General features: G+C 44.7%; 1 protein-coding gene, 1 long non-coding RNA gene and 1 pseudogene across 2 annotated transcripts in view; 2 read left to right on the forward strand and 1 right to left on the reverse strand.

Moving 5' to 3' along the window:
* Positions 1-3015, forward strand: part of LOC120839866 — a 3357-nt gene extending 342 nt beyond the window's left edge. Inside the window, exons 2-5 of the mRNA XM_040210246.1 lie at positions 1-201; positions 298-393; positions 463-528; positions 2891-3015. The exon at positions 1-201 is cut by the window's left edge and continues 132 nt beyond it. Coding sequence (XP_040066180.1) covers positions 15-201; positions 298-393; positions 463-528; positions 2891-3015 — 474 coding nt within the window. The 5' untranslated portion in view covers positions 1-14. The remainder of the gene's footprint in view (positions 202-297; positions 394-462; positions 529-2890) is intronic.
* Positions 3016-12922: 9907 nt separating this feature from the next.
* Positions 12923-14462, forward strand: LOC121834642. The gene is made up of 2 exons (XR_006077296.1): positions 12923-13303; positions 14296-14462. It is a non-coding gene; the product is annotated as an uncharacterized LOC121834642 (long non-coding RNA).
* A 306-nt stretch (positions 14463-14768) lies between these two features.
* Positions 14769-41967, reverse strand: LOC120839867 (annotated as a pseudogene).
* Between the last annotated feature and the right edge of the window lie 30122 nt (positions 41968-72089).

Consider the following 72089-nt stretch of genomic DNA (forward strand, 5'->3'; position numbering starts at 1 on the left):
TGCATTCTGAAGTTATGATATTCCAACAGTGGCAATGTATTTTTACCCAGACCCAGGAGACGAGGGCAGCACCTCAAGAGGATAGGATACTTCGACATCTCCTCCAGGAGAAAGAGGGGAAAATAAAAAGACTTCAGAAAGAGCTTGCCGAGGAACAGGCTCACAGCCGGAGGCTGGGTTTGGCCCTTGCAATGAAAATTGGTGTGCATGCTTCTCTTTCTTATTACGAACTGAGTCTTTTAAAAAAAGGAGCTATTATAACCTGCATTGCCGTTCAATTTCTACTTGGTTTTTCAGAAGCTGCCTCAGAACCGCAATGGAGGAGGCCTGGTACTTCAAGCGAGGAGCATCTGTTGGCTGAACCACCGTCTTTTGAAGGCATTGAACTGCTCGGTAAGATTCTAGTGTACAAATTTATTTCATCTTTTGATCATGCTTATCCGTGCATCTAATTTTGTTTAGAAGACTCGCCAAGTCGTCTAGTAGAGGAGGTCCCCAAAAGTCCAGTGCCATCAACCTCGTACACAGGCAAGTTTTAAGCGTTTTAAGTTTGTGTTGAGCTTTTACCTGTTAAATGACTGTTAAATGCAATAACAGACAGTAAGATTATCCTGCCCAAAAACTGAGAAAAGTAAATCCGATTTTAATTCTGATACTCTCGAAAATACCTGTAAATTTCTGCAAGCCCAAATGCTGCGCTGGGCAGATGAATACACGGTGCCATTTGACAGAAGGCAACCCTCATGTAGTCACTGTAGTAAATAGAAACTTGTCATCTAGAGGAAGAGCTTATATGTTTGCTGCCTGACGTGGACCATAACTGTCCATCACTTACTGGCAAAGGAAGAAGACTGATTTATTCACAAAGAAAAACGAGAGCGAGCACAAAATGCTGCCATGACCGAGTTGAGGTGCCATATACTCGATTCACCCTTAAGCTGACAGTGCAGTGGAAGGTATGCACTGGATGTACCAATCGGAGCCAGCAACATGCAACATCAACGTGCATTGTCATCGCGCCAGAGAGTGCGGTGACATCCCGCACAGCTGGCTCTGAATTTGGTCCATCCAGCACGTATCTTCTGCTGCAATGTCAGCTTAGGGTGAACAGAGTATAGTCTGCAATACAACCGTAATTTTCCACCACGCCGTCCACATCGACAGTCACCACCGATGCCATGTTCGCAGATAGAAGGAGACCGGCATGCAACGCGCGCGACCAAGCTCTCCTTGACCTCTGATTGGTCCGTCGTTGCAGTCGTTCCCGAACGTAACGAGAAAGTTCAGCCCGGCTCAACTCCTTACGTTGCAAACGAACACGAACAAAACGACCGTTTGGCACTTCGTTGCTATGGTAACTTGTTCCAACCGGTTGCATTCGTTCGTAAGCGTAGTGGTCGCTCCGAACGCAACTGTCTGAACGGGCCTTCAATTGCATGTGCAAGTGACCCAAAGATTAAATTTTCTAAATCAACAGTAACCTTAAAGTTTGTTGATGGCAGTTGAATTAGTATCTAAGCAGTTTTCCTTTAAAGGGCTCCTCCAACGATATTTCTGCTTCTGCTTCTTTTTTTTTTTGCGCTCCCTGCCTTTGGTGGTTCGGGAAATTCGGGCAACAAAGACAAGACCGCAAAAAGGAATGGTGCATCATATTTTAATTTGACAAGGCGCAGAACAGTTGATAGATGGTGGCGCAGCAGGATGCTAAATGCGCGTGGCGGGTACGTTAAAAGAACTGGCTTCCTGATTGGCCAGGTCCACCAAAAGTTTCTTTCTGAGTGCGGAATAATAAGTGACTGTTCTTACCTCATAATTATTTATAAAAGTTATTTTTATTGAGCTCTGAGAGTTAACATTTTAAGAACTAGATGTAGTTTAATATAGCACGAAAAGAAGAAACAACAAAAGCAAGTGTTTTGTGATGTGCGCCGTCCCGCGGCATCCGTGTCGCGGAAACTGAAACCAAACTTTTAGACGACACATTGTACTTACAATAAAATAAAATACAATAAAATGCTTACATGCTCTCTCTTTTCGTGCGCTTTCACGAAACTCGGCTAGATGAGTGGGGACCCCAGTCACCACCGCGGCGTGCAGGGGGCGACCTGGGTAACGGAGGGACGATGCACGAATGCAAGCACGGAGAGGCGAGCTGAGCGCCGGCGATGCGTGCGCGGCTTTGGAGAGGCGGCCATTCTATTTGACACGCCAGCGGCTTAACGGCGAAGGAATGTTGTGCACCTGCGTAACCCCAGTCCAAGGCAACACTGTACCAAGGATAGCCGACGCTAGAGTCACTATACAGCTACGATGTGGATCTGGCTGTGGAGGGGTGACAGCATGTATCGCGCGTACCATTGGCAGCTCCATTTACGTCAGAGTGGTCTGCTTTTGTAAATTTTATTTTCTTATAACTTCCCAGCTAAATTTTATTTTGGAAAGCTTTTTTTTTTGTTATTGCGTTGTTTGTTGTCACTTAGCACAAGTTTCAGACCAATAAGAAAATGATTGGAGGGGCCCTTTAAAGTAAGAGTTTGCTTATGGCACTTCTTCCTTTTCGCCAATCCTATGTCAAAACCTACTCGAAACCTATCTTGAAATGTGCTCAAAACGTGTTCACAATTTACTTGACATCTATTGCGAAACTCGCCTTGAAACTGTGTGTTCACCAACCATGGGCTCTTTTGGAAAAACAAGCTGACCCCTGGTGAAATTCGAACCTGTGCCAGTGCCGGTCAGTGCAGTTAAAAATCAATGCCTTCGTCTACTCGGCCACTGTCACAAGTCTGGATGGGTGCATGTAGATGGGCGTTATAAACCACACACCGGCACGTCTGTGGTAGCAGATTGACACGCTGGTGAGATACTTCACGGTATTATTTGTTTTCAGGAAACCTTTCCGGAGCGGAAAAGTCTACCGACCAACCTTCACTGGGCCGAGCTCCTTTTCCGTCAGCTGACCAGCAACCGGGCAAGTACAGAAATGCTCAAAAGGGGCAGAAAGCAGATTTCTGATACAGTTTGTTTACGGTGGTAATTAACTTTACGGGCTGTAAGGATCCTAAAAATGCCAGAGTTGTGATCATGCGCACCATATTTTTGTGTTAAAACAGCAATTCAAAATGGCAGCCAGAATGACAAAGGGTGCCCATCAACAAACAGCAAGTGAAGGTTTCCCGCGCCCCTGACTGGCCGACCCGTAGGAAATTTCTTGAATGTGTCTGTGCATCGTAGCCCAAACCTTGTTTCTCAATGGCGAGTCTTTTGTCGCACCATTGTGCCATGGAACTATCAAATCTTTTGCCCCGCAAGCTCGATAGACCGTAATGGACAGCAGGCATGGGGGCCATATTGTACGATGCCATCCCGATGAGCGACTTTGATGACGGTCATTGGAAGCGTTCGCTCTAGGAAGCATGCTAAGCGGATACAAGAAGGTGCAAAGAAAATGTATTTTACTGTTTTCAATACGATGATTACAGTACTGTTGCCCACACTGCGGAAAATGTGTTTCTCTCGAAGTATTATTTGAAACGAGCCTAAAAAGGTAAAATGATGTTTGCAATCTTTGCAAAATGTAGCATTTTCATTAGTCAACTTTTACCGGTGGACCAGGGTGTTTCCTTCGTAGAGAATAGTTTGAATTTATTTCTATTGCAACGTGCTCGATATTTGGTTTTATAGTCTGAAACTTTTAATATGTAATATTAAAGTTTTAATATTAATTAATGTTTTATACGCAACTTTTCAGAATCTGCGGATCCCTCTCTACCCTTCGTTCATTCGTACGATTACGCAGTAATGTTTCCCATATTGATTGAGCCAGCTGGGGTAGAACACCTACTTAGATCATTAAAGCCTTCTTCTGCCCCTGGTTGCGATCTAGTTAATCCAAAATTCTTAAAAAGCACAAGTGTTTATTCCTCTATCATACTAACAAAGATCTTTCAGCAGTCACTCGACAATGGTTTTCTACCCGCGGAATGGAAAGTCGGGAAGGTGATTCCACTCCACAAATCAGGTAACAAGACCTCTGCACTCAACTACCGACCCATATCACTCACCAGTATCCCCTGTAAAATTCTTGAACATATTCTGTTTTCCAATCTTGCTAACTTTCTCGAATCGAATTCATTTTTTACATTCGCGCAACATGGTTTTCGAAAAACTTACTCCTGTGAAACACAACTGGTGTCCTTCATGCATAAAATGAATATCATCCTCGACCACTCATCATCAGCAGATTGCATATTTTTAGATTTTTCCAAAGCATTCGATAAGGTCTGTCATAAGCTGCTGCTCTATAAACTGCGTCAACTAAACCTTGATCACAAACTTCTCACGTGGCTTGAATTCTTTCTTATTAACCGTTCACAATTTGTTTCAGCTAACGATCTAACATCCGAGCCGCGCAGTGTCCACTCTGGTCTACCGCAAGGCTCGGTGCTTGGTCCTCTTCTTTTTCTTATTTACATTAATGATCTCGCGTCAACTGTTTCCTCCCACATTCACTTGTTTGCTGATGACTGCGTACTTTTTCGTGAAATAACTTGCGATAATGACATAATCTGCCTTCAATCTGACCTTAACGCTATCTCTGTATGGTGCGAAGCATGGCGCATGGAATTAAATATTAACAAGTGTAAACTAATGCATGTGTCCAGAAAACCTTGCCAATTGCCAAAATACTGCCTTAATAACATACCCCTTGACCCTGTATCCTCATACAAGTATCTTGGCATTCATATTTCACATGATCTGACTTGGACCCCCATACCACATACGTGATTAATAATGCTAACCGGATGTTGGGATACCTTCGACGTAACTTTGCCCGAGCATCTTCGTCATTAAAACTACTGCTTTACACCACACTAATTCGCTCTAAATTGGAATACGCCGCGTCAGTTTGGGATCCCAGCCAAGAAAACCTAATAAACTCACTCGAAATGGTCTAAAATAATTCTGTTCGTTTTATACTTTCTAACTATAACCGAACCGCGAGCATAAGTTCAATGAAGTCTAGCCTCAGCCTGCCATCTCTCGCATCTCGCCGTAAAGCTTTTCGTCTCAGTCTCTTTCATAAATTGTTTTACCATTCACATCTGCACGACGAACTTATTTTACCTCCTGAGTACATCTCATCTCGGTTTGATCATGCTAATAAGGTTGGAATTCCATCAGCCAGAACTAACGCTTTCTTTCAGTCATTTCTGCCACGCACATCTGACGAGTGGAATCGCCTTCCTGCTTCAATAGCCACTATCGAAGACTCCCATCACTTCAAGAACGCCTTAGCTAACATTGTATGATTATATGCCATTTTTTGTTTATTTGTATTACCATTTTTGCTGTACTCTGTTTGTTTAATTTCTTCTTGATTGTAACCACTCCCCTCTCTAATGCCTTTGGCCCTGAGGGTATACTAAATAAATAAATAAATAAATATGCACTAGCTGATACCTACTACACAATACAAAACCAAAACCAAGGTTCTTCAAAAACCTGGTTGCACCCTCCTTACCATTCTCTGATGTGGAAAGGGAGGGAGGCGCAGGTTGTGTCACAAGCTGCACCGGTGGATGTTGTATAAGGGCAGGGAGGTTTACCATTTTTACTTAGTGTGAGCAATTTTCTTGGGGTTGAAGATTAGGAAAGGGACAGCGTGTATCACGTTTGGATAAATTTTTGCCTGTAGTATACTTCTTTTCAGCGCAGGTTAGCAAAAGGCAAAAGTATTTTGCGATTCATTTGGAGCAACGCAGCAGATGTGTCAACTATCCGCAAGGAAAAGTGCACTTTGACTGTGCATTGTCATGTTCTACGCTCATACATTCTAATTGGGGCCCATCTTTTTCACTTGCCTAGTTCGCTGAAACCAAGGAGGTTATAAATACTAGGAGGGGGCACGTTGCAATATTGGTGAAGCCTAGTCATAAACAGTTTAAACGATTTTGTGCCCAGCGTGACCGCAGATCTCTCTGGCGATTGGTGCGCGTGACATGTCACGTGGGAGATGGATGGTTGATTGAAGGACTCCTTGCAGGCTTGCGCGCGCTCCGTCCGGTAGGTTTTATCAGATCGAAGGCTAGACTGTGATGTATTCTAGTACCCCATAGCATGACGAAGGCTAGCTATGGTCACGTGATGTGGTCACGTTGGCATGGTAAGTGAGGAGAGTAAGGAGGAAAATGAGAAAGAGGCGAGGCGTCAAGGGAGCATGGCTTGTGGAGGCTACGCAGCCGACGTCATGCCCTCTCCTACCCTTCTATCCTCCTTGGCTGAAACAGAGTTTAGTCTGTTAATCATTTTCGTGGATTTCAAGAGCCATTCTTGGGAGCAAACCATCTCCTTGTCCCAAATATTTCTGATGAAATAAGCTCTACACCTGAGTGCAAGTCAAGATAATACTGCTGACATACTGTGTCTATTTTGGTGCAACATAAGAAAAGTACAATCTTCGCCTTCAGCTCCTGATCGTTTCCTTCCGTCGTATGCGGCTGAGTGTTTGCTGAAGTGTTACTAAAGATAGAAAGGTTATGCTGGAGGCAAAGCTGTTACTATTTTTCTTCTGTGGCAACAGGGTATGGTATCGAATATTTAAGACAACCCTGAGACAGGGGGCACAGAAAGGGGACAGAACACGATCAAGTTTCTTGTGAGACTTCGTCGTGTTCTGTCCCCTTTTTGTGTCCCCTGTCTAAGGGTTGTCTTAAATCATGATTGTAAACCAGCTCGTTCTGCGTTTTGTCCCTTGTCCGTATCCCCAGTCTTGGGTTTACAACTATGCTAAACCAGCTCGGCTGCGCCTTATCACTCATTATAGTATCCAAATTGGTAAGGATTTCGAATCTAAGCAAAGATACTACCTTGCTTGCAGGATTCCTGCAGCCAGAGCCCGCTCTACCATGTGCAGGCCCTGCACCAGCAGTGCTGATCGAAGGAGATGGAATGGTAAGTGACCAAAATTGCTTTGAAGGAACAATGAAGACGATTTAGGAACTTTGTTTGACGACTGAAATAGGCTTCATGTATAATCCAGGGAATGTTGACCAATTTTTGGCCCTAATCGTCGCCTGCGTGTCGCACAACTTAATAGACTGAGCTCACTAATCGTTGGCGCATGCATCACGCCACCATAACTGTAGTTCACTGGATGCTGATGGCAGTACACCAGACAGCTCGTGCTTTGCTCGCGTAGGCTAGGCTTGCAGCTGGCTTGTGGCACGTGCAAAAAGACTGCAGCTCCCACGACACATTGCGGCAGCGGCGGCCATATTTATGGTCATATTTACGGCCATATTTACTAGAGTCCTTCGTTACTTTCCTAGTCATGGAACTTCCCCGTAACACTATGTGAGCGCTTCGTGTGCTGCAAAGCGTGACTGTGCAGTGGCGCTAGCGTAGACAGTTCAGCATAACTGGACAGCAGATGGGCATTCAGTAAACGCAGTGGTTGGCCCCCCGGAGCCCACAATCAAGCCCCACGGCCGGTTCGCTCATCTTGCGGTTGCGGTTAAGAGGAATTTTTATGTCGCAATACCAGCTCCACGGGGACATGGAAGTACCTAGCGCCCCTGCCTGATGGCGCGAAAATCCGTGTCACTTCAAGCACTAAAGTTGGATTTCGCATGCAGACACTGACCGCAGAGGCTTGCAATTCGAGTCTAATTAAAAGCACCCTTGCACTTTAGGAGTGGCAGGTAAAGTTGCGGCCGGGGAACACCAAGATGAGCCAAAATGATAGATAAATCACGCTACACAAAAGCAGAGACGGGACTTGGCGTGGAAGGCTTCGAATTGTGGCATGATAGGACTTCTATGTTATAAATTATATTTTACGCGTGTCTTACTTTTTAACTGTGATCCTTTTTTAAAAATTGTGCTTGCTGCGTCTAAGTTTTTCTTTCTTGCTCAACTTATCTTTTATAAGTTAGTATTACAAAATGTTATTGTTATTATTATTTTAGTACTTAATTTTATTATATTGCTATTTTTATTATGACAATAAAATAATATTACAAAATATATATATGTACATAATATTACAAAACTGTTGTCACAGCAAAATGTAGAAACTTTTATCGCATTTCACGCAAGTAAAGGTTTAATCTTTTATCTTGGTTTTACAACTTTCTCATTGCAACTACAGCTGCTAGATTTTTTTTTGTGGATGTTTCAATTTTTGAGTTTACACAACTGCAGTGTCTGCTAGGACCAAATATGCGCCTTTTGTTATTGAATGAGTCGTAGCAAGCACCTTGAATATTGAAAAAACAGATAGAATTGTAGTTGCTGGGGAAACAACGTTTGTTTCGACCCAGTTTGTACGAAAGTCATGCTAATGCCATTATGAAAGTCATGCTGATACCATTATCTTGGCTTCCTTTTAACAAACATGAAACCATGTTATCAGCGCAGTAACTTAGCTTGATCTTTTTTTTTCTTCAGGCTTGTCGATTTAACAGGTGATTCAAACAATAAAAAGTCTGTGGCACAGTCGTGCAAGTGGTAAAAAAAGCAAGACATGCGTAAAATATAAATCTAAAAAAAAAGGTGTTTAGTGTTGGCGCGATTTGAACCCAAAACTTTCACGCAGCGATGACAAGACTCACCACCGTTACCAGTACGCCACGCAAGACGGCAGAACTTGCGCAGATGGCGCAGACGTATATGTATAACACCACTGCTTTTGTCTTGCGTGATTTATCTTTTATTTTGGTGCATATTGACCTTTTCCGGCTGTAACTTTACCTGCCGCTTTTAAAGTTTAAGGGTGTGGTTAATTATACTGGAATTGCAAGCCTCTGCGGTCAGTTTCTGCGAGCAAAGTCAAACTTTTGTGCTCGAAGCGACACGCATTTCTGTACCATTAGGCAGGGGCATAGGGTGCTACATAGTTCCATGTCCCCAAGGAGCTGGTCACGTGACATAAAAATCCCTCTTGGCCACAACTGCAAGATGAGCAAACCGGCCAAGGGGACTGATTTTTGTCACGGGTGGGAGAAAAGTCAGAGTCTGCTCTCGCTGAGGGATGCTAAAATACTGTTAGCAGACACGTCGTCCGGTAACGCAAGGGAAAAGTGTGGTTTGTCTGCTATGAGGCATCGACACCATTGTGGGCCGTATGGTACTAATTATGTCCCACGGGCGGGTGGAGAGGTCGGGAAAAAAAAAAGTTAAACTGAGAACATCTACTATTTCCTGAAGGGCGCAGTTGATGACCTGTGCTTCATTTGGAAATGCGAATTCCATTCGTTCTCCTGTCGTACATAACCTGACATCCGCTGGTGAATAAATAAGAATTAGAAACAAGCACCTACCTCGCATGCGAGAGCTTTCCTCTTCCGTAAATAGGTGAGGACTTCTGACCTACTTAGGATTATGAAAGCTCTCGTATGCCAGGTAGGTGTTCATTTCAAATTCTTAATTATTCTCGGGTGGATGTTGGGTTACGTACGACAGGAGAACGTATCCAAATTTCTAAACGATGCACAGGTTGTCGATTGCGTCCTTCAGGAAATAGCGGAGGTTTCCAATTTAACTTTGTTTTCGATCTCCTCTATAATCTCACCACCTGCTAGCTAGTATCTGCTAGCAAGTGGCGTCTCTGTTCCGTCAGCAAATGACACCTCGTGGCAGACGAACCGCGCCTCTTTTGTAGCAGACGAACCCCGATCCGGCTGAGATCGTGCTCTCACCACTGACCAAAATCGGGCTCCATGATTAGAAAGTTTTAACATATTAGGTGACAGCGTCTCTAAATCGACTGGAACAGAAACTGCCAGTAAGCTTCACAGCCATTCTTTTTTTTTCGGCATGTCAACAGATTTGCAGCTTTCAAATGCGAGGTTAGAATGCCAGAGTTTAAACGGTACTGGATTATCTGAGACCTTAATTTTAAGCACAGTCACGAAGAATGAGCATCATGCTGCCGATTCAAGTACTTTGCGCAAAGGCAAGTGTGAAATTGTGGGTTGCGTGTGCGTAGTCGCGCACTGGAGACTTTGCGCGAAGATAAGCGTGAGTTTGCGGGTCGTGTGTGCGTAGTCGCGCACTGCATGACCAGGCATGAGTGGCATTTTCATTCGTAACTGCTGCATTTGTTAAAGCATATGGGTAAACCTGCAGTCCAGAGGAAGAGCAAGAAGACACGCGAGCAGAATACGCGCAGCACGGCCGACCTGAACACAGTCTTTCAGCACGAGAGCTGCCGCTCGAGTCCCGTAATGAAGTTTGAAATTGTGCAGTAGATTTTCAGTGAGCTTGCTGTTCTTAGATCCAAATAGGCAAGTAGCACCCTAAAAAACAGTCCGCTTGCTTTTTTTTTCTTGGTCACAGGTTTTTTTGTGAGTATAGGTAAACGTCCACAATTACACCTTCAAAGAGGCATCTCCGCGTCAACACGGCTGGTTCCTCTCTTAAAGCTTGGCATTTTAGTGAAGGTATGTTTAAAGTATTCTCGTATGCAAGAAATTGTCAAGCAAACGGAGGATAGCAAGAGTATAGGTGGTTTGTCCTTACTTTTGACAGGAGGTTCTGTTCCTGTATCAAACTTCGGTGGAGGTTTCATGACCAAAAGCATTATTAAGGACTCTGGTTTCCCATTCAAAAGTAGTGTAAGGCTTCTTCCTCATTGATTTTCTCATTCTCGGCGTCCACGGTGGGTTCTTTGCTACCTACCAACACCACGAAGTCTTCGTTTGTTGGAGCACCGCACACCACCACAGTGCTGTCAACATCCACGTAGAGTTTGCACAGCCCCTTGAAGACCTAATACCCTTGAAAAAAGAATTTCAGTGCCCTTAATACTCCTGGAATTTATTTGCATTCATTGTATTTCTTAAACATAAACATGCAGGCGGGTCAGTTATTGTCATTATTTGAATATCGGGAAAACTTTGTTTCGGCTCTTTTCTTTAAAACTTAGGGCCAAGCAAACTCGTGACAATAAAATGGCGTGTGCACTTAACCCGCAACGGCACATGATCTTGTTATATGGCAGTATCATTATGAAGTTCAACGTTGGGTTTGATAATGTGACTAAGACTCACTGTTTTGCCAAACTGTGGTAGTCTACTAGATGGAATGTTTTCCAGATTAGTAGATTATAGTGTTCACAAGGAAATTCTTATTGAATGCAGGTTCACCTTGGCAGTGGACTAAAAGTCCCCAAGCTTAAGCTTGATGATTTGGTATCGAAGCTACCGGAACAACGCTTCGTAAAGGACCTTTCCCGGACGATCTACTCTACTGCTGAGCTCTGTGCTCGCAGCGTGACCGGAGAGCCGAGCCGGCGCTTTCTGAAAGAGGGCGCGAAAGGAAAGCTGCCGGTGACACCTGCAAAGATGATGGCCCTTGCAAGTAAGTGCATAGAGTGTCAAAATATATTAGAATGAAAAGAGGTCAACTTTCAACAAATAATGTAATAATGTAGAAAGTTGATAGAGTTGGTAAATGTCTTAAAAACAATGAGTTGAGTGATGTCCTGTCCTTGTTCAAGTCTTTTTTAAATTTAAACTATTTGGAAAACCATAAATTTATTGAGGTTCACTTGGAAAACTAACAGGAATAATAAGGTTGAAGTATTAGACAACTAAATATTTAATAAATGAACTTGTGCTCACAAACAAAATAAAATTGGTGGCGACTAGCGTTGGCGGTGTCGATGTCAGCGTGACTGGTAAGACCTTACCATAACCCAAGACTATCTGCCTGCAGGCACCATGTGCTTCCTTTTACACACATTCGACAGCCAAGAACATTTCCTAGAATAGAAAAAACAAGCTTTCATGGTTATATTTAACTGGGACATTCCAGACAACCAGAGGATAAAAAGAACTACCGGTGCCCAATATTGGGCCTCTGCCCAAGAGCTAAATGTGCTGCCATCTTGGCCATGCATGCTGCATTATGTTTTGTGAAAGCTTTGCAAATGCAATCCCTCTGCTTTTTTTTTTTTTTTTTGCTTAAAGGGCCCCTCCAACAATATAATTATGTTTCTGCTTTTTTTTGCGCTCCCTGCCTTTTCTGTGGTTTGGGGAACAAAGACAAAACTGCAAAAGAATGGTGCATCATATTTTCATTTGACAAGGTGCGGAATGGTTGTATCGATGGTGGGCGCGGTGTGGTGCTAAACGTGCGTGGCAGATGACTTTAACGGAGCTGGCTTCCCGATTGGCCAGGTCCACCAATAGTTTGTTCCTGAGCACGGAATAATAAGTGTGAATGTTCTTACCTCATAATTATTTATAAAAGTTGTTTTTATTGAGCTCTAAGACTAAGGAAAAAACTAAATGTACTTTAATAAAGCGCAAAAACAACAAAAACAAGCTCTTTGCGACATGTGAGCCGCCCTGCGGCATTCATGTCGCGGAAACTGAAACCAAACTAGCAGACGACGCATTGTACACACGTGCTCTCTCTTCTCATGCACTTTTACGAAACTCGACTCAGTGAGTGGGGACCCCGGTTGTTGCGGCATGCGGGGGGCGACGATGAAGGGACGATGCACGGATGCAAGCACTGAGGGGCGAGCTGAGCGCCGGCGATGCGTACGCGGCTTTGAGAGGCGGCACGCCCACCGCCCAGCGGCTCTGCGGCAAAGAAACACAAGGCACCACTGTATCAAGGATAGCTGACGCTAGAGTCACTATAGAGCGACGATGTGGATCCGTCAGCGGAGGAGCCGCCGCGTGTTTTGCGCCTACCATTGGCATCTCCATTTACGTCACGCAGTGGCCCACTTCTGTAAATTTCGTTTGCTTATAGTGTCCCGAATAATTTTTATTTTGCAAAGCGGTTACCGTATTTACTCGAATATAACGCGCCCTCGATTGTAACGTGTACCCTTTTCTCGAGGTCCGAAAAAAGAAAAAACGCCATGGCTTCGATTGTTACGCGCGCCAGATTTTGTAGGTTAAATACAGAAATTAAACTTTTTCTCACTTGGAACAAAGGTTTATTCCGAATGCTTCAATCTTGCGATGAAATGAACGGCGCTGTCTCTCGCCGGCAAGGTCGTAATCATGGCGACGGTCTGGTGCAGCGCTCGTGGGACAGTACGCATCACTCGTCATTGTTGTCGGACAACTCCTTATCGCTGTCAACGGCCCAAAGCATTTCATCTTCGGTGCCGTCCATAGCGTTAGGAATTCCGCACTTCTTGAAGGCCTTGATAACCTTGGCAGTCGGGATCGTGCACCATGCATCTTTCACCCATCGCACGTGATGCGGCCCAATTTCCATCGCTCTCTGCGTACAATATCCCTTTTCTTTTGAATCCAGCATCATGGTGAACGCGGTGGGTCTGTGCAGTGGGAACTTCCACGCTGATATGAAAGAAACACAGGAGCTGGCTACGCAGCTTCTTAGCGCGTAAATGGGGGCGGCTATTTTGGAATATCGATGGCGATATGGTAGCGCAGTTTTGGTCACACTCGTTTGTAGCGCACATGCGATTTTTGGACCTTAGTTAGATTCAAGTAAATGCGGTAGTTTCTCAGTGTTATTGCGTTGCCTGCGGTCACTCTCGGCACAAGTTTCAGACCAGTCAAAAAATTATTGGAGAGGCCCTTTAAATCTCTGTATTCGGGAATGGATGGACACATTTCCAGGAATAGACGGAGACATATTCCCTGTAAATCAGCTCTTAAAATTATTAGTTACATGGTCATGGATGTTTTACAATCTGAATTTAGGTTGATTGGTGTCTTTGGCCAGGTGTTTTGGTACTGCCAACCTAGGTTTATAATTGCCACTGTAGCCACTTGTGGAATGTTTTTGTTAAAATGTTTACCATATGATTTGTAGACTTGCACTGACTTAATTTAAAAGTAAGTGAAGGATGTGCCCGTTCTGTCCTTCATCTTAATGTTCCTATTAATTCTTCCGTGGCATATTACCGTTAAGATTTCATCCATTAAAAAAGAAGCAATTTTTTTCAATGCTATGTATATATATAGTTAAGAGTTCAAAACCATATGCTTTGACCTTGATAGATCTACTTGTAAGTTTCAAATGATGTTACGCCCACACCAACCTGAATGTACCGATCACATTTTGACAATACTTGTCATGCATGGTCGCTCTCGAATTGCGCTTACCTATTGGTGGAAAGAAAAATTCTGTCTTTGTGTTGTGCATTTCTAGTGCTTCAAAACATTTACAGGGAATTAAGCCCTCCAGTTCCTTTAAATTATATATATTATGTTTGCGAAATTACAACAAAAAGAAAAAAAAAGTTTTTCTTCCTTGCACAGCTGTTTAACGCAGATATATTTACAATTTCTCCAGGTGGCCTGATGTACTATGAGAGGACAAAGAAGCCAGAGCCTGAACGTCGCCCGATCCTGGAGCTCCAGACGGTAGTCCGCGACATCTTAAAAGACTTCTTGCCTGATGTTGCGAGGCAGGGCAGAAGGAGGGTCGCTCCGAAAGAATAAAATGGCAGTGATTCCTTATACCATTTCACAGTGGAATTATTTACTCAACGGCAAGTACATACTAGTTGAACCAGCGTGACAAGTTAATGTGACCAGTTGAACCACCATGACACGTTCAACCACCATGACCAGTTCAACCGGTTCAACCAGTATGACCAGTGTGACCAGTTCAACCACCATGACCAGTGTGACCAGTTCAACCACCATGACCAGTGTGACCAGCTCAACCAGTATGAAACTGGTCAAACTGGAGCAATATCCAAGTTTGAAACTGGTACCAGTTTGAACTGGTTGCCAGTTTAAACTGGTCTTTCCAATAGGGCTCTAAGGCAGAGATTGCTTCAGGACGTCACCATTTTGTCGCTGGTCGCATTTTAATGTGTTTTGTCCTTTGCAGGGGAAGCGGTTGCGCTTGCAAGTGAGATTTGCCAGTTTATATTGAATCAGTAGATTTGACAATGATTGCTACCCTAAATTTGATATTACGAATAATCATGATTGTTCTCTTCCGGGTTATGCTCCGTTTGCCAAATACAAACGCAGACTGAAACGAATGCCCCCTAAAAGCTTGGGTTTGGGCTAGTTGGTTGTACATCAAAAGACGTGCTGCGCTGCGAAGTTCTACAGAACAAACGCGTGCCCAAAAATTGAAAGGAAAAGGAGAAGTTTACACTGAGATGAAGAGAAACACAGCGAACACGAATGGGCGCAGACTAACGACTGTTTATTCTTTTCTTTTTCCCTCCTTTTCAGTGCATGAGTTTCCCAATGCGCGAGTTTAGAAAGGAGCGAACGCTATGAAATAATGATAAATGTCTTCATGAAGATGTGTGGGCTTTCGACTTTTGTGGTGTTTTTCCCTTTTCTGATAAACGTTCGGTTTGTGTTCAATTGCTGCTAGGCAAGCAACACTGCTTGCCTAGCAGTTCAGCGCCGGGACCTTACACAGGAAGGTCCCGACGCTGGTGCGGGCTTGGCCACGCCGCGTGAACGGCGAGCCCCGCCCAGTCCCGGTGCTGTGCCGTTCCTGCTTCAGGTCCCCAGCCCGACCGGCTCAGTCCTCAGAGCCAATCCTTATCCCAAGGTTACGGATCCGTTTTGCCGACTTCCCTTACCTACATTGGTCCATCGACTGGAGGCTGTTCACCTTGGAGACCTGCTGCGGATGTGGGTACGGTCCGGCACGAAAATCACACTCCCTCACTCGGATTTTCAAGGGCCGACGCGAGCGCACCGGACAGCGCAAGAGCCGCACTGCTCTACGGAGCCACCATCTCTATCTCGGGGCGAACCCATTCCAGGGACTCGATCTCCTTACAGAGAAAAGAAAACTTTTCCCGGGGCTCGCCCAGACAGCGAACAAAAAAAACACGTTCGTCAGACTTTCCAGATGGCGTGTTTTCGAGTATCCTCCTCCACTGTCGATCTGAAGCCATTATGTTAACTTCGTGCAGTCAAATTTATTGAAGATATTAATAAAAATTTTGTTGTTACTGCCTGGAGACTTAACATAAATAAAGGGCCGATCAACCTAAGTATATAAATGATAAGTAAATGCACCCCCAAATTATCTCAAGCCTTCTTTTTCGTTATCTTCGAGAGGGACGTGTATCAGTGATAAAAAAAACGGAAACATTATTTTTTTAAGCTGATTAAAATAACATGTCTTCCTCATGCATACTCAACTTCTCAAACATAAAGGAGTCTGTTGTGCATTTTATTTGATGAACAACAATTTTAGGTGTATATGGGCTGGATGAGTTTCGGAAAACCGACGGCAAGAAAACGACCAATTAAGTAGCCGTCATGTCGAGTAGACTATGAACTACTGCTTAGCTCTATTTATGATGAACAAAAAAAATAGCACAGATGATGCTTACTTGCAAATTGAATCGACTGTTATCTTGTAAAGAAAAAACCTCAAATGGCAGGCTATGTCGGAATTGTCCACTCTGATGCGCGCTATTTTAGGCCAGATCCGATGCGAATACAAGGCGCAGTCTTCCTATAAAAAATAGAGGGTCTGTCCTTAAAAGTTTTATGACATTTCGAAAACATTATTGATCTGAGCTCCGTTGCATCGCCATCACCTATATATGTTGCGAGGACGTCTCGATTTCATGATTTCCTGCACTGCAATAACTTTCAGAGTCGAAGAATACAGCTGGAACATTCTGCGATGCAAAGTTGTACCAATCACGCGTATTTTAGGCGACCCAACAGACTGATAACTTTTAGATTCAGGTTAAAATATAACACTAAAAACACAAAAAAAAATCAAGAAAAGACAGATATTAATGTAGTTTGTCATTTACTGTTCCATCAAATTTAAATAACGCAATTTATTTCTCGGTACCTGAATATAAGTGAATTCTAAAGATGAATATCTCTTTAGCTGCTGAAACCATTCTTTTTTTTTTAGTTTTGTACGGAACGCTGTTTGTTCATCTTAGCAAAAATATAAAATAGCGAAAAAAATACAAGGATAAGAAGTATACAGGACAGGCGCTCACTTTCAACTAGTTTTATCCAGGAAAAGTAAACGTACGTATATATATATAGCTTCGATTCAGGAAACGTGCCCACGGCAGCCGAGAAGGCAACAGCCTCGGATGGTTTGATCGTGCTTGAGGACATCAGCATTCCAGCTGAAGTATCTTCTGCCCTTAAGAACATTTGCGTGGTGCTGCTTTGCCTGGTGTATATATATATATATATAAATCAGCGCCTGTTTTGTATACTTCTTGTCCTTGACTTTTTGTGATATTTTATATGTTCTACATTAGTTTTGTGCTCCCCAAAACCGAAGCAAACCAATAAAACATTCGGTTCCACACTCTAATGGAAACTAAAAGCTTAGAAATAAAGAGGAAAAAAAAAGAAAACAATTCTGTAATAGGCTCATTCCACGTGAAACGTCCCAGACGTTGCGGTCGACCACCTCCGATTTCTAAAAAAAAATTCTTGGCCTTCGGCCACAATGTCCGTGGCATACCCTAAAATAGTTTTGACGAAAAAAAATTTGTGTTGACGTGAGCGGGATTTTAATTTTTGAAAACAGCGTGAAACTAGGCATCACTCAATAATTTACGAGCTTTCGTATCTGTAGTAAACTTTTGCAATAGCGTTTTATATGTAGAGTTAATAATAGAAAAAAAGAAACGGCAAGGCAACAATGAATATGCCTTCTTACCAACAATGCCTTCGAACTTGATAAGGTCATTATTTCTTAGCTTCCATCCACTGCGGCAGCGAATTCAGGTCTAATTTACTATTGAGAGTGCTATTAAACATATATGAAGCCATATTAACAACTTTTCTAAAAAAAGCATTAGCATAAAAAACAAACCAATAAAACACGCCAGTATAATAATTTAGCAATACTCACTTATCCTTGCTAAATCTAGAATTGTAGGAAAGTATTATCAGATTAGTGCAGTTCAATACACACACACACACACACACACACACACACACACACACACACACACACGCACGCACACGCACACATACGCACACAAACACACGCACACACACACACACAGATATATATATATTGTAGCGGAGACGCTGAGTGCGGAGTGAACAAAAAACATAAAAGAGAAGCAACCGGCACGCGACGAAGGGAATGCTCGTCGTGCTCGTGCGTGTGCGCGAGGCAGTTGGAAGCCAGCCACCGAAGATGTCGGACTTCTCTGTGCGGTGATTAAACCAGTTAAAAAGTTGTAACAATATATATATATATATAAACGAAATTGTGCAGATGAATGAACCGTACTTAATCCAATGAATTAAAGAATCCAAGTTTCCAGGAACCCGCCGAAAGCCAAGAATTGGCGGAGCGAGGATATATATATATATATATATATATATATATATATATATATATATATATATATATATATATATATATATATATATATATATATATATATATACCGGGTGTTCATTTTTAATTCGAACAGATTTATTAAAAAAAATCCGTAAAAGATGCACTGATACGGTTTGTGCAGGTGAGTTACACGGCCAGGGGGACATATTATAGGGGGCTAATCGTAACGATCAGTTGGCTAATTAGTCAAAATTCGTTAATTAACTTTTCAATTAATGAAAATAGACATATGGTTCCAATTATAAACTTGCTCAGCGTCATCGAAAAGCACTAAATCAGTCATTTTCTGAAAGACTTTGAGCGCGAGAGAAGTGTAGTAGTGCACTGAAGTTACCACTCGTGGAGCAGGTACAAGGCTGGGGCTAGATAAGCGACGGAAAAATCGCGCGGGTGCCTTGCCGCAACCGCTAGCTTTGTACCTGCTCCACGAGTGGTAACTTCAGTGCACTACTACACTTCTCTCGCGCTCAAAGTCTTTCTGAAAATGACTGATTTAGTTCTTTTCGATGACGCTGAGCAAGTCTCTAATTGGACCCATATGTCTTTTTTCATTAATTAAAAAGTTAATTATAGAATTTTAGTTAATTAGCCAACTGATCGTTACGATTAGCCCCCTATATTATGTCCCCCTGGCCGTATAACTCACCTCCACAAGCAGCATAAGTGTAACTTTCACGGATTTTTTTAAATAAATCTGTTCGAATTAAAAATGAACACCCGGTAAATATATATATATATATATATATATATATATATATATATATATACATACATATATCAGGGTGTCGAACCGGAACCGAACCGAAAACCGGAACCGAACCGGTATTTTTTCCGGAACTGAACCCGAACCCGAACCGTTATATTGTTATCGCGATGAACCCGAACCGGAACTGAACCGGAAAAAAATAACGGTTACCGGCTCATGTCAAAACGGTTCGGCCACGCGCTGTTGACAATGAATGTGCCATCAATGCCATTTATTTTTTAAGTGCCGTCAACTGACACACACCTCGCTTACATATTTTTCTTCTCCACTCAGTCTTAGGAATATAAACGCTGCATCCACGAATCTTGACAAACGCTGCATCCATGAATCTTGACATAGGAACCAGTATTGCGCTGGTCCCGGCTTGCACGGAAGAAAGAGAATTGGAAGGCTGTGCAAAAAAAAAAAAAAAAATCGCGTCACGGGATTTTATTTTTCTACAATCTCGTAAATCCTAAATGCTGCTGTGTGCTTATTTCAGAACACGTTTTTAGAACGTGCGAGTTCTTGAAGCTTGCTTCCATCGGAATGAGAAAAGAAAAGGCTGTGGAGTTTGACAATAATGCATCCGCTTTCGTATAGGCACTTAAAGCTAACGTATTTGTGAGACAGCGAACTCTTCTATCTTAATATTTATCCTATTACGTCCTTCTGGCGTTGCGTTCGGTGAAGTGTTTTTCATATTCCGTATCTTGTTTAATAAAAACTTCTTTAAGGGTCTAATTTGAGTTACCGAAGGCTAGTTCAAATAAAGAAAGCTGTATTTTCTCCCCACTGTTCCTTCAATTGCTTACACGCCGAGGTGGCGGGATAGTTAGCGAGTTCTACTTGTAAGTGGGTTTGTAAGGAGGTCGCGGTTTTTACAGCTACTGCGTCGGACCCAATTAGATGAAGTCCGAATGCGTAAACGTCGGTGAGGTAACCTTGGAGTGCACATAAATAAACCATTCCTGGTAGAAATCCCTGAGCCTTACACTACGATGTATCCCGTTTCGTATGTGCTGATTTCAGATGTTTTATTTGTAATTTATTTTGATGTTGCAATTTGTCATTTATAATTTCCGAACCGGTTCGCGAACCGGTTCGCGGATCGAATTAATTGAACCGGAACTGAACCAGAACAAAATAAATTTACCTCAGGAACCTGAACCGTAACCTAACCCGTATTTTTTTCGGTTCGACACACTGATTTATATACACGCGACAGACAAAGGAACACCACGTAAATGTTCTTAAGGGCAGAAGCTACTTGAGCTGGAATGCTGGTGTCCCCCAGCACGATCAAACCATCCGGGGCTGTTGCCTTCTTCTCGGCTGCCCTGGGCACTTTTCCTAAATAAAAGCTATATATGTATGTTTACTTTTCCTTGATAAAACTAGTTGAAAGTGAGCGCCTGTCCTGTATAGACCTTTCCAAAAAAGGGCACTTGGCCGGTTCCATTTTCAGTGTTCGTGCTTATGGCGCGTGATTTGCTCGCTTTCCAAAGCGACAAACGTGCGCGTTCTGGACTGTGATTCAACACGTGTGGACTGTGATTTTTGTAAGCAGTGGAAACGTCTATACTTCATGTCCTTGTCCTTTTTTCGCTATTTTATATCTTTTACTAAGATGAACCAACAGCGTACGCTGTTGGTTCATGGTTGGTTCATCATCGTTTGTTCATTATTGGTTCATCAACAGCGGACATTTGAACGCCGTAACGAATGCCTGCCAGTCAGCGAAGTTCTTCTTAGAAGGGAACCACAGTTTCGCGCTGCTCTCAAGAGCCGCTGGCGCCCCACGACAAAGCCGGACGGGCCCCCACTTGTTAGGCTGGGACTGACAACACTCCTTTATCCGCCGAGACATAGCATCGCGTTCCGTTTCCAACGTCCACGATCTCTTCTTCCTCTACTTCTTGCCACGGCTATATCGTGCTCGGTCCATGGCGGGGCACTCTCCTCAAAAAGAAATGTATAGAGATGCATGTTCTAATCGTGAACACGTTTGACCGAACTCCGTCTAGTTGGGTCAAAACTTTGACAAGTACAGACCTTCACAAACCAAGTCCTGCCACCAATTGTTTACAATTGGTGGCCCGACGTTCGAATAGATAGACAGCCACTTAACCATCGCCGCGTGTCAAGGGACTAGGGCACTCGAAAGGGGTATTCACACGAGGGAGGAATCCCGGGGATTTCTCGTGACACGTGAAGAAAACGTCGGGCTTTGCGATGTGCAAAAGCCACGCGTTTTCGTCTCGTGATGCGCGCGTGCCTCGTGTGAATATCCCTGAAGGACAGAACGTACATATCAAAGAAGATGCTGCTCTCCACTTGCGATAAGTCGCCCCTGATGAGAAAACAAAATCGGTTTCTGGAACATCGGACCCTTTACTGTTCAGGACGTGGTCTGTTATGGTTCCTATTTCTCTAGGAGGGAGGCGGCCAAGGATGTTCGTAATTATACGTTGATATTCGAAAGAGCGGAACATATATTTCCAATTTAAATCACATTTGGACATGGGATCGCACGAGCTCGAAACTTCGCACATCATTGTCGCGGGAGGCTGAAGTTATATTTCGATTTACGTGCACTTTTTTGAGGACCTAATTTTTACAACTCTGTGGTTTATCAGTCACGAGCGTTCTAATAATTTATTAGGGTGCCGCAATCAAACACTCCACAACTTTACGATTTGGACAGCCACTTCTTCTATAGTTTATTTCCGCTTATGGGGTCATTGCAGAGGGACAAAAGAAACGAAACGCTGCTTCGTGTGGCATGCCTATCAGTGTCAAACATGAGCGTTCATTGACGACATTGCTCTAGAACGTCGGATTATGACGACATAGAATTCTAGAGATAGGACTGGACTTGATGTTAATTTCCAACACTTTTAAAGATCGCGCGTGGTTGTTGCACCCTCTTTGCTGTTTAGGTTCTCTATTGGTTGACAACAAGGACGTTGTCAACAAAAAGAAAATGCGCTCAAAATTCTAAACTCATTTCACATATTACGTTCATAGGCTTTTTCTTTGTTTTAGGTTTCATGTGTTTCTACAGTACCCGTCGCTAACTGGAGCGAAAGCAGTGCAAATGAAAAAAAAAAATAAAATATACATATATATATATGTATACTTACAAACGTTTTCATTGGCTTCTTCAAGTCCAGATGCAGCCCATGCTTCAAGCGCGAGCTACGGGCTTCCAGCGTCCCTGCCAAGCACGCGCGTTCGTACACTGCAAGCACTGTTCAGGGCCTTATACTCGCGCCGGTATCATCGGCTGTCTGGACTTGAGCTGCAACGAAGTATAGTGTTACATGATGGGTGGAACCAGCTGAACATTTAAGGAAGGAGACACAGAAAAGACAACCACTCGCTGGACTACCAACTATTTTAATAGATTGTCCTCCTCTTCCCTTAGCGAAAACTAGGTTACTTTAAGTATACTTTACGGTCTTTTAAGATACTCATTCTCAAGAAGTATACTAAAATTGTCCTTAAAGGATGCTAGCCAAAAGTAGGCTTGTACTATTAGTGTCCTTTCTTAGTATGCTTGAAGTAAGTACTGTAATAGTATACTTTTAGTAAACTAGCTAAGACCTAAGTAGCTTCTAAGTTCATGCGAAGCGTCTTACTAGTAGCCTGCCCTGGGTATCTTTTAGTGCACTAGAAGAACGTTATGGAAGTAAGCTGGAAGGATCTTATAAGTATTCGTGCAGTGACTTATCAGTTGCCTCTCTAAGGTTTCTTTTAGTGAACGAAAAGTTTACTATGGAAGTGCGCTGAAAGGATAATCGGAGCATGCACCGAGTATGCTTAGCTGCGCTCACCATGAAATGAGGACAACATTGTGCTTCGTCGCTGTGTCTGTGTCATGAAATGGCGTCAGCAGCTCGCGTTGTTTCGAGCGCTGTGGCGTTTCAGTGCTGTACGTGAGCCCCCTGATCAAGTTCTCAGCGTTCCGGTGGCAGGCGTGACCGACTACGTCTGCGATTGCACCGTCCCAGAATGAGTGTAGTGACCATTATAAGTTGCGCACACGCTGTGGACGCGTAGCTTCCCGGCGTGGCGATCAAGAAACGAGCCGCCTGGAAACGAGAACAATAGTTGCGTTGACGCAGTGGTTACCCCTCACAAGAGCGCAAGAAAAACTGTGAAAGGTACGTTTAGTTGATATCTTCAGGAATATGAAAGGTAGCCGCTGCAGTCTCAGCGTAGTTGTTGTCGTTTCCAGTTCGTTCTGGTTACACGGACGCGGTGAGCAGCCTGCAACAGCGAGTGAGATACGCTATCTACCGTTTGATCCACCAGCTTCGGGAGGCTGATATCAGATCGGGGTCACCAATGCGGACGCACGCGTCTTCACTACAAGTTGTTCCCCCCCCCCTTTTTTTTCAGAAAAAAAAATCTTGTTGACTAAAATAACCCGCAAAAGTCAGGAGCTTGGCGGATGAACCCGAACACCGCGTGCAAAGAAAGTGATTGCTTGGTGACAATCAACAAATATGCGAGCATGACCGACTACGTCTGTGATTCCATCGTTTAATCATCAGTGCTACGTGTTATTTGCCCCACCAACATCGACGAGCAATCTTCTGTCGTCGATAGTTCACAGTCGGATTATAAAGCAGTGCAGTTTGTGTAGTGGTGCACCGGGTCGCGAAATCGATGCTCCTGAGTTTCGTCGACGCAGAAAAAACAAGCTCCATCGTGTCTGCGTCTGAGAGCTCCGCGTGGTTTCATTGCAGTGTTAAAATTTGAGTGATTTGGGGTCTGTTGCTGTCGTGACGCGTTTGAGTTCTTGGTATTTCTATCAGTCGTGAGCGTGACCGACCACGTTTGCAAATACGTCGCTTTTTAGACTTAAGCTAGGTGGCGCAAGCTACCGCCCGTTACAAAGTGCGTTGCAAGGTGCCGCAGTAGTATCCATACCCATACAATCATCCAGATGGTGCCGGATTGATCAGCCGTCAGTTTTGTTGTCTTTAAATAAACCAGTTTTTTTATGAACGTTCGATGATGTTACTTCGAAAACTTTAGCATTCAGAAGTGGGATTACCGCTGAGCCTTCCCGGAACAGTGGTGGCTGCGACAGCCACGTTCACGCCGACGAACGTGAGTCTTCTTCACGGGCGGTGATGCGCGTCCATTGTTTCCGCCACCGAGGAGAGGCCGTTCAGCCCGTTGACTCGACGAGAAAGCAAAGCCATGGCCGCGGACCGTGAGCTCGTACGGACCCTAGCGTCGCAACCGGGCTTCGCATCGGTGACCGCGATGCCAGACTTGACGGCGTCCATTCCCGCCTTCTCTGACTCGTCGTCGGCAGCGAGCGCCATGAAGTGCGCGGGACTGGGAGGCCCATATCAACACGGTGGCGGCGCAACGCAGCCCGGGCGGAGCGATGAAATAACGCTCGCTGTTGCTTCATCGAAGGTGAGCGGGACGGCTTGAGTGGCATCCAACGACCGGGAAGCGACTGGAAACTTGGTCGAAATGGGCTGAAGAACTACAGATGGTGTTCCCCGATGATGACGATTCGCACGCTACGAGATGATGCTCCGGCGGACACAGACCGGGTGAGTCCGTCGCTGATTATTTTTTCGACAAGAGCTTCTTCTGCTCGAAGTGTGACGTCAAGGAAATGAGTTTACAATGGCGCAGCTTATAATTGCGGAACTTCGGAACATGAACCGCGCTGTGATCCTGCGGCTTCAACAGCGACGTTCGCAACGTCTTTCGAAATTTTGCAAAAACTTGCTGATTTTTTTTCTTGAAATCACTCGTTGCAGAAGAAGCAGCCCACAAGAAAAAAAAAAAAAAAGAAAGACACTGTGGAGGACAAGCTTCTCAAAAAGCTTCGCCAGGAGCTGAAACGTCACAGGGTATGTATAACATTTTTGTTAGAAAGTGTTAGCTTTATGGAGAGCACATCAGATTTATATAATGTTGCCATTTTGGTGCTTGGTTGGATATATTTTAATCAATGTCATTATTGCTTTTTCAAGTGTACTTATCAATTATTCATTCATGCAAACTGCAAGCTGTTCAGAACGCTGAAGTAATTGGAGACTGTAGATATACTGTTTCAGTAACCTTTGCACTGTGAGGGCAGATGACATATGATGTTATTTTCCTCAGCATTAGAAAAAGTTGGTGGTCAACGGGAATGCAACTTTGCGGGTCAGTCAGAGGTCACTTCTGGGAAGCAGTTGCTTAGGACTTCCAATGTTATACTTTGTTGTAAAACTCTGATAATCTATCATTACTGCTTATATTTTCTGTTTATAGCTCCGTGCATCTTCTGGGGATCCTGAGGACGTTGCATCACAAGCTCGAGGACCTGTCTTCGCTGTACCTACCCTGGCCTCTGCTGAAGAGGCCTCTGCTAGGTCCAAGGAGGCCTGGATAAAGGAGGGCGAGACCTGGGCCAACAATGTCGAGACCAGGGCCAGTGAGCCTCAGACCGGGGCCGAAGCCAGGGCTAATAAGGTCAAATCCTGGGCCAACGAGGCCGAAGCCAGGGCAGGGCCACCGAGGCTGAAGCCAGCATGGAGCAGGTTGAGACCAGGACCGACCTGACTGGGGGACGCTGTTCTATGTTTACACACAGTGTCAATTTTCATGCCTCAATTTGCTGTTCTCCCTACAGGAATAGCTTGTGCATTTCTCTTTAAAGTTGCAGCTGTACATAGGTGAAATGGGGCCACTCATAGTATGATATAGAGTGGCAGCAGCATTCTTACTCGATTTGGGAGCGGTTTGTGAAGCGGCGTGTTGACAGTGAGTGCCCGTGTCGAAAGCAGTGAATTATGCACAAAAATACTGAATGTCCACAAGGAGAGAAATTTTGAAAATAAAAGTGACAGCCACTGAACTGAGCTGACTAAGGTCAGGGAATGAGATTTGAGGGGTATTGGGGTGGCGAAGCAGTCTGAAGGGAGAGCAATATTTCTAGTGCAAGTTAAAGGGCTCGGATAATTCCACGAATGGTTTCTTTATAGTGAGTATACACGTGTCCAGCATGGGATTTCAGGCTTGGATTTCACAGCTTCATGCTTTCCCACCATTCATATTAAAAGTTTGAAGTCTAGGAGCAAGTTTGGTGCAGTGTTTGCTTTAATCGTGTGCATTTTTAATTTTCCTTAATGTTAAACCAGGTGTCACATGTGTGTAACTTCAAAGCACCTGTGATTTCAGTGTTGACTGTTGAACCAGTAATTTTCTCATAATTTGATGCTTCCTACCGGCAGGTGTGCCACCCCTTGTTGCGGCTATGGAGACTCGTGGAGTGGCAGGCCCTGTGGTTCAAGAGGGTATTGTGTAGAATATGGTATGTAACAATTTTTTTTCTTCACATCGCAGTTAAAGGAGTGAATCTTTTATCTTGTCTTTTTCCTAACCGTAATGGCTCATTCACACGAAATTTTGACGCTGGGCGTCAAAATTTGATCAGATTATTTTGATGCTCGAACCACAATCGCAGACTTTTGACGCTGGGTGTCACAACTCTGTGGAATATCCTGTGGCAAGCGGATCGATCAAAGACCTTTTTGATCTTTTTTTTTTTCGTTTTTGCTGGAGAAAACTTTTTAATTGGAACAAAAGGCAGGAATTGTATTGCCATATGTCACACCAGGGAATGTCAGCTTATGTGCAGCAAGAAAATGAATTTCGGCGACGCGAGGATGTCTCGTGCAAGGCTCTGTCACATGCCTCCTCAGCTTGCAATGGCCTTGCCGGTTGCCTTCCTTGTCTTGCTCGGCCTTTTCTGTCCTCAGCTACAGTTGGTTTGCGACAGCACACTGCCTTTTGGTGCCAGGGTAGGTAGGGGCAGCTTTTAAAAAAGGTCTATTGCATCCTTTGTGATATAGCAGACGTTCACAGATCATTTTAAATCTCGCTTAGCAGACGATACATCAATGTCTTTTTTGTTGTGTTTTCGTCGGTGATTGACACTTCATGGCAGGCGAAACCAACACAATTTAGACGAACTTGAGGTTTTAGCACCGATTTTCCATGTCACCTAAAAGGAGTTAGTGTGAAGCGCGGATAGAACACGAGTGTCATGTCAGCCTTGACTGCCCATTCGGTCAGAACACGAGTCGCACCTGATTGATGATGCTTCACTAATTATTAATCTTAAATCTGTGCTCTGCTCGGTCCCCCTTTTGGTCACAGAAAATCCAGTGCGTTGACTTCCCAAACTCTTGTTTTTCTCGCACTTACAGGCAACATATTTGCAAACAGTCTTTTAGCTCCTTCACTCTCGCCAAGACGAAAATCAGACCCCGTGCTGTGGACAGCTTTCGTTCGGTGCTCGCATATTTCTTGGTTGTCACTGAGCAATGAGCATAGGTAACCTACTCAAAATAATGCATGGTGTTTGTCAAAAGTTGACCTCCTAACTTCCTCCGCCGACACACACTGGCACGGCAGGGTTGTACTAAGGAAACTGATTTCCCAGATACATCATATGGGAACGGCAGGGAGTAGTAAGCCTCAACATTATAACTTACAGTGCGACTAGGACAAAGACAGACAGAGGAGAAAACACAGGACAAGCGCTGAACTAGCAACTGATTCTATTGAAAAAAAAAATACATATGATGCTGCTGCTGCTCAGGCAGGCATGCCCCTCCGTGGCCCTGGCGCTTCTTCTTTCACTCAACACGATACCAGCCGAGTTATCCGAGATCCGAAAAGCCGATCTCGCTCTTCATCAAAGTCACTGTGGGCTGGCTCACACACAGAGATCCGTTTTGTGTTATGTAGTATGTCTCCATCATTTCTCGGGGTAGTTTTTGGTTGTGTCGGAACATCACTGTCATGTTGTTAAAAAAGGGTTGGCATCCGCAATCCCGGCAATGCATCGCAAGATGTGTGTGAGCGGTTCCTTTCGTAGAACTGTGGTGTTCTCGTAGTCTTATCTTGAGGCAACGCCCAGTTTGTCCTATTTAGGCAGTCCCGCAGGAAAACGGGATCTTATAGACCACACCTTTTATGCAGGCGACAAACTGCATTCCGTGTTTGATGCTGCTGCGGCTGAGATGTAGGATCGTCATTTCTCGCACGTTTGTTGACTGTGGAGCACACAGAGCCGAGCTTGTGGCAGGCGGAAATATCGGCATTCACATTGTATCTCGAGGCGACTTTCTTGAGTCCTTGGGAAAGGCAGTGGATGTATGGTATGACTGAAGTTTTCCTTTTCTCTTTCTGCTCGAGGTCACATTGCTCGATCTCTGGATCTGTTTTAAGGTATTTCACGATTTTTTCGCAAGTTGAAGTATTGACCGAATTAGGATACCCCGAATCCTTGAGCCGTTGAATTTTGGAAATGAAGCGGGAACTTAATTTGTGGATGCATGTGCTTGTTAAAGCTGTCCTCAGACAGGGAAATGCGATGCCTTGTTTGACGAGTTTAGAGTGGGCTGACTGAAAGTTTAGAAGAGCCTTTGCTGTTCTGGGACTGTAACACCAGCAAACATGATCATCCCCCTCTTTGATGCGGAGATTCAGGAACTGAATAAGGTTCTTTTTTGGGGCTTCATAGGTGAATCGAAGTCCTTGCCCTTTTTTCGTGAAGATCTTCAGCACATCGTCAAGCTTCTGATGGAAATTAGCCCTCTCAACGAACACCAAATAATCGTCTACGTACCTAAACACTTTCTTGGTGTTTTTCTCCAAGCAAGGTTCCAGATCCCGATGGATCTTGCCTAGGAAGATGTTACTGAGCACAGAGGCTACCCTCGACCCTATGCATACTCCGGACTTCTGTATGTACACCTTGTCCTGCCACCCGATGAATGTGGACTTCAGCCCACTCCAAACTCGTCACACAAGGCATCGCATTTTTCTGTCTGAGGACAGCTTTAACAAGCACATGCATCCACAAATTGAGTTCCAGCTTCATGTCCCAAATTCAATGGTTCAAGGATTCGGGGTATCCTAATTCGGTCATTACTTCAGCTTGCGAAAAAATCGTGAAATACCTTAAAACAGATCCAGAGATCGAGCAATGTGACCTCGAGCAGAAAGAGAAAAGGAAAACTTCAGTCATACCGTACATCCACCGTCTTTCCCAGGGACTCAAGAAAGTTGCCACGAGATACAATGTGAATGTTGTTTTTTCCGCCCGCCACAAGCTTAGATCTGTGTGCTCCACAGTCAACAAACTTGCGAGAAATGATGATCCTACATCTCACAGCCGCTGCAGCATCAAACACGGAATGCAGTTTGTCGCCTGCATAAAAGGTGTGGTCTACAAGATCCCGTTTTCTTGCGGGCGTGCCTACATAGGACAAACTGGGAGTTGCCTCAACATAAGACTACGAAAACACCACAGTTCTATGAAAGGAACCGCTCACACACATCTCACAATGCATTGCCGGGATTGCGGATGCCAACCCCTTTTGAACAACACGACAGTGATGTTCCGACACAACCAGAAACTACCCCGAGAAATGATGCAGACTTACTACATAACACAAAACGGATCCTTGTGTGTGAGCCAGCCCACAGTGACTTTGATGAAGAGCGAGATCGGCTTTTTGGATCTCGGATGATTCAGCTGGTATCGTGTTGAGTGAAAGAAAAAGCGCCAGGACCACAGAGGGGCATGCCTGGACGAGCAGCAGCATCATCACATGTATTTCCTTTTCAATCGAATCAGTTGCTCGTTAAGCGCTTGGCCTGTGTTTTCTCCTCTGTCTCTCCTTGTCCTAGTCGCACTGTAAGTTATAATGATCTCTACCGTAAACTCGCCCAATTGTCCATTCTGCTAAGCCTGAACAGCTCGGTCTTTTTTTGGTGACCAAATTCGGTCGGCAGCAAGACTGCTTTTTAGAAGTGTGAACGAACCATATGTTCTAGCAAAAAATGTGCCTATTAGAGAGGTTCAACTATTAGAACCATAGCTATACTTACTGACCTTATAATGTGAGGCCTAAGTTTCCACATTCCACCAGGATGTGCGAAGAGGTAGGCATTGGAATCTATGGAAGAAGCTTAGCAATGTTAAGGCATAGAAAGGTAATGGTTCTTTAAACAGTGCTAACTGTATTGTTGGTTTCATTTCTGAATTGTTTCGTGTTGTCTCTGTTTCTGTCGTGTCCTTAAATCTCAGTGATTTGCTTTGTTCGTGGTTTGCAAGGTTTCAGCAGACCCGTCCTCTTTTTTAAAAGGTTAGTTTTTTTAATTAGATGCTGTATATGGGGTGTCTGTTCATGCAGGCTTAGGCCATCCCAACAATGTCAGGACTGCTTTCTGCTGATCATTTTCATAACCTAAATATAATTCTGTTAGAACCCAGGAAACAATTTTTGCAACAGATATATCCCTCATTGCCTCTACGCATGCCTTATAAATTCTGGGAACTGGATGGAAATAGTGTATTAGGTTCACCACTATTTTTCGATGATTTTCCGAGTGATGCTGCCACACTCCACGAATGCGGCCAGGGGAAGTTCTCATTCAGCCACTTTAGGGCACGCTGCATTCATTCGGTTGAGGCGTTTTCAAAGCTGGAGGATATAGTAGTGTTTCGATTATATGACTTTCAGGAGACTGCGCGACAACATTGGATAATCCAAAAAACAACAATTACGGGACAAAGATATGCAGAACTTCCAAACAGCCTTTAAGCTGATAATCTGCTGGAATCTGAAGAAGCTAGAACCCCCATGCAACTATGAATGTAACCTAGAAATTGTGTAATAGAGGTGCCAATCAATCTTTATTATCACATTGGAACTTCAAAAGAAATCAGTGAGTTTCTGCTGACTCGTCCAGTCGTGCATAAACCAGGGACGCATAATTGGGGTTTTACTGTATCCACTGTGGGACACATTTCATGCTCGATCGCATAATGTGTAGAAGTTTCTTAAAAATTTCTGGGTGTTGCCTTTAAGGACTAGCATTTTCAAAATAAAAACAAACAAACAGGAAACTGCTTTAATAAACGACGCAGATCAAGCCTGGAATGTGCTCGACAGCGGATGTTTTCTTCAGCTTCGATAATACTTCCCCAGTCGACTGCTGCATGCTGCAAGATTGCCAATTCAGAACTTCCGGAGGCTGCAGTCATAGAGTGGAGAAGCGTAATTATAGTTGGAGGCACCTACTACAGTCCATGTGCATGTTCTCTTAAAGGGACACTTGCATGGCAGTTAGGGATATAGCTAATAGTAATCAATAATATTGAGTACTATTAGCCTTGGCACACTCGCAACTGTTGTTCATTTGGAAAGACAATTTACTATATCGGCCCCTTCGGCCAGCCTAGTCATCATCACTTCGCGCGAAGCATTTTTGTTTAATAGTGCGATTGATGCCTCACTTACACACTCTTTTCCTTTTTCCTAAATATCATATTCCTCATGCAGTTCTCTGCTTGTTTTGTCATTGTATCTGGCAAGAATCTTAACATCGTGCAACACCAAGGAACAGGGGCATCTACTGCAGTGAATGGCGAGGTGGCCAGACAGGCTAGCTCGCGTGGCAGCCACGTGCTCATGGGCATGTTCATTCATGCATCCACAAATTTATTCTTGTGTTTTATGCTGCAAGGCTCAGACGGCTGCTCTATGCTGTTGATTCTGTGGCAGAGCTGGGCCATCTTATTGGATGCCAAGGACACCACAGGAATGCGGTGGCGCTGACCGACTTCCCTTAGTTGTGTGAAACTGAGGCTATGGTATCACAGCTGGTCTTACATTGGATTTCTCACGAGTGGGTTTGTTTATCCAGGAGCAAGCTACCTGCAGATGTGTATAATTCAGGTCGCCAAAAGATTGTTAAATAAAGTTGAGGCATAAACATACCTGCTCGTGAGAGGCCCAATGTGAGACCAGATGTGGTACCATACTTACACTCATACCTGCCAACTCTTCCGAATTTTTTATAAAATGTACAAATTGGGACTAATTTTACGATTTTACAAATCTTGCTCCAAATCTTACAAAAAACTTTTTTTTATTTTTTTTTGTTGTTTTTGTAACTCCGTTGTTGGTGGTATCTTGCATTGCCACAAGAGGGCGATAGGTACCGTCTACAGCAGCGTCGTGGTTTTCACTATCCGTCTATCCGGTGGCCACGGATCGAAAACCAATCCAAAGCTCAAAGCCTTTGTTCGTGTGTTCGGCGGTGCACTGGCGCACGTTGGTTCAGCGTGTTCAGACGTTGTTGGGCCTCGTTGTTTCGGCCAGTTTCGAGGCAAAAAGTATGGCGTCTGTGTTTGTTGCACGTGTAACTGTAGCATCCTCCTGGTCACTGTGGCTTCGCGGCGCAATGCCGAACTCGAAACCTCAAAAGAGGTACTTTCAGGTGTTCCTGAAGTCCTACACGTCGAAATTTCTGTGCTTCATGCCGCCCAAAAAGCAAGAGAAGTTTGGATTGTGTAGCACGTACACGTGTGATGTAAGCGTTTCGCACGCTGGCCAGGCTAACATTAAGCTGCACATCGCTTCGCGTAACCCCCCCCCCCCCCGGCCGCAGCCGCGCGACTTTTACGAATTTGAAAGTCCACAGGTTGGCAGGTATGTACACTGTGTCACACAATTCAAGGAAGCCGGTCAGCGGTACCGCACTACTGTGATGTCTTCGGCACACAATAGGATGGCTTGGCTCTGCCACAGAATCAACAGGCCCAAGGCCCGCCGTCTTAGCCTTGCAGCATAAAACACAAGGATAAAATTGCTGGGTGTGTTTTGGGCGTTGTGTATCAGATACCAATATTGTGAGGGGCAGTGTATATGGGCCAGATGTGTGAGTGACCCTGCCCGTGAGCATGTGGCTGCCACGCGAGCCAGCCTGTCTGGCCACCTCGCCATTCACTGCAGCATATGCCTCTGTTACCCGGTATTGCATTATGTTAAGATTTTCGCAAATACAATGACAGAACAAGCAGAGAACTGCATGAAGCAGATGAAATTTGGGAAAAAGGAAAAAAGCGTGTGAGTGAGGCATCAATCGCCCTACAAAAATGCTTTGCACCAATGTGATGGTGACTAGCCTGACCAGTGGACTTTATATAGTAAATGTTCAAACTAGCCTTATTACCCTCTTTACTATTAGCTAGCTCTCTTCATCAAACACTTCCTTACCACCAGCATGTCATGGCCATTCGTGCACATGCGCTCATCTAAAAGGCATTCATATGGATGTAATGACCGTATTTGGTTCTATTTTTATGTTTCAGATAACCTTTGGAGACATAGCACTTCCTGAAGCGCAGTTGAAGCATGTCGACACGAAGCAGCCATCCATTTATGTTCAGGAACTCGTGGTCATGGTATTTGGAACTGAGGCCCTGACAAACTGCTGCCTTACTGGGTCGGCAATGAAGGGAAAGCTTCCTAAAAAGGGAGTTAAGGACTTGATAGGTGAGTAAATTGCCGTAAAGAAGAAATGGCAAGGCACTATTGCAATCAAACTTAACAGGAACAAATACTAAGTCTACTCTTGACATATATTGGACTTAAATCTTGGACAAAAGCTCACCAGACAGAATCTCACCGGTCAAAAGCTCACCACGGGAAAATTTGATGTTGGTCTTAACACGAGTGCAGACAACTTAGGTGCATGCGTGCGACACTAAAACACAACAATGAATTAAATCTGATAGGCACATGGTTTGTTGATTAGACTGGAAACAAGTTTATCGGTTGGTTAGAAAGAAATGCAGTCCCGTACAGGCTGCCTCTAGCAGTCTTGGTAGATCTCGGTGTACCTGGAGCCCCTTGCAAATATTTTCCAGACGGTTGTAGCATACCTTGAGTCAACCCAGATTGATCTTATCGGCTTCAGCTCCACTCAGTTTGGTGACCTAAATTTTTGTCCCAAATCGTTGCTTCTGTGCCTGTTATGGCTTACCTGTCGACACCGTTGCATGAGATGGGGTACCACTTCTAAAAATAGTGCAATGTCCATTGCGTCCGCACTTTGGCCCAGCTCGTGATTCACCGGGTAGCCAAAAAAAGGAGGTGAGCTATTGTGTGGGTCTACGAAAAAAAACGGGTGAGCTTCTGTCCGGTGAGCTTTTGTCTGGTCACCATTGGACTTGTGTCTCGGTACTCATGGATGTTTTTTTTTTTTGGCTTATATTGGGGGAGGTATTTGTCTTTTTGTGCCATTACGTCTTGCGCTACACCTCTGGTTTCCAATAATGTGCCCCAGTTCTAGCATACTTTAATTTTTGCCTAGATTATAATTCACTCTGATGTTCCTTCTGCTTAATTTTGATCGTTGATTTATATCAGCGATTAAACTTAACGAAACTTCAGTATTGTTTACTTTTGTGTACAATTTTCAGAAGATAGCTGACTGTTTACCCCAGCTTTAGGCTGCTGAATCTTTCAAAAACTTTCAGCTTGTTCAGTTGTTTTTAAAGTAATTGTTTGGTACAGTATGGCCTCAGTTGGTTTTATATCAGTAAACCCTGAATTATAATATAAAATAGATGTCAGAATCAAAATTAAAAAAATGTGGTCATCTGTGTGTTTAAAATTATTGTCTAGCTACGCTAGCTCAGACTTTCTAGCCAAATATCCTGAGACACTGGTTCTCGAACAGGGTTCCTAGTACAGTATACTGAGGGTTCTTTCAGCACCTGAACTTCCTCAATCGTTCCTACACCATTGTCATACACTCAATTGCAACAATGCCAAGAGTGGAAGGGGCTCCTCGGCTAACAATAACAATAGTAAATTTTTGTTCGCTGATGTCAGAAAGTTTGAGAGTCCCTGTCACAAAGAATATTATGTTTGCAGGCTTTTAAAGGGGTTATGAAATAGTCTTCAGACTTCGGCTAAGTAAGTGTGGCAGTATCTCACCATCGCATGTGCAGTGAAGATCAGAAAACAATTTTTTCCAAGGTGCACTAGTTTTATTTAAAAAATTAAATAGACTTAAGCTTGGGGGGCCCCTCAACCTTTAGAGACCTTTCCAGGTCACATGCGTGTGACATGAATTGGGGCCAAATGAGTGAATGACAACTTTTATAAAAACCTTAGCTTCAAATTGGGCAGATACCTGCTCAACTCGCTAACTCGACCACTATTGGCGCCAAGCCAGTAGTTCCTGTGGCCACGATAAGCTGCATGATCAAAAATGGACCCTTTTTTCCTTTCTGATTACGCAGTGCAGTCGCGACATTTTGAGGGATCACGGTGTGTTTTCTCGTACTTGTGATAAGGTAAAAGAAATAAAAGTAACGAGCTCCAGACTGTTTCCACAGTAAACTTGTTTCATGATCCCTTTAATGCATTGCAAATTGACGAAATGCCTTGTTTTACATTATTTCACAGCAGCAATATTTCACAGTTGCCAATAAACATAGTCATTGGTCCCCGTGCTCAGTATATTTAGATGATTAACTTTTTGTTGTTGGTTTCTCTTTGTGAAATTTTCTAAAATTATGTGGACCTGAAGTATAATTTTAAGTAGTATTATGTAAATATGGAGTCTTAAGGCAAGTTTCTTAATTGTCTATTGTCTTCTCTTTTCAGCTTTTGTTACTGCCAATTCCCTGGAGAAACTCGGAAGTCCGTGAAAGAATACCTGTAAAGGAAGTGCAGCAATGCTTCCTACACTCAAAACAAAGCCTGCAACACGCAGAAAAAAAACTGCAGAATGAAAAAAAAAATTAGCTTTCATTTTCATTCATTTCGCGCATTGGCTTTTTTTTTTCTTAAATATGATTAGCGATTAATTTAGATTTTATTTAACAAGTGCATTAACTTTTTTCATTCATTTTACTTCAGTCATGTAGGTGATGTTACTTCAGTCATGGTAGATGATAAATATTGTAGGTTTTATATTAACAGGTGCAATACTATTTTTACTCGTTTTTCTTCAGCATGATAGTTTGTAATTATTTTTTTCTTCTAATAAGAACTTGTTTATAAAGCTTTAAGTGCATCTGTAATATTTGTAAGCCACTAAAAGTATTACGTTTTTGTTCCATCGTCAGTGTTTGTTGTAGGCAACATGTGTTCATTCTATTGAAAAAAATATTTGTTTAATAAAAAGTTCTTACTTTAATTTGTCATCACTTTGAACTCGTCTACATTAAAGCCTGTAACATAATGCATTTCAGTTTCGATAAGTGTAAACCACTGCAATTGCTAAATCAATATAATTTTCTACTTTTCTTATCTGGAATTGGTCGGGAATAAATTGGTGAAATGCTTTAAAAGTTCTATTAAGTGTACCCCCGATTATATTTGAAAGCCTGCTTCCAAGTTTAATCCGGGGTACAATTTATAGTACCAAAGGCCTGCATAAAAGCATACTAAAATTCTGCTCAGAACTGTACTAGAAGAAGTATCCTAAAATGTTACTTCTGAAGTGCGTAAGAAGTGTACTAAAATGCCTCTTACAGGCATGCTTAGAAGTATCCTAAAAGGATAGCGAAATGTTACTTTTGAAGTGCGTAAGAAGTATACTAAAATGCCTCTTACAGGTATGCTTAGAAGTATACTAAAAGTATGGCGAAATGCTACTTTTGAAGTGCGTCAGAAGTATACTAAAAACCGGCCAATTTAGAGCATCAAGCATACTTCTGGAAGTGCAAATAAAGTATACTCTAAGAGCCCCGGTTTTTCGCTAAGGGCGGCCACAACGGTTGCACACCCAGGCTGGTATTGCGGGCCATATACAGTCGCCGGCCATATGAGCTCCCTCGGCCGAACGCCGACCGGAGCAGCGAAAATCCCGCATGGGGCGCGTCAAGCGTTGCCCCATTTTGGGAGCCGGGCTATTGGGACCAAACCATTCCGTTATCAAAGGGGTGGACGTAGGAAGTTTAATAGCAATCCGCGTTTTGGAACGTGAATCTGAAGCACGGCCGATTACAATCCCTCTTCTGGTTGTAGGTAAACGCAGACGGCTTATCGAAATTCTTCACTACATAATATCTCTGACGTGTTATATGCTACTTTGTTATTTGCAAAACCGGTTTGTCATTTTAGATATTTCCTACCCGAAGAGTAGTCCTACGCACAAGCCCCCCTTTCTTACAATCTTTCTTATACCTAGAATAGACAATGATAAGCGATTTTGAAATAATTTAGTTATGTTATAAGGATATGCTATAGATAACAAAAAGAAAATATTTGTGTCGAAGCAGAATAAAGATTCAGGCACTTTTCATGAACGCGCTTTATCGAAGAGACTCCATTGTTCCGCGCTCAGTAGCGTGTTGCTTCGCCAAGGGTAATTCTCTACACGATGACTTTGCAGATGGCTTCCTGGTTGTTCACTTCTCGCTTTACGAGGGATCATTGTTGTCATGCCTAATATCATATCAAACATAGGGTTCTTACATTTGTAAGCATCGATCGAACACTGCTGCTTTATCTACGCCTAAGGCAAGCTCCAGTTTATCAGCAGTTATAACATCATCTCCAAACACTTGGGGCCAACACCCGAAAACGGCAATTCTAATCGCCCATGTTTTTGTGATTCACACTTCTAAAGGCTGGAATTAGGGATGTCGCGAACCACCCTAGGTTCGATTTGGAAAGGTTTCGATATTTGCGAAGCGAACTGAGGTTCGATTTCGAAAAATTTCGATATTTTCGTACCGACCGAGGTTCGATTTCGAAAAATTCGCAACTTTTGACCACAGCGGAGTTTCGAATTCAAAAATTTCGAAGCTTTCACGGTTTCTAAAATTTCGAATTCGAATATTTCGAATATTTTTTTACTTCAGGTTCGATAAATTCGAAGATTTTGAAATTCTTTGTAAAAAAAATTCGAAAACTTCGAACGCTTCGAATTTTTATAGACATGAAGTTCGAACAATTCGAAGATTTCGAATTTCTTTTTGCATAAAGTTCGAAAAGTTCGAAGGTTTCGATTCTCTTTTAACGCTAAATTAAAAAAAAAAAAAAACTTCGAAGATTTTGAATTTCTTTTTAATCCAAGTTTTCAAAGTTCGAAGTCCGATTTTCAAGTTTTTCCACAGTTTCAGTTTCAAATAACGTTTTCACGACGCCCTGGTTTTCACAAAATCAAGTTTAGAAAAGTTCTGGTGTGATATCTAGATTCTGCGAAGTTGGTCAGGCAATTAAATGAGACGACGAGTGTCCCGGACGTGCTAGAATATTTGCCAGTGCAGAATTGTGACCGCCAGCCCCGGGGGGGGGGGGGTCTTTAACCTGCATCACGCAGTAGTGATTGCACGAACACACTGTTTTACGAGACTCATCCAGTTCGAAACGGCCAGGGGCGAGCAGGAGGTTGAGGCTCAGAAAAACCTTGAAGCGACCTGGCAAACTAGCTCGCCACCCCTTGCACGCTGGTAGTAATCCGATCCGGTGAAGTTTATAATTGCCCTGGAGGTTTATTTTCTGGGACGGAGGAATCGCCTCGCAAAAAGCACAAAAGCCAACACAACTCGAGGTCGAGGAGCGTTCTACCATACAAGTGGCGTCGCAAGAGGAAAAACGGGGGGAAAGAGGGTAGCGGGGGAGGGGGGGGGGGGGGGGGGGGGGGGGGGCGGGCTTCAGCCTTTTTCTCCACCTTGCAGGTATTTCGGGCTGTTAAAGAAAACAATACGGGGAAAGAGGGCGTGGTCGAGCTTATTTTAATCTGAAATTATTTATGCATATGTATAGCTACTGTCGCTCTTCACTGCATAAAAGATCGAGTAGATGGTCATTCTCGAAAACTCGTTGTCAGAAGGCACTGCTCGTCACATGCTTAGTGGTTCGGAAGTTCAAAGCTGTCTTTTCGACCTTAACACCTGTGCCGATAGTAACAAAAAAAAAAAAAGAATAAATTCGGGAATAAAAAGCAGGAGAAAAAAAAACAAAAAAAAACTATCAAGAATTCGTCGGAAGTGTTCTATTCTTGCATATTCAGAGGTTCAGAACTTCGAAACAAGTTTCTTTTACCAAAATGTGTACAGGCTAAAAGAAACACGTCCCAGGAACGTGAAGCGAAAAAAAAAAAGTTTTCTTTTAATGACGTGCTGAACTTGAACACTATTAGAAATCTTCTCCCATGAGTTAATTTATTCCTTAACGTGAAAAAACAATGAATATATTATTTTGTATTCTGCAGATGGCAATGATATGTACTGTCTGTGGTGTTAATTTAAATGCAATACCTCAAACAACTTAGACGAAAATAAATATCAAGTTTAGGTCATAATTGCATGCAGATACATGTTTGGACATTTCTTCGAAACTCACGTTGAATAGCAATAATCATATCTTAAGACGGCACTTACCTAGGCTATACATAGATCATTCTTAAAAAAAGTATAACATATCTACCCTATATAGCTCCGGCTGCAGCGTGCTTCAAATCTGGCTCAAACGATAATCGTCAAAATCCCGTCGTCCTTCCTCGCCCCTTGGGGGTTTATTTCTTTAAACCTAAGCATGCCAGCACATTGAAATAAAAGACATTGTCTTTCGTGAGGAACGCAGCACCGCGTGTAAAGGTTCGAGAAAAAAGAATTACGAATGTACCCCACTACTTGAAATCAAATGAAACCGTCCGCCGGTCTTTCGAAGTTCGACGAACGTCGAACTTTTTCCCTAAAAGTTCGAAGTTCGTCGAACCTCTGAGTTTTCATAATTCGAAAGTTCGAAACTTTTCGAATTCTCTTCATAAATAAATTCGAAAGTTCGAAATTCATCGAATTTTTTGGTCAGTAAAGTTCGAAAGTTCGACAAGCATCGAACCTTGCAGCGCAATAAGTTCGAAAGTTCGAAAAATATCGAATTTTTTAGCGTAATAAGTTCGACGGTTCGAAAAGCGTCGAACTTCTTAGCTTAAAAAGTTCGAAAATTCGACCTCCGTCGAATTTTACGACATAGACAATTCGAAAAATCGAAATCTTTCGAACCTTTCGAACCGCTTGATTCGATCATCGAAACTTCGATTCGAAAAAAGTTCGCGGCATCCCTAGCTGGAATCCCGATAAAAGCTATGCGTCCACCCCTTCGATAAAGGAACGGTTTGGTTCCAATAGCCCGGCTCCCAAAACGCGGCAACGCTCGGCGCGCCGCGTGCGGGATTTTCGCTGATCCGGTCAGCGTTCGGCCGGGGGAGCTCATATGGCCGGCGACTGTACGGCTACCACCGTAAAAGGCGTCAAGGAAAAAAACTCGGACGGAACTCACCTTGCCAGTCTTTCCCTTTCGGACGATAACATTGTCGCAGCTGTGGAAGTCACCGTCTTCGCCGGAAAACGCTGCGGCAGCGTCCGGAACCGACGCTCCACTGGGGCCAGCCTGTTCGCACTCCACTGGGGAACCCTCGATCACGACCCCCGGAGGAGAGACGCTCCGGCGGACCGCCCGACGAGGGCTTTCACGCCGTCCTGTGCGCCGTCCCACATCGCGGGACCGGGCCCAGATATCCTTGGCGCTGCTGGAATCTTCTCCCGCAAAGACCTGAGCGTCCAGCAACTTTGCGGCCGGCTCCGGGGTCGGTCGACGGCCTTGGGTGCCGGAAGTCTGGAAATGACGCCAAGTGAGGGTCCCCTTGGCTTTCTGGCATGTCGTGGGATGCACGCTCCGAAAGTTTCCCCAGCAGGAGTTCGAGGTCGCCCGGGCTTGAGCAAAGCTCCGAAAGCAAGGGCCCACCACCTTCTCTATGCAAATGCAGTGCTTGACTCGAAGAGACCATCGGGGCCGTTGCCAAAGGTGCAAACATGCTGGAATGTTCGGAGAAGCCGTCGGTTGGCGTCTCGTTCAGGGTGGTTTCGAAAGACGTCTCCTCCGGGACTCCCAGGGAGTCGCTCTTCGATGCAGCTTGTCCTTCGAAACTAGTGACATCAAAAGGCTCCGAGTCACCGAAGAGATCAAAGCCAGAAGTGTCGGGTGACATGGTTGAAACGCTTTCTTCGAATCGGGAGACAAAGATCTCGATGCTGTGATCATGAGCAGCCTCTTGAGACTCTGGAGGCTTGCCGCGCGAGACATCATCGACGCTGCCAGAGAATGATGGCACGAACGGCTGTTTTTGGTCAAATTCGTCGGAGCTCTCTCGCAGGCGCGAAGACTCGTCGCAAAGGTATCTGGCAAAGGGGCGCGGAGACTCGGCGGAAAGGTAATCGGTTTCTGACACAACGTGCGAACTGCAAGTCGAAGTGGCGGGTGAGCTCTGTTCATCCGCGTCGGCAGCTGCGGGAGGCGTTGGCACCGCTGAGCCAGAAGTGCCCGGGACGTCCCACGGCTCTGGGGGCGGGCATGCCCGATTTTCGTCGTGGGGGCGAGCGACCGTACCACCAGCGGCTTTTGCGCGAAGGCTCTGCGGTCCAGTCATCACTGGACACTCGAACAGGTGCATCACCGAGTAGGTTTTCTTCTGGTAGCGCTCCTTGAGGGCCTGCCAGGTGTGCTTACCGGCAAGGCCGGACCTTTCCAAGCGCTTGTATACTTCGTTGCCTCGTATAGGCCCGGGTTCTGCGGCCATGAACTTGGCGATGCTGATGTCTTCGCCGAAGGAGAAGTTTTCCCTCACCCGTATTGACCTCAGGCCTCTGATCCGGTGCGCGGTCTCCCCTTCGTCGTCGATGTCCTCGACGCCGTCCTCCGGAGAGGAACTCCGCGCTTCGACTACGAAGTTCTTGAGCGGGACTAGCTGGCCGCGTTTGGAGCACTCCCTGACGAACTCGGTCGAGAAGACGAGGTCGGGGCCGCCCACGGATACCGTGGCGCCGGCGGGCACCAGACTGATGGCTCGCGGGTTGACGCCAGGCTGCACGAGCATCCCACCACCGTACTCGATCATCTCTCGAATCTCTTTCCGCTCCGCGCACGGAATGAGTGAGAAGCACATGGGACCTCCTTCGTAACGGGTGAAGAGATTTCGGCTATGCGTGACGACGTTGGCCATCGCTCGGGGAAGACTTCGAACCGCTTGTCAGCTGCCGCGGTTGCGAGGGGCGTTTCCGTCAGGGGAGACGATTTCCGGCCCGGTTTTCGACAGAAAGCTGTGCCGCGCAGTGTTGCCAACCTATTTTTTGAAAGTACCCCACGCCAGCCTCCAGAAGTCCCTACATTACCCTACACTCTAAAGCTCTGTGGCGAATATATAGCGAATAAAAGCGCTCGCAGCGAATATATTCGCTACAACTGCGATAAAAAGTCCGCTTCTACAGTCCTGTATTTGCTACAGACAAAAAAAAAGTAAAATAACAACAAAATGTCGAGCAACCTAACATACAAAAATAGGTACGTAGCGAATCAATCTATCGAAAAAGATACAATCCTTTCGTGGCGAATATTTTTCCCCACGCTGTTGCGGAAAGGATTTTTTCAGGTTAAGGGACCTTGTTTTCTTTCTATTTGCGTTTTGGTTAAAATTGATCGGTAGCGGATGAATCTCAGAGCGCACAGCAAAGCCCACGGCGAACCCTGACTCGTGCTCGAAAACGAAGAAACAAAGTAAAATCTGCGGCCAATCGTTCTTTCTTGTTGCTTTTTTGTTTCGTTTTTTTTTTTTTGAATCTATCACCGCACTGTCGGGGAGGGAGAAGAAGGGGGACGAAAAATTGGCTATAAAGAAAGAGCCTCAAGCCGACAGAAAAAACAAAACCATGCTACAACACGACGCCGGTCCCGGGAAAACTCCAGCCAATGGGAAGTCATGAATTTTCAAAAGCGCGGGAGATGTATCAAGAGAGATAAGCGATATTCAGACGAACTATAATGGAGGCAACAGGTCGTGACCTCCGCGGCGCTTTGCGTGGTAACTGTGCTGAGTGTCGGTGCGAGCGCTACGTTAGAACGATAGAGTTAGTTCAGCTTGCCCCGGACATTCCACTCTGTGCTTGCATCGACTGCTGGCACCGCCCGGTCTGGCACAGTGAATTGGGTAAGTTTTCACAGCTCATTTCTTTACCTCTCATGTTGCAAGTACGTTTGTAGAAATGAACTGTCTTCTCGCCTAGCGAAGGTCTGGCGGATATAACTAATTAGTGTCCTGGAATCCGTTCGCGCTTGTGGAAGTGAACTCATTCTTCTTACGGCAGCGACAGCAATCGGACGCAGAATCATGAGCTCCCCCGGAGCGGCGATAACGGCCCCCGCCGGCCGTGGTGACTCGGCTTTTTCCGGCTCCGAAGATTACAGGGTTGTTCTGCCCCAGCTGCCTTCAGGGGACGCGATGTAGCGTGCCGTCGTACTGCACGGCGACATGGCTTGTCGCCCATATCGCATCGAGAACTTCCGCCAACCCCTCGGTGAAGCAGACATGCTCGGTGAGGTTGCCAAGATTGGGGCGTTCCAGATGTCCCATGTCTGGCTTCTCGACCTCAAGACCGACGCGGCCAAGACGAAGCTCCTCGAGGCGCCTTGCCGTCAAGGGCCGCACATGCCTCGACCCTTTCCGGCAGGAGGTGCGGCTGAAGCTGAACTGGGTGGCATTCGGCGTTTCAAACGACGTCATCCACCGGGCCTTCTCCGAGTTCGGGGAAGGAGGTGGCGCACGAGCGTTGGAGGGTGCCGGGGTTTGAAGGCGCCTTGTTCTGCGAGAGGGCGTCAGCCTCGACCGCCTGCCTCACCAGCTTCGACTCGGCGGTGGTTCGGTGCTCGTGGGGGGGCCCCCATCTGCCTCCGGTGCCGCATGACGGGCCACATATGTCGTGACTGCCGGGACCCCAGGTGCACCCAGTGCCTTTGGCCACGAGCGGGCTGACTGCGTCCGTTCGTACGCGCAAGCCGCAGGACGAGGTGCGCACGACGGAACCGACGACCGCCTCATGAATGAGGAGGAGGCCGCGGAAACCTCTGCGATGTCCCCGACGGAGAAGCCCAAGAAGGACGAGGTGCCGGACACCGAGTGGGCGAACGCCCCGCCGCCGGAGAAGCTTTCGACCGAGGCTCCAGCCACTCCACTGGCGGGCGAGCACCCGACAGCTTCATCACCCTGCAACGTCGAGGAGGGTGCAGCTCCGGTTCCTGGCGGGGACTTGGCCGGACAAAAGATGGACGTCGAGGTGGGTGCTTCGAAGCGCTCGCTCGAAGACGTCACGGGTGCCACTCAAGAGCGTCGACTGCGCCAGGTGGAGAAGAAGTAGAGGGTGGTGGCGGGATGGACGGCAGCGGAAGGCCCGGCCTTCGGCGCCGAAGGGTCGTGACAAACTGTTACAGTGAACTGGTGCGTCAGCTGACCGTCTTAAGCGACAGTAGCATATGGAGGTGAGCGCCGCACGTTTGGTAGCTCGTGGTCTCCTTAGAAAGGTCCATTCGTTTTGCAGCCCTAAGCGTGCGAGGGCTCAAGGAACGCAGGAGGCAACTGTATCGTCTGGTCGTCGAACAGGACCTAGATATCGTTGCGGTGCAAGAGATCAAAGTAGAGAGCGAGGACCGGACCGAATTTATGGTTCGTCCTTTCACGACACTTTATAATCTATGTGTCAGCCAGGCGGTAGGGACTTCGGCGAGGTATTTGCTGTTCGTGCGACAGAGTTTGGGCGCGACAGTTCAGGTCGTAACGACGTGTAATTCGGGACGTTTTGTTGTCGGTGATTTATTTTTTTCCGCTCTCGAATGGCGAATAATTTTCGTTTATGCTCCAACGACGGTGGAAGAGCGGCGGGCTTTTTTCGATTTTATACGACGATATTGTAACTGCGAGCGCCTGCTTGTTTTGCTTGGGGACTTTAACTGCGTATGTTCCTCGCGTGACAAAACAAGTACGACGCCGCATAGTTATGCGAGTACTGTAAGTCTGAGTAAAGTAATTCGTGAGAACGGCCTAGACGACGTCAAGGAGTGTTTGAGAAAGAGAGGCATGTATTGTTCACGCCGGTTTGGATCGAGCGTATGTTTCCTTGGAGCTGCTGCCTTTTGGTTTCGAATACCGCGTGCGACCTGTTTCATTTAGTGACCATTGTTTGGTTTCTTGTTGTCTGCGGAGCGAAAAAGAAAATAGAAAATGTCTGAGCTGGGAGCTATGGAAGCTTAATTCCAAACTTTTAGGGGATGACGTTTTCAAAGCCAGTATTCAGGTTTCTTTACAGGAAGTGGAAAACTGGAAAACTTCCGAGTATGGGGCGCAGTGGGATCTGATTAAGCAGAGAATTAAAATTTTTATCCTCGGAAAGGGCGAGTGCGATTAAAAAATTAAGAAAGACGTAATGTAACATTACTGCGCAACACTATACAAATTCTAAGTAAAGAAGAGGGCAAAACGCCGGGGTATTTCAAAGACGACATTTGTTCGTTGAAGGCCAAACTTGAGCTTATCGATAAGGACCGATATCGCGGTGCGCTAGTCAGAGCGAGGGCAGGAAAGATGGTGGACGGGGAGACACCCACAAAACGAGCACTCGGCCTTGAGAAGCGTAACGCGCGTCGGAATGACATCGCCGAAATAGACTGTGGCGGGACGGTCTCCTGGGATCGGTCTGATATCGAGGGTGCCATTTACGAGTATTACAGCGCGCTTTTCGCGTACATCCCAGTTCCAGATGAGCAATTTAAAATTGAATTTCTGTCTTTTATGCCTCGTCTCGACGACGAAACGGAGGAGTGGTTCGAAGCCCCCATTTCGGTGGAGGATGTTAAAATATCAATCGAGACTTTAAACCCGGGGAAGTCCCCGGGTCCCGACGGGCGTAGTGCAGCCTTTTATAAGGCGTTCAAGAATGAGACTGCCCCTGTGTAAAATGTCTTTCATCACCTGCCCCAGCCTCGGGTTAATTTCAGCGTCGTTACCTTCGACACGAAGTTCCCTAACAAAACGTCGGCTGCACATCTGAAGCTTCCCAGGCACCGTTTCTAATGGTCCAGTTTTTGTGAGCAATTTATGATAATAACAGTTAACGAAAGAGATCGGAAGCTCGTCTCTTTTTGAAGAATCGAGATACTAGGGGGCCGAAATCACACGATAAGTGCATTCTAGACACATATTTATTTTCTTAAACTCTATTAAACGATCTTTTCAGAACATTACGGGATGTTATAGTGCATGTTTTAGGCTTTTCATGAAGTCTTTTTTTCTACTTGTTTCCCTAGCTCGCCCTTGAGCTGGAACTGCGATTCAAAAAGAGAATGGCTGAAATCGAGAGAAATGGTGAATGTGCTCGCGGTGTTTCGACGAGACCAAGGAAATGAATCCAGCTCGTTTGTCAGCACCGACAAGCATCTGAGGCCTCACAACACCCGTTTTGAGCTCATCAGTCTGGGAAACCACGTTGTTTGCTATTTAGCCTAAAAAATATTATCGTAAATTCTGAATCGACTCATCCTTGACAAGATCATTTTGCATACGGTGAGTGTGAATGTTCATTCAATATCGCAGCCAGAATGTCCGAAGGACAACGTCGTGGAACCTGGGCCGAAACTATTTTTTGGCACTGCACCGAAAAGTCGTCTGGTGTTCAAGCGACCAAAAGATCGTTCTCAAGACAACGTCGATGGAGCGAGCACTCTGCCTGGGAGTATATTATGTAAGAAACATAACTGCTGTCGTTACCGATGTGGCGTCGAAGACGCGATCCTTAAAATATGAAACCGAAACCAATAAAAGTTACAATACTGAAACCGAAACTGACCAAATCGCGACAAAGGGGCGCCGTACATATCTTGTTGGCGAATCTTGTGTCGCGAAACTAGGTTTCGGGAAACGGATTCCCCGTCTGAACGCGACCGAAAAAGTGGCGCGCCTCCGAAAAAAGTGGCGCGTGTTTCTCGCTTCTGGAGCAATTTTTCGCTGAAACCTCACCGACGCCCGTCAATCACCCGAAGGAGAAACGCGGACGCTGCCAATGGCCGCTCGACTTCGCTATGACGTCTGACCTTCGACGAGGAGTGAGCTTTTGGAGGAGTCTGATTTTTGGCCGATTCCGTATCCGAGCCGAAAGAAGACAAACAAACATGGCGAGCGACAAGCCCCTATGCGACAAGCGGAGAGGTGTACGGGCGACGAGTCTTGATCCTACTCGGTTGCAGGTGTGTGAACGGCGCCTACAGTACAGATTGGGGGCGCAGATTCGTCAACTGTCGCGGCGGGTGCAAGCACCGTATATAAACACGATGACTGGGGATAACGTTCTTTATTAGCGGTGCAAACATGTCCGAAATGCTTCGAGATCATCTCGCGCTCTTTCCCGGTTTTGGCAGGACTAGTTGAGCCGAATCTGACGAAATTCCTTGAGTGGCATTCATAAAACCGGCTGTCTCCTGACACTGTGAGTACTTCATATCATTTTGATGCGAAACGCTCGGTATTCCCGGTGCAGATGACAAGGTTTGGTGAAATTCTCGTGAGGTTTCGCGCGTCAAACTCCACGTGTGAACAGGCCGATTTCGCGAAATCTTGGTTTCGCTAAACTGCGGCGCGTTGAAGACATGCATCGTGTGAATAAGCCTTTAAAAGTAAAAGAGGGTGAATACAGTTATTATTTTAAGCGCAGGAAATAAATCTGTATATCGGAACTAGCACCGACGCGCTATTTGCTTCGGGTGCAATGCAGTAGGGAGTAGATTTATTGATTTCTTTTATAACACTCATTTCAATGTGTAATGAGTAAATTCAAAAGAATATATATGGAGTGGGTAATGATAAAACTCATTTGACGATGAGTTTCTTATGAGTTTCATTTGACCCTATAAAAACACATTAGAAGCTCAATTGAAACTCATTGTTCATTTTTGTAAGGGGCGTATTTGTGCGCGGGTGTGCTTGTGCGTGCGTACGTGAATTTGCCTCCGTGCCTGCGCGTGCATCCGTGTACCTGTGTTCGCGCATGCGCATGAGTGCCTAATTCGTGCGTGCTTGAGTTCGCGCGTGCATACTTCGGCGTACGTGCGCCCAAGCACGCACGTTGTCGGACTTTGCGGGAAAGGTTCGAGAAAGTCGAACCTTGTCGAACTCGAACGTCGGCTGGTTCGCGACACCTTTAGTACTCACGTTGCGGACGGTTGGTGATTGGTCGCTGATAACTTCACCGTAACTTTTTGCTTTATGTTTAGCGCCATTTTTTATATTTCTATTCGTGCGATTGTAATCTTTTGCGATTAAACTCTCTGTACCCTTTCTTTGCGACGTGTGAAACGATCTCGAGCGCCTCGAACAACAGCGGCGCTTGCGTTCGTTCTCGGGGCTAGTAGGCAAGGAGGTTAGAAGTATTTATATGGCGTCAGACTGCCTTTTGATGCTGAGTCACAACACAAAAGTATGGCCACCGAAGGCAAACGCAGTTATCCCATTGACGAGTTTGCGTTGTCTTTTATTTTTCACAACTCTCGCGAATCAAAGATTTGCTTTATCGTTTGACGGTCATGTTTGTGGGCGATGACTCAGCACGTGAATAGACTCTATAACCGTTCATGGTGTTTTTCTCTGCTTTTAATTTTTAGATACAACGATTCTGCTGCAGTGTGGTACGAACTACACGAAAGTGCTCAACCTTCTACGAAGTCTTCCGAGGAGCAGAACGTGTGGGGATCAGGACTATTGGAAGATATGCTCTCAAGTGATGACAAACTGCCTGGTCGCCAATCATTACAAATTGTCTATGAAATACGCTAAGAAACTATCAGTGTCGTGAGAAATTGTATAAAATTACTTTGTTGTGCAGTGTTTGTGACCATTTGTGAGGAAGTAACTAAGGTATATGCCGGTAGTTTGTCATATATGTATTCGATTATGTATTTATTTTTAAAGTACCTAATATACTGTGTTTTTACTTAACTGGAACGCGTTTTTCTTTCAAAAGAGGGGGAGGCATTTACCTTAGTGCCGTATTCACTGTGCCTTTAGGGGGCTCGGCGAACATTACGTGGGAGATCACTAGCCGGGTGGGTGAATTTCCCCTGTTCGTAAAAATAAAAAAAAGAAGACCTATATTTGAATTATTTTTTTTTATTCTCGGTGGGTCCAACAAACAGGGTTCGACCTATTTGCGAGTGAATACGGTAACTTTAATTTTTATTTTGGGTTACGTCGGACGTAACTCGAATGCTTGACGTTGGGCGTGACTTTAATTTTTATTTCGGGTTCCGTCGGGCGTAAGGTTACACATTGCGTTACACTTAAGCAAAATAGGGGCTGCTGGTTCATCATATAAACCGACCATTTGTGTTTGATTAAAGCGCATCACTGGCCTAAAAAAAAAGACTGCCTTCCTATAGGAATGTAGCGCTTCAGATAAATTCGTTAATTTTTACTTTTAGTCCCTGGCCCACCAGATACAACATCTGACCTAAAGCAGTGTTCCGGATCTCCTTCCAAGACCTCAGGCGGGTCGTCATTCAATCCAGGAGTCGGCGGCGTCTCATGGGCGTGTTGCTGGTGCTTCTTACTGGATGGTGCAACCGAGGGAAAAGTGGTCGTGCTTGGGAAAGGCAAGTATGGCCGCCGTAAGTATAGATATTGTTTTTACCTTTGCTCGAATCCACCTTTAAGAAATGCACAGTTCGCATGTGTGCATCTCTCAATGCTTCTGCAGTCAGTTGTTAATATTTAGAGTGCTCCAACTCTGTCAGCGCTAGTTTCTTTAGATCATGCAAATGGGATGCAGCACTAAACCACATATGCTCTCGCAACAAACAGCGCTCTGCTGAAGCACTGTGGAATCTACTTTGGCTTCATAATGCAGCACAAATTAGTTGACGCCAAGTATAGCTACTTTTGTGACTCCGTTTTACCAAAAGCTCTGCCGAAATAAACTTGCCACCTTATAGGTAGTGCAAAAGAACCTCGCGTGCCTAACCTGGAGAAGGGCATTTTTTTCATAGGTCAGTTTTTTTCTTATACCAATACCTTCAGCCTCCTTGAAATGTTAACATCATGTGACACTCAGAAGAACAGTAAACCCCTCAATGTTGGTGAACCTTTAATTTTCGCGGCCTTTAATTTTGCGGAATTCAGTGGCTGCGATTATGTCCTCTGTGACCGATTCGAGAAGAAATAGGGGCCACCAAGATAAAGGGGTTTTTCTGTACATCAGAGAAGAGAGGAAGTCACTTTTGTTTGCATGCAAGAGTAAAACCAACAACAACAATCATGGTGTCGACACTTTGTGAGCCTATCTGTGTCTATTGAATGATACCAATTTTGTTTTAGTTCGTTAAACATTGTTGCCTGTACATTGTGGGATGTCGTCTTCAACACGAGCAGTGGTTTTCCTCTGAAGCAGGCAGCGTGGACGCGTGCCGCAGCACAACATAGCTCATTTGCAGGTGGTACCGCAGGTTGAAGGATGGTTCGCACAACATGGCGCAATCGCAATTCAATGTTCTACCTCGGGCGTAGACAAGATTTGCTCATTCTAAATCATTTTGTCTACAAATCGGGAACTTGCAACGAATGTACCCGCATGGTTGGAAGGGCCAGACAAGCCTCGTGAGTGCTTCGTTTTCTAGCCTCTCAGTCCTGAACCCACTCACGCACCACATGTGTAGATGTTCCGATAGGTGGGAGCACTTATTTGGAAAATGGTGAATGGCAACTGTTGTTATCTTTAAGGTGGACTGCATATTCGCAGTACTTTTCCTCACTTAAAAATATGTCTTACTAAAAATATGTAGTATAGCCGATGACAAAAAGAGAATGGCTGGGCGTCCTCCAGCACGTGCTTGTGCTTTTCACCCAGCTTTGGACAGATGTGCTCGCTCCAGGCTCATCAGACGCTGAAACGTCATCGAAGGTAGCAGACGGGCTGGAGGTGGAACAACGGAGACTTCTCCCTGCCATTCTGATGGTGTCAGTGAGCGTGTACTTCTATACTCTAACTTAGCTTAACCTGCACAGAGCTGAGTAGAATAGGCTTGGCAAGTGCCCTTATTGCATATGCATTTGTACAGCTGAGGCACTTTCTAAATCAAGAACATTGTGTACCTTACCTTCAAAAACACATCATTTTGGGGACGCAAAAGGAATTCTAAGCAATATTTTTGTTTGTATTCTCCTATTACGCATCGACTCCTTCAACTTAATGCGGAGTCGACCCAGCCTCTTGAAAAATTTAATGCTTGCCAGGTAATTGTTTTGCATTTAGTTGATATATCAGTATTCAGTTAGGTATCCCAAGTCATTAGTCGTTGAGGTGGAGTCTCTCTGTAAGTCAGTCATGTTTAACATTCATAGAAATGCTTGTCAAATAATGGCACTGTCGAGGACATGTGTTCAGCTCGAACAATCGCTGGGCACAAGCTGGTCTTGTTGTTACAGGCAGCAAACATCCCGGTTGGAACGTCCTATTTCGCAATGTAGCTGCAGACTAGGTGGGGGCCCCACTCATAAACGTCTATACTTTGCGTCTCTTTAAGCTGGACCACTTTTGACCCTACAAGCCATTGCAGCTAAAACAGCATGACACATGATCATAAGCTGGACGTACCATGGCGTCCACCTAGAAGGTCACATGGCTTGCTTTGTGCACTGAATTTGCAAGGATGGCTCGAAGCTTCTCTCGTGGTTAACCTTAAGCTGAGATAGTTTAAAATAATGCTCTGTTTTTAGTGTTGCCCGGCATGGTTAACAAGTTGGTGATATAGCGCTACATTGAAAAGTCTGTGCATTCATGGCTGTATCACCTTATGAATGCATACGAGCTATTAAACTCTTCGTTTTTCAAAGAAATGAAATGCACTTTGCTTCCAATTGCACCCGCTTCTGTAACTTCATAGTATGAAGCACCTTATGGCTGCAAGCTCTGACCGATCTTGTTCTGTGGTCTGCGCAGGACCATATCAGGGGGTCGCTCCGAGAGCCGCACCAGAGTTTCCTGCCGGTGGTCGTTCTAAATTTTTTTGTTGTAGGTATGCATCCTTTCTGTCTTTCCCTTAATCGTGCTCAAACCTCTTCTTTTCATTGTCGCCGATTTGCCTCAAAATTGGTTAAGCACACAAATGGATGCTGTACAACTGTATTGTACACATTTTGTTCAAGGTAACTTTTCTTTGCCAAAGTTACAGATTTTTTATGAAGGTTAGTCTTTTTTGTTTTTATTTACAAATTTATGTGAGTTTCCATGGGCAACACTAAAACGTTATGCCAGAAGCAAGGACAAGTTCAATGCTCTAATTTGTTCTCAACTGATTGCAAGAAATTTCGTTAATGTCGTGAAACCTCCTTCCAGCGCTTGCTTTGCAGCATAAAAAAAATTATACATGAGACATACTGTTTTTATTCCGCTTGCTCATTCTGCAGGTCTGCCTGCCATAGATGTCGTGCTACTGGAGAGCAGGCGAATTCGATTGCTGGTTTTGCCATTGCCTTTTTTTTTAGCCGTTGTCTTAATAGTTCTTGTAAATTTAGAGATTTTCCTAAAAAGCAAGCCGGGAAGAATATTTAGTGTAGTTAAATAGCGTAAAGTAATGATTTAGTACCCCTTTGTCAGTAAAATAGATGCTGTGTGCCGCTGTTAGTGTCAAGCCGAGATCCACGCTTTTTTGGCATTTTGCTCAGAGTAGTACCCATTCTTATTCGTTAGCCTCTTGGTGTGCCAACTAAACTTTCTATCCAGACACCTGCCCTCTGCTGGTACACTCTACCCTCATGTTCAGCGAGTGTATGAACTGGAGTTGTGTCCCCAGTCGACACTCGCTGAGCACGAGGGTAGGAAACTCTTTCCATTGCACCAGAGCCATATATGGGGAGGGTCTGGCAGTCTATGATTTCGCTGCCTTAACGTCTCCCTTCCGAGTGAGCTGATCAGCCCGCGGCACAGAGCAAGAGGCATGAGCGCATGCGCGTGAACTCTAGGCCTCTCCCAGCTGAGCGGGGAGGGCCGCCATTTTCATTCATTCGCCCGGCATGGGATCGATATTCAAATTTCGGTTCTTTCCTTTTATTTGGCAGGCTCTGGCAATAAAATGATATATTGTTATTCCTCGGTGGCTTAAAAACCTAACGAAAGAAGTTCCTCCATGTTTGAACGCACTTTTATTCAAGCAAAAAAAAAATAAAATAAATAAGCCCGTAGCAGACGACGCATAGCGTCAACAGTGCTCCGTGCCGACAGCTCTGCGTCCAAATGGCGGTCATCTCCTCTTTGCCTCTTTGCTGCCTTCTCTATCCCTCCTTCGGCGTTCTCCTCCCTTTCCTCCTCTCCGGCGCCTTCGTTGCCACACCCACTGGCCAAACTCTCCCACTATACGGCTCTGCATTGCAGTAGTAGTTTTATTTGTAGTCTTTACAGTTGAATGTGAATATTTGACAGAAGTCTCTCAGGTCGGGGCGAAAGAGGGTTAAATGAATGCATTTGATCATTCGCCTTAATTCGGTACCCATCATTTTAACGCCTACGTGGCCTTGTCCTGGGGGGTGACTATGACTAAAATAAGAGGATCTATGTGCTGATCACGAAAGAATATGCTAGCCATTTTATTGTAGCTCTTCCAAGTACTTGATTGTGATTTGTTATTATTTTCAGCTACTTGGGTGCCTCAAGATCTGGAGATCCTAGTGGCCACAAGCTTGGACTCAATCTTTTTCTGTGGTCTGGCCAGGACCATGGGGGAGGTAATCCCAGCAACAAGAGCATCGCAGTATCTCCCTGCCTGTGACTTTCGATCAGCGTCACGTGAGGGGAGTCATCGTGCCACCAGGTGTTAGGTATGCCACTTGAAATAAGCATTCTTCTTACCTATTAATAAAACAGCAAAAGCACTACTAAGCCTAAAATGCAAAAAAAACATATTCAAATCTTGGGTTGGATGGAGTTCCAATTACAAAAAGGAGTCTGCAGACATGATTAACATGTGAACTTAAAGCCCGCGGATGTAGGTTCGACGGTGTCACAGAAATAACTTCCCGCAGATCGCCTTGCTCGTGCTATACCCAAACAAATTCTTAAAATAATCATTGTGTTTCGTTGGTGTCGTCAATCTTATGCACCTACCACACCCAGCAGTCGGGACATGTGAAATATAAAAAAACAGGAACTTGCACATTGTCAGCTCTGCAAAGATTTATATAGTAAACAGAGCATAGCACGTTCAGCTTAAGAAAACAAATTCAGTGCAGGCCTATATTCATGGTTCACATATGTGTAATTGCTCTTCATAATGAAGTGAAAACTGCTTAAGTTGTGGCCCACTACAGGCTTTCTATTAGTGTTAAAAGTGCGGTAGAAAACATGATTGCGCTTGGAAGACGGGGACATAGGAAGGACAGACACAACAGAGCGCTAACTTTCAACTGATTTAATTCAAGAACCTCAGCGTAGAAACGGACTGTGTCACCGCACCACATCTCAACCAATCCGTGGCCCTGCCACGGACCGCAAGTACACCAACTCCTTATCCGCCAAGTCAATTGACGCCACACTGACACAACTTGTGCCGGAACTATTTATAGAGTCAGCCTCCATAATCTCGCTAACAGTCCTATCTTTGTGCCTCTCAAGAACAGTAGACGAAGCAAATAATTGTTTGCACCCGCAGTCATGACAGTGACACGACAGATCATGACTGCGAGTGCAAACCATTATTTGCTCAGATTCCTGTTCTTGCTAGGCACAAACATATGACTGTTAGAGAGATTATGGAGGCTGATGCTATAAATAGTTCCGGCACGTGTTGTGTCAGTGTGGCGTCAATTGACTTGGCGGATAAGGAGTTGGCGTACTTGCGGTCCGTGGCAGGGCCACGGATTGGTTGAGATGTGGTGCGGTGACGCAGTGTGTTTCTACGAGGTTCTTGAATTAAATCAGTTGAAAGTTAGCACTCTGCGGTGTCTGTCCTTCCTATGTCCCCGTCTTCAAAGCGCAATCATGTTTTCTAACGTACCGTACCAACTTGCCCAACAATCAGCACTTGTTAAAAAGTGCTATTGTGTTTTAAGCAGCTCGCACCAAATATTTTCTTGAAATACAAAGGTTCATGGAAATTATTATGCAGATGTTGCCAGACAGTCATGGTGAGGCCAATCTTTAATGCCAAGTGGTCCACTTATTCAGAGTTAATTAAGTTTGTAAATATTGTAGGTCGCGAATTAAATTTTTATGGTACGCAATGGGCCCAATCATCCGTAATGACTAGCTCTACCTAGGGGAACTTCATACGTTTACTACGGCAAGATGGTTTCGAAAAACGAAGTATTTAGTTTATTCAACTCCTGCATTAACCTTGTCTTTAGAAACTTTTTATATTCTTTACGATGCTGAGATAAGATTCTGGAAATAGTTTTTTTAGAACTACTCTACATATTTCCAGTTCATCATTTTTCTCGCAAAGTATTCGAGAGAGCCAAACCCTGTAATGTATGGAGGGAACTCACAGAATGATGCGACTGGCAGTTTGGAACATTCGGCACTGTAACAGTAATAATGACATGTCACTTATGTAATGCTCAATATCGCAGATCAAACTGCTTTTTCCGTCTCCACTCATTTTCAGTAGACTCATTCAGCGAACTCCCACCTGAGACTGCAGCGCTGGGTTCTGCGAAGTAATTTGAATGAATATAGATGCAACAGGTTTCTTTGAGTGTGCGTCTAGCACGTATTCTTCATATTGAATCTGCTAACTGTATTCATGACCATGTCCAAAAGTGTATCCACATTCCAGCTTATTTTTATTTTGACATTTGAGTTTTCTTCAGTACTTTTCTCAACATCTGTGCTTGTTGAGCCGTACTCAAGTCCATACATCTTGTCTTTCGCTATTACATTAATATATAAAACTGTTGATGCCGAGTGAGAATTCAAGGTACCGAATCTGTCGTACGAGCTAAATAAGAACCAATAAAAAGCTCTACAAAGGAAATTTTGTTAAAGGAGGCTGTATGGGCCTTAGAATAGCACATGCCATGCTAAAAAAATATACAAACTCTTGTTAGGTATGTAAGGATGACAGTGCTGTGCTGTTTCTGATGTGTCACAAAAAAAATCAGTGCCATACAGTGTTCCTTATGAAAGTACAAACTGTTGAATTCAAAGCCCAGAGGTTTTATTCAAGAATGTTCCTCAATACAAATATATTTAGAGATCTGAGCCACTGTCTCATACATGACTATGTGGCAAACATTCATTTTCATGTGCATTATAGTTTACAAGGTCTAGTCTGCATTGATTTATTGCATTCATGCTGAAACTGGGAGGGGTTCTCTGGGTATGAATAAAGAGATAAACATTTCTTGAAATCAAAACATTAGAGAACGGACAAAAGGAAGGATCTGAGAACGGTATCTTAGATTTTCTTCTTTTTCTTACAGTATTTCTAATGTCCACTTTATTTCACATGATGATGCATTTAGTTTTTAGCGCAGCTCTTAGCACCCGTTTCCGCGTTTCGCGGCGTCGCTGTCGGCGTAGCCGCCCAACTAAACTTGGCAGGAAATTGAATTAATGTTGTGGTCATGCGATGTTAATATTTCCGCTAAGTCTAGCTGAGAAACTGTATTTTTTTATGGATGACGTGACACGGTCATGCGACGTCATTTTCCCCGCTACTTTTAGCGGGAAAACTGCATTTGTGTTGAGGTCATGTGACATCGATTTCCACGCTAAATTTAGCGGGAAACTTAACCCGCTAAGTTTTGTAGGGAAATTTTCTCGCTAAATTCAGGGAAATTTCCCCCTAAATGGGAAGGAGCAGAAGAGGAGGAGGGGAAGGAGGGGCATACCCTCCCATCTTCCTCTTCAAGATCTGTACTCTAATTTCACATTACAGAGAATTGTAAACGTCTCATATTTCATCTCATGTTTGTTCAACTTTTATATTGCAGGTGCGCTCGCAGCACAAATCTGGGTCGTGCTGATCCTCTACGCACAAGTTAGAAACTCCCGAGTGGCAAAAGTGGGAGTTTGGTCTGACAGCTCAAGGGACACCATTGTTCAGTATTGAATTTTTAATTATCTTCTTTTGAGCAAAGTTAAGCTTTGCTGCATGCAGTTCTTCGAAAAATAAATACCTGCAACAAAATTTACCAGGTCACGACATTTTGCCTCTGCTCTTAGTGCTCCTGGTGAGCCTCGGATAAGAGCTTACTGGTGTGCAAACATCATGCTTGTTTGAAACCACTCACTGATGTAGAGACTCGCTGACATCCAGCATTCCAATGAAACGCTGGATATCCACAAGTCTTTCTTGAACAATGCAAGCGGGAAAGGAACCATACAAACGTATCGTATTGGGGGACATTCTACAGAGTGTTTTTTTTTGTTTCACAGATTTTTTTAAAAAAAAGCCGTAAAAGCTACATTTACGCAGTCTGTGCACGTGAGTTATATGGCCGGGGCGGAATAGTATAAAAGGCTAATTTGTAATGATCAGTCGGCTTATTACAGAGATGTGCCAGACTTCTTTCAGAAAAGTAGATGGAGGTTCATTCTAGCGTAGTTTTATCCCGCGAATCTGAATATCCTGTTCGTTTTCCACAAAGATACAACTAAACGTGAGAAAACACAAAAAAAACATCCTACCAATAGTGACATCGTAAGAAGACCCTTTGGCTGCCAAGCGTGTGTCGCTTAAGGGCCGCGCGTCCAGTCGCAAGTTTTCTAGGTATATTCTCCCGCATTGGCACCAGTCGTGACACATTTTTCTGCCCTTTTAAAAAATAGCATGTGCGTGCATAGCTTTGATAGGTGCTGAAGATGCGTGAGCAAAGATTTCGAAAGCTGCTCTTGTGACGTCGCTCTCTAGGGAAGTGCTTTCACAGCGCTTTAAAAATGACTCTATGCAGCCTCGATTCATCAAATTAGCAAATAATTTTAATATTTGAGATTCTGGAGGTCAAATGAAGAAGATTTAAAAGTGTTTTCTCAAATACAAAACCGCTTCAGCCTCTCTCTAAGTATAGTATGTTCCTGAAATTTTTAATCAGTGAAAATAGACCTATGGTTCCATTTAGAAACTTGCTAAGCATCATCAAAACACACTAAATCAATTTTCTTTGTGAAGATATAGGACAAGAGCAGCATTTTATGGTGTTCTCAAAAAAATTGTCAATTTGGACGCGTTTCCAGACTTCGGTTTCTTACCAGAGCGCATCTTTGCACCTACGGTCCTGCTGCCCGGTGGCCGCAGTGCGAAGCCGCCCCCTCGCCTCCCTCGTAGGATGAAGGGAAGCAAGGCGCACGTGTGTTGCGCGTCTAAGCCCCTGGGGAACAGGACCGTGGGCGCAGAGATGAGCTCTGATAAGAAACTGAAACCTAGAAACTCGTCCAAATAAAGCATTTTTACAGGACGCATAAAAGGCTACACCTGCATTATATCCTTCTAAAAAGAGTTGATTTTGTGGTTTTCAGTGACTCGGCAAGTTTCCAATAGAAACCATAGTTTCATTTTCACTAATTAAAAAGTTAATTAACAAATTGTATTTAATTATGTGACTGATCGTTACGACTAGGTCCCTATACTACGTACGCCTGGCCATATAACTCGCCTGCACAAATCGCATTAATTTAGCTTTCACAACCTTTCTAAACATATATGTAAAGCTTAAAACTAAATTGCCGTGTACAACAGTGAAAAGGCGAAACCACCATGTTGGAGCCATATGGCTCCAACATGCCGGTATCGCCTTTTCGCTGGTATAGGATGTCCCATATTACGTTATCCATGTATGGTTCCGTCCGCCTACATGGTTCCGCCATAATCCACTACGCCGGTATAGGATGTCCCATAATACGACACGCTTGTATGGTTCCGCCTACCTGTATCGTTCCGCCGTAATCCACTCTACTGGAGCTGCCTTTTCGCTTGTATAGGATGTCCCATATTACGGTTACGCTTGTATGAGCCTTTTCCATCATCTTTCCATCGTCGATATTTTCCAACAGGGACGTTTTACTTTAAGAACGCTAAATACCATATTTTCCAGGCTATAATCTGCACCCGGTGTTAGTCTGCAAAAGCAAGTTTAAGGTCAAAAATAAATTTTTTTTCATAGTGTCCACGCCGTGCATAGTCCGTACCGGTGCTTAGCCGACATAAAAATATTCTCATACACAGCACATCTTGACAAATGTCTGCTTTCTTAGCTCACAAAGAAGCTTGTATTATACATAAATCATTATACATATTTTTTTCGTTCACAAAATCCGTTACGTCTCGTATAATGAACAATCTAGACAAACAATTCCTGTACAGTCTGCAGGCGTAGATAGTCTGCACAGCCTAAAATTCCAACTTTCAAACATGTATAGTCCACAGACTATAGCCCAAAAAATATGGTAATATGACTACTACTAATAAGAATGATTTCATTATTAACCCCTTCCCTACTAATAAGGATCATCACTCGTGTCACTCCTAACAGACGATAAAGCCTGACCACAATTGTGACTCGCAAATCAGTTTCAGCGCTTGTTTAGCACGCTCCCTGGCAAATGGCAAAACCACACCAGTTGCTCTATTTACCTTTAGTAGTTTGTTTGTTTGTTTTGCTGTCTGACAGCTCCAGTGAGCCAAGAGAAAAAAAGAATCAGTCGCTTGTGAGCGTTCACGTTAATACAACATGGTGCGGATGCCCGCTTTAGCTGACAAAGAGATACAGAGCCTTCTTTTTTTTAAAGGGATTAAGGCTCAGGCACATGTGACGGCAAATCCTCCAGCCTTTAAATATTTAGGAATCTGACGACAGTTTGATGGACAGTTACGGGAGTGATGGAGACAATGTGAATCCTGCAAGCATTCCATTAATTTAGGCGTCCGCACATAAGTGGGACTTTGACCTGAAGTTCTGATTTAGTGAAAGATATTATACCTGGAAGTCAAAGAAATGTTCTCGCCTTATTTTAACGCAAATTGCAAGTTTGAATTAAACGTTTACTGGATGTTCCTTGCAGAAAAAATGAGAAAAGAAGGGGTTGGATATCCATTACAGTACCAAGTGGGTCTGTGTTGAAAAAACGAATATTTAAATCGAGCCGGCATCTCTATGGCACAATGCTCGTCTAAATTGTTAATTTAGTTATATTTTTAGATGCCCGAGTCTCCTAAAGTGGCAAATAATTACTCTTTCAATAAATGTTTCTAGCTAGACTCTGAACTGTCCAGAAGAGTTGGATGCGTGCATTTTTATCTAAAAGCAAAAAATTCTAGGATTCGTATCCTTGAAGGGGCGGTACAATGGTTTTCGAACTTTGGACAATTAACTGCACCTGACACCTCTGGTGGTGATGACGACAGCTAAAGACTTAGTTCTGGTTTGAAATGGATTGTTTTCGGAAATAAACAGTTTCAGAAAAATGAATTAGTATTCTCAACGCCGTTCAAAGATATAAGAACGCGTTTTTAGCGCGTAGCTGGGCGTCTAAATAGTGAAAGGAAGATCAAATTTAATGATGATGATGGGAAGTTGGAGCAATTCGGTTGCTGCGTGTGAACGCGGGTGGCCCGTGTTGCTGGTGTTGCGACGTCAAGTTGCTAGGCGAAATTGCTCTGCCTGAAGCGGGCGTAAATGCAATAAAGAGAAAAGTAAAAAAAAAGTGAGAGAATAGCATAGGGGTTAAGGTGTCCGCTTTCTACGCAAGTGGACGCGGGTTCGATCCGCGGTGGGCCTATTTCTTTTCTTTTTCAAACATTCCGTTTTCTCGTGGCATTAAAGGGGCACTGACACCCCAAAGGTCGTATTATTTTTTATTGTCTAAATCGATGCAAGTTATAGTCATAAACACGCAAAAAGAAAAGCATCGCGAAAAAAAAAATTTCCCCGCGCGCGCCTTTTTATTTTTGGCGTTTATATTTCCCGCGCTCACCTCCTTGCTTCTTTTGATCGTTGACGTCAAAAATCAGGAAATTTAGAAGCTTTGTAGGCGACATTTCTATAACCTTTAATGAGGGCAATGGTAAAACATGTTTTTTTAACGCAATTGCGAACGCACTACGGCCCCTCTTTTTGAAATACCAAAAATCAGAATTCGGTGTGATGTCGCTTCCTGGATTTGTATCCTCCCTCGGAAAACTTGGCGGCGCTCGTGCAGAGCCTTCTGGGAACAAACCGGCTTCTCTCCCGCCTGCTCAGCTCCCCCTCGCTTCGGGTTGCTGTGGCAACGGCGGAGGTCCCGAAGAAAATCCAGTCGCAGGAGACCGCAAAATTTAACCAGCTGCACTGGCTCGGATCACGCGGGAAGTTCAAATGCGGCATTTGGAAATTGTTTTTTTTTTTATTCAGAAACACTCAATTTCCAAGTTTCGAATTTTGAGGGTAATGTCCCGGCATCGTTTTCAATCGTTTCGGATAAAAAAATATATATTTTGATGTGTCAGTGCCCCTTTGACAAAATTTACGTTTTTTTTTTTTATGTTGTCGACGAAACTTTGCAGAACTAAATGGTACGGGTCTCCCTTTCGGGAGCTGCGATCGGGGACAGCGGGGCTTGGGTTGCCGGCTGGACGCCGCGAAGCGGCGTGTATTGGTGAAGTTTTGTAATTAGCAGGCGATACTGTCGCCGCGACGCGGCGTGAACGCGGGCGAGGGGCTGTGTTGCGAACGTTCTTTCCGCCACGGCAGAACTCTATCTAGTGTGGTCTTCAGGATGCGGGACGCGTCTTCCCGTGATCGGCGTGCCACGCGCGTTTTCTCGCTAGTGTGGGCGGCCCTTTAACGTGCCCCCCAGTGGTCCATGTCACATGAGCGAATGACATTATAGCGAACAGCAACATTTGAGCGAATCGACGTTTTAGCGAATAATGGGGGCGCGCGTTAACCCATCCGCCGTGCTGCGCTTTACGCCGCTTCGCGGCGACAGTCTGCGGCGGCTCATTACAAAAATGTCAACCCATTTGGCCCATCCGAAAACGCCGCTTCGTGGCGTCCGACTATTCGCTAAAGCGTCATTCGGTCAAACGTGGGCGTTCGCTAAAACGTCATTCGATCATGTGAGTGCCTCCCGGAACAAAACATGCTGCTCACTCCTGTATTGTTTGTCTCGCTCGCGCTTCATGAAGAAACGAATTGTCGGCGAGCGGCTGATGGAACACATGTCAGAATAAGCGTGATTTGTGCTTCACACTTTCGGACGGCACTGGAAGGCGCGAGTGGAGTGAACAACAGTCTAAACACAACAAGAAGAAGAAGACTGCCAAAAATGACAATGAAGCTTTACTTTAGACTTGCCAGTGGTCTCCCGGCGGCCTAAACTAGTCAAAGTTCATATGCTAGTGCTTCCTAAATCTATGCAAACTATTTTATGCACGCTAGAACAAAATCTACAAAGGAAACACCAAATACACTTAGCTTCGCACGCCTTCGGAAGAGCTGCCGCAAACACGCCTGCTTCGCTGGACGGCCAGGACAGCTGCCAGCGACAAGTTCTTTTGCGTCACGACCGCCACGGAACAAGCAGCCAGGAGCACAAAGAGCCAACCATCAAGGTCGAACCGCCGAACGGCCGAGCGAGGCGCGGGAAGAACTTGGAAGACCGAAAGGAAGAGTAGAAAGGAAAGGAAACAGCAGAGGAAACGAGCTGGCAAGGAGGATAAATTCGTCTCCGAGAGATGTTTCTTGTTGGGACCCACGTTGGGACCCTTCGCCGCGCTTCAAGATGGACGACCACTGATCTCGAGATCCAGAAGCGCGCGCGCATTCGCTCACTTCGGGGAGTCGGAGGACATGTTTGGTGGATGGCGCTTCCCCGCTTGGTCGCTGCAGGCGCTGCAGCGCGAGCACTATGAGCGCGAGTGCGGCCACCAGGGCGGTTCCTCTTGCACGCAACAAAATCGCATTCTCGCTCGCCTTGCAGAGGCTTGCGGCTGCGTGGTGAAGGCACGTTCTCTACTCGTTCGTCGTCATTCGCCGAAGAAGTTTTTCTACAACTCTATGTGAGCGGTGAGACTTGGCATTGAGAACACAGAAATTTGCACGAAAGCGCAGTGGAGTAGGTAAAAGACACAACTCGTCAAAAGCAAGTTGCCCCGGTCCGCAGCGTGATCAAAGCCTTGTTGGCACGCCGAACTGCTGCGTCTCTGTGCCCTTGCGCGCATGGATACCGATCCAGAACCGACGCCGTGCTGATGTTTTTAGCTTATACATGGTAAATAAAGCTATTTATAATATTATTATCATCGTCATTATTATTACTTTCCGGTGTCGCCGGACACAAGTCGATGTTTGTCGCTCTATGTGGGATGAGGCTATTAAGCGGAGCGTGTGCTAGCACTATCTTCTTCTCATCATATACCAGAACTACGAGCGAATAAGAGTAAACAAAAAACGAGCGCAACGCTTTGAAATGGACTGCTATGAACTTGACGCACAATCGTGAAGTGACAGCGTCGTGCAAAACAACATGCTCGGGCTGGTAGCATCGGCGCCGGTCACACTTAGGTAATGGAAAACATATTTGAAAACATGAGGCACACGCTATACTCGTTCTCAATTGTCGCTTTCGCTATGGGATGAAACAACAATCACTTTGGGTACTTACTCTTCAGGCTGCAACCGCTTGGCTGGCATACTGCAAGAAATCTCTAGAGGACGCTATACTCCGTAGAGCCAAGCTACTGGGAAGAGAGCGTATGCCAACTTGTTCAAGAGGAGGAACGGGAGAAAAGTGAACTCCCCCGTTCCTCCTTTCCCTCCTCTTGAGTAGGTCGGGATACACTCTCTCTGCTGTAGCATTAGCAGGCGGCTCATTAGGATACAAGCGTCTCACCGCTTAGCGCTGAGACGCGCTAAGCGGTGCGGTCCTTCCGCTTCCCCGGGCAGTTTATTTAACGAAACGAATGCACCGCACAGGCTGCACATTTGCTCGAATTTGAGGCTTGTGACATAGAGACCGGCGTCGTTGGCCACAACATCGCTCTCGCCTAGGGCAACGATGCGTGCCTGGCGTGAATGTGCCGACTCTTTTGGATGCCTTGATGGCACACTTGAAGGTGTAGGTCAATTATCATTCTTGAGAAAAGCGTCAGGCGACTGCTCGGCTATTGAACTAATTTTTGACAGTCTATATACGTAAAGCAACTTTTATACTCATGTGCTAAACGCAATATTATCAACATTACTCACTGCGGCGATTAAGGAAGTAAACTAAGTACGCTTAAGGGGTTTCTCCAGAAATGTAATTTTTTTTTTTGTTGGGGGCATTGAGAATAGAGGAGTCGTTGCGAATTGAAGGAGTCATGAAACGCTTTTCCAACTTTTTCCTGTTTAGCTTTCCTTGTCAACCCATAAATCGCGCATTCTACCAAACAGTTCAAGAAGACGGAAAGGGGGAAGTCCCTCTTGCTCGGAATCTCGTTTCTGTAGCCGGATACAGCCATTGACCCCCTAGAAGATTATCCCGTCGCTCAAAATTCAGGCAAAAGTTGCTTTCCCCACCCCGTTCACCCCGAAGCTGACAGTGGAGGGGAAGCTACGTGCTCGTTGGGTCAGTCACACTTTTGCCACGTGATCACGCTCTTTCGCGCATAACGACGCGCAGAGAATTAAGTCAGGGGATGAGAGGGAGGAGGGAGATTGCTTCGGCAAGCGCGTAGCTTCCACCACAATGCCAGCTTAGGGGTGAAGGGAATGAGTGAGGTCCGGTTCCGTGTGACGTGCGTTTGGGCCCGGTGACGCGCTGCGGGGTCCGCGGATGTATCACAGTGAAAAGGCAGAGAACTTACGAAGGGAAGGAGGTACAAAATAGTCCGATGTGTTTTCAAAATTTTCGTACCGAAAGTCAGGCTTTTAATTTTCTACCTTTTTTCTTTTGGCCCACTGAACGATGCGCTATTAGTAAAATTCCAATATAAATTGATTTACTCCAGCCCGAAATTCGTTTCATAGGCCCTTTGAGGAGGTGCTTTCGGAATAACAAGGGGGGTGTACAGACCCCTAGGGGGTGTGTAGGGAAATCACTGGTACGCTTTGAAACTAAGTGACTATGAGCACTTCAAAGTTGCTTCCACGGTGCATATGCTGTCGCTTTTCTCTCGCGCTTTTTTTTACATTTTGGTTGTTTTATTACCGAAAATAAAAGAGTGCTGATAAAAGAAGAAGAAAAAAAAGGGAGGGAAGAAAAGAGAAATGCTATTGTAAGCAGTGATAGAGTGCAGGCGAGCTGGTAATTAATCAGCATCTTGCAGACGCTGAAATGGGAAACAATAAAAAAAAAAAAAACTGGATGAAGACAACAAACTCTCAAACGCAGCTGGAATTTATTGATATGAGCACACCAATAAATAGACTTTCGAGCACATGAAGAAAGGGAAAGAACGAACTCAAACGGGCATAAACAAGACGATCCACGAGTTCGCTCCAGACAGCATAAGCTACCCCCCCTCCAACACTTTCGGAGAGGAAGCGGACCACTCGAACAACAACAACCCCAACACACAAGGCGACCTCCAAACCACTAAAGCCTAAGCTCCATTTTCTACTTCCCGCTGAGCCAATTGCACTTGCGAGACCTTCGCTTACTAACACGGCTAAGCTTGGCGAGAGCTCTTCAGAGAGCCGTATTTCTCGCGCTGTCCACGGATAGTGTCGTCACCTTCGTTTTGCTTGGGAATGTTGTGGGCCCGGCCCTTCGCCGTAGTTATCGAACAGAAAGAGAAACACATGGGATTTTCAAATCCTTAACAAAACGAAAAAAAAAGAACTGACATTGGAAAGGAGAAAGGGAGAAAGAGGAAAACCATGAAATTTCGGGGTGTGTTTTAACCCTTGAACCCTGGCTACGCCACTGGTAAGCGGCGCACCAGGGTAATAGCTCACGTTTGAACAATTACATTTCCAAAAAAGCATTTAAGTACAAGATACAAATACAACGAAATGTATTTGGTCTCCTCCAAATACTTTTCCAAATACATCCCTCAAAATTTGGGTCAGCGACTTCAGGGCACCTGCAAAGGGTTTCTGAGTATCTCATTTTAATTTTGCATTGCATACTCGGGAGTTAGTGTGCGAGGCTCTAGTAACGTAATAGAAATATAATAAAAAAAATGTAATCAGCTTGGACGTAATAGGTGAAAAAAGTACAGAGCTTCAAGCAGCTTTTTTTGTCAATCACATTTTGGTGTAGACCAACAAAAAACCGAGACGACCAAGACGCGCAACACTAGCTAGAGAAGTTTTTATTGTTGCAACTCGCACCAGTTACGAAAGTCTGGACGACCCGCGCATTTAGAATGTTCCAGGCAAAAATATGGATGGAAATCACGCTGGAAAGCATCACATGTTGTCACAATCACTTATTTAGCCAATCTGCCCTGGACTAGCACCGTAATCACAAAGTCACTAAACGCTTGTGCTTGACTGAGAGACACTGCATTCCGGTGCAGAACGTAGTTTTCTTCCTGCTCTGGAGAGAGCCTTTAAAATAAAGCCGGAGGAGAAAAAGAAAAAGGCCCCATGGCCGAATAGACGATAGAGACTATATCTTACAACCACATGCATAAAAACAAGATGTATTATCGCCCGGAAAATTGTATTTAATTACAATTGTATTTGAAATTCCCACGTTTTAGTATTTAAATACACACGTCAAATACATTACCCGATTTGTAATTAAATACAAATGCAAAATACACAAAGTATTTGAAATACGTATTTCAAATCCTTGTATATGAAATACTGCCCATCCCTGTTCCGATTAAAGTAACTCGAGAAATAAAGCGATTGTAAAAATGCTCTCCGGGATTCTAAAATTAGACGAAGCCTGCTATCATATGGTTGGAGTGCACTCAGGGTAGAACCCTAGGTCCTTTAGAGCGGCGCCTTTTTCCAGTATTTTGGGACCACGCCCCCTTTTTGACCGTTATTTATTGTTGGGGTCCAGCGGCACCACCGGCACCTATTGCTTCACACAGGGAATGCATGAAACTTTACGGGAAAAACGGTGAAAACTGCTATTTCTTACCTTAGTAAGCTGTTCTCGACGATAAGACTTTGATGTAATGCGGGAATGAAAGTTAATATTCTCGTCGCAAATATGAAAAGCGATACAATACCAATATATTTTAATAACTCATTTGTGGCTTAGGGTCGAGGGTTACGGCTTTGTTGGGTGTAAGCTGTGATGCGATTCGATAAGACAAGGGTTGCCGAGAGACGATGTGGCGTCGCTCATGATCTGGAAGTCATCAGAGGCTAACGAGAGATAAGTTGGCCTTTTCTGAGCACAGTTGCATTGTTTCGGGAGCTTGCATAGACTACTGCTGGGGCGAGCCTTTGATTTGAACTTCAGTGAGGGCTTCTCTGACGATTTAAAGCTCGGAGCGTGTCGTTCATTTGTTGAGCGTGTCATTTATTTAACAACGAAGCAAGCGATTAAGGTACAATCGGTGGTGCTCTGGCACTTTTTATTTTTTAAATATACGTTCAAATACTTGAAATTTACCGATTCTATCTCCAAACACCTGATATAATGATCGCAGCACATCATAAAATACTTGCCTCCGAGCACCGCATACAAGCTTCAATGTTCCTACTTCTTTGTGTTTCTCCCTTAAACCTGTGTGTATCACCTGGGTTCAAGCAATGGCCACCTTTGGCGCCACCGACGTTCCCCTCATCTGCAATCCAGCCTACTATACGCCGTTTAAGCTGAGACTAGAAGCTCCGCCTTCAGCGCGAGCTTACTGCCCTTGCTAACACAAGTGTGAACGCGCCATTAACTAAAGCACTGCGCAAGCGAGCGAGCCCGCGCTGAAGGTGGAGATTCTAGTCTTAAGGGGTATTCACACGAGGTAGAAATCCCGGGGATTTCTCCCCGGCACGCGCGCATCACGAAATGAAAACTCGAGGCTTTTGCACATCGCAAATCCTGACGTTTTCGTCGTGGGATGCGCGTGCCGGGGAGAAATCCCCGGGATTTCTCCCTCGTGTGAGTAACCTCAGGGGTGAACGGAGTATACAATAGGGATCTGTGTTGCCACTACTTCCGAAAAGCTGACATGCAAAGCGACCATATTGCGCGTGTCACGCGCGCGGAGACGTTTTCGCCGAAAACATAACCAAAGGCAACACCTCCCGCGGCTCGCGCGGATTCGCGTTTTGGCGGTCAATTTCATACGTGTAATCACCGCTGTGCCCAGAAAGCGTGACAAGTTGACACGAGAACAGCCTCTAAAAACCGTCAAACGCCCACAAAATATAGCTACTTAGGTGCCGCAAAATAAACACTACAGAATGCATTGCAGAAATGCTAAATCGTCCACCAAATTTAGCGCACGATGGTAACGTGACAATATCAGCGAGGTGTGACCCCGTTACTTCATGAGCATAACGTCGTCCCGGGATACTAAGCATGTGACAACGTCAGGCAATACTACACAATGCACGTAACTTGACACCATGGCGTGACACTAAAAATCACGATGTCAAGATACTATGACATAACTCTACATCATTTCACGTGACGTTATGGAACACTACGACGTGACACTGTGACATCACGTGCCCCAACCACGTGACCATAGGACATATTGTACGTGCGGAAGGGTTTAGAAAATCTCATAAACAAATACCAAGCGCAGCTCATAACACGCTGCTCGTTTTGTGTCTTGAGTATGCCCAAATGATTAAGATGGAATTTAATTAATTATTTTATGGTCATATTTGGATAACTCGTTCAAGAACGGCAAGTCAAAGATGTATTCACACGCACTCTTAAAATCACATCATTATTATAACTGCGTGGTTGAAATCCGCGTAATAATTTTTTTCTTCGTGCGCGAGGCGTTAGTGATGCTTGATATAATTTTTATTTTTTATCTTGATATGAGAAATGAGATGTAATGTCGTATCTTCCTTACAAAAAATACTTTTACCTCCAGGAGTTCTTGCCCCACCGTAAAACAAATTCGAATTTCATTTATATTTTTTATTCAAGAACTCCAGGTTCGAACCCCGGGGTTCGGTAAATATGTGCTAAGAATGAATGATGCACATTTGTCATGTACTATTTATGGTAAGATTAATTTAGTTACTTGGTCATTATGCGCGAGAAACAGCTTTTACTGCTCTAAACAGCCCTTAATTCATTTTGAGAGCCCTGCCTTTTGTTCTTTTAATGACGAGGGCACTTCGTAGAATTAACAGATCGCGAAGCAAATAGTACCATGATGTAGCTGGGGAACTGGACCTTATATAACCGTAGAGAGCAACTCAGGATACGGAGTGGTTAGTTTGTAAATCGAGTTTGAACTCAAATATTTCTCTGTAAATCACCGTACTCCCATAAGCATAATGCATTTTTTTCCGATTGCCAGTTGACGTTATTTATCATAGACATACAGTCCTTAAATTTAGCGCAATGAACAACAAAAGTATCTATCAAAAAAGTTCGCTGAGAGCAAAATAATGCGCCGTTTAGAATTTCGTGAAATAAAAAATACATAGTCCCATTGTGTTACGGGCCGTCCCGCCACCGCTGCCGATAGGTGGCGCAAGTAATGTCGGCGCGCTCGTGTCCAAGAATCCTGGGTGTGAGTGTTTCAGAGAAACTAAATGCGAATTTGAGGTTGACGTGTTTACTCGGTGCCAAAAAGGCGCAAAATTCATCGCGGCGTTTCGCTTCGAGACATGCACCCCGGTCGGCACCCACTATGCTGCTGAAGTAAGCTTTAATTTTATTTCTCCATGCGGACCAAATTTGAGTGATCTGTGGTTGCTTTTTTTATCGAAATAATTATTTACGTGAGGGCATACGCGCATGTCGATCACGCACGAGTCTCCTGGTTTCTCCTGAGCCTATTTCTTTATCTCCAGGTATCTAAGATGGTCCGTAAGTATAAAAAAAAATAACGGCTTCATAGCGCAGAAGTGACATGAACAAAGCTCTTCAATGTTACAAGCAACAGTGTCAAATCCTTCGCACTGCTGCCACACTTTTAGTAGTACCAAAGGATGCGCTTCAGATGCGAGCCAAATGGCTCGGTCAATGCAAAAAGCAACAACTCTCCAAAAACAAAACAAAACAAAAAAAAAAACGGCTGGGTTACAAAAGGCGCGTGCTTTCCGGCGTTTCAAGTTTCAGGGGCATTTCTTTTGTACCTAACCTAGGGAAAAAGAAAATTAGAATAATCAGGTCGGAGAGGACTGTTCTACCGTCATTTCCCCAAAAGGCAAAGCTGATGTTGGCCACCACAAATTATTCTACCCTAAATTCCCTGAGCATTGCGAAATAAGAAAATGTAGATTATCGGATTGCAGTTGCTGCCTGCTCCGCCGTTAATTTGAACGTTTTCAACTGAAGATATTTTCTGAAACAGCGCATGTAACTGAATCTAGAGCCGCAAGTAAAGTTTCAGAAAACTTTGTAATTAGATAGCATTTTTAGGCTAACCCTCCCCCCCCCTTTCCCCCGATTTGGTGTATCTTTCTGGCCTCCTAATACGCAGGTTTTCCTGCTAAATTTAGCGGAAAAATTCACGTCGGTAGACCTATGCACCAATTCAGTTTTTCCGCTAAATTTGGCAGGAATTTTAATGTCACGTAACCTATACAAAAAAATTTTTTCCCCGCTAAATTTAGAGGAAAATTTGACGTCACATGACCCATGCAATTTATCATGTTCCCCGCTAAATTTCGCGGGAAATTCGATGTCATGGGACCTGATGTCACGGGACCTGCATACAGATTCAGGTCCCCGATAAATTTACAGGGAAAATGTGACGTCACACGACCTATGCACTAATTCAGGTTCCACGCTAAATTTAGCTGGAAAATTGGTGTGACGTTACCTGACGTCACGGGACGTACAGTCCTTTTAAGCCCTCCAAGGACAACTTATTTTAAATAACCCAATTGATGTGCATCAGTCAAAAGTTTAGTTTTAATGAATTAGTACATATTGGGAGAAAACAAAATAGACCTGGGGAACGTTTCGGCCGAAGCGTCATACCCCCCCCCCCCCCCAAAAAAAAAAAAAAGCCTCAGCCATAAATCCGCCGCCGCGACATATGGATGGTTTGGCTTCCTGGAACGGAGCGAACTGTTTTCTAGCACGACGCTAATGCTACAAGCCAGCGTTCGCGTCTGACTGCTCGGACTCCCTGCCGTCGCAGAGACGTCTCGGTCGGAAATGTCACGTTGCATTTCTTCGCGGTGTTATTACACGCCGCAGCACATCCGCAATTCTCAACACACTCCATCGCATGCCGCGAATAACTGAATCCAGAAACAATCCGCCAAACCAGAGGGTGGTCACTATCATCACAACGCACAACGCCGTGGAGGAGGGAGAGTCGTCTGCTCTCGGATACAACGTTTGGTCGTCATGAGCGCCCTATACTCTTTAATGCCTGTAGAGCGGCAGCCAGCGATTCGGAGCTGTACGCTTAAATTTCTCAATTCGTTTCCTCGAAATGAAATTATTGTTTTCATGATATACTTTGTAGACATACTCAGAGGTGAATATTTAGTGCGCAGTGAAATTTTGAGGAATATTGACGACATTAAAAGAGCCCGTGCGTTTCTTATGAAAACGCAGTTGGTCCATATTCGCAGTAATTACTAAACGGGTCTAGGAGAACTCGTCACAAGCCAACTCGTCATAGGTAAACTCGTCTAATAGGGCAAGTCGTTATAGGGCATCTCGTACACGATGAAGTCGTAACAGAGGGCAACTGGTCACTTGTCCGCTTCGTCACAATTTCCCTTTTTCGCCGATTTTGCGTGCACAATTCGGCTTCGATAACTGATGACAAATAAAAATTAAGCTGTCAGCTTGAGAGTTGGTGCGTATGGCGCGTGCGTTGCTCGCTTTCTGAGGCGGCGAACACGCACGTGCTGATCTGTAAACAAGGACCTTGGGCGAACCGTTGCCGTGCTCCGCGTACCGCACTACTGGAGCCTTCGAAGCCCCTGCGGTCCCGGTACCACCGGGTGCGCACTTCAAAGCATGCTTCAAAGGCTCCAGTAGTGCGGTACGCGGAGCACGGCAACGGTTTGCTCAAGGTCCCTAATATCACACGCTAGGACCATACCTGAGAAGGGTGTATATCCGGCGACAAGTAAAAAACGCGGACTTCCGCTCTGCTTTGGTTGGGCGTGCCCGCTCGTGCTGGAAGCAAACTCATTAGCCCATCACCGGCTATAAAAACCACTCTGAAACATAAAATTATTGGGTCAAGGGAGAACTCGTCACAAGCCAACTCGTCACTAGCCAACTCGACATAGGGCATCTGAGGGTTGTGATTTT

The sequence above is a fragment of the Ixodes scapularis genome, unplaced genomic scaffold, assembly GCF_016920785.2.
Source record: "Ixodes scapularis isolate PalLabHiFi unplaced genomic scaffold, ASM1692078v2 ptg002055l_1__unscaffolded, whole genome shotgun sequence".
In the NCBI taxonomy this organism is placed as follows: Eukaryota; Metazoa; Arthropoda; class Arachnida; order Ixodida; family Ixodidae; genus Ixodes; species Ixodes scapularis.